General features: G+C 40.3%; 2 protein-coding genes across 3 annotated transcripts in view; both read right to left on the reverse strand.

The window, feature by feature from the left end:
* Positions 1-8,478: 8,478 nt before the first annotated feature.
* On the reverse strand, positions 8,479-55,481 carry baiap3 (BAI1 associated protein 3). The gene is made up of 34 exons (XM_060857140.1): positions 55,224-55,481; positions 43,395-43,548; positions 34,060-34,147; positions 32,347-32,424; positions 31,934-32,041; positions 29,772-29,831; positions 28,757-28,823; positions 27,018-27,231; positions 26,845-26,889; positions 26,634-26,711; positions 26,446-26,551; positions 26,125-26,232; positions 25,078-25,170; positions 24,891-24,994; positions 24,591-24,708; positions 24,238-24,362; positions 23,579-23,669; positions 23,433-23,489; positions 22,551-22,648; positions 22,200-22,251; positions 21,970-22,121; positions 21,584-21,707; positions 21,145-21,288; positions 20,951-21,046; positions 20,488-20,703; positions 18,946-19,014; positions 18,743-18,822; positions 18,421-18,529; positions 13,830-13,901; positions 13,666-13,749; positions 13,305-13,425; positions 13,047-13,170; positions 12,733-12,938; positions 8,479-11,193 (listed from the first exon to the last, which is right to left on the reverse strand). Exons 2-34 carry the CDS (start codon positions 43,532-43,534, stop codon positions 11,090-11,092), a joined length of 3,531 nt encoding a protein of 1,176 aa, XP_060713123.1. The 5' UTR covers positions 43,535-43,548; positions 55,224-55,481; the 3' UTR covers positions 8,479-11,089.
* A 9,722-nt stretch (positions 55,482-65,203) lies between these two features.
* ube2ia (ubiquitin-conjugating enzyme E2Ia) overlaps positions 65,204-67,717 on the reverse strand; it is a 13,349-nt gene continuing 10,835 nt past the window's right edge. The window contains exons 7-8 of one of the 2 annotated variants that reach the window (XR_009650152.1): positions 67,677-67,717; positions 65,204-67,566 (exon numbers count right to left, since the gene is read on the reverse strand). The exon at positions 67,677-67,717 is cut by the window's right edge and continues 129 nt beyond it. The gene's annotated coding sequence lies outside the window, so the exon portion shown is untranslated. The other variant, XM_060896822.1, reaches the window with a different exon arrangement.

Genomic DNA, 67,717 nt, shown 5'->3' on the forward strand with positions numbered 1-67,717 from the left:
TATGGACCTTGTGTGAGTCTGCTTGAGCGTTACAGATGTGTTACGGAAAAAACGTAGTCTCCTACTCCAAACCTCATGACCCTCGTGCACACATGCAGGCTGTTAGAAAATGTGTCGCAATAAAGTGCTGAATAATGCATTTATCGTTTATTATAACAAAAACAATAAATACCTGAGCTAGCATAAAACAGTACCATGCTTGCTTTATATTGTTTAATTTGTGCATATTAGATCATTTTATTAGAGCAGACTGACACCTGAATGATGTATTAATGATGTCTGTGGTATGCATGGTCATTAAATATACACCTCTGTATTCCTGTCATTTTTGCATGTTTGTCATCAAGGGCGTCGATTTGGGTAGGGACGATAGGGACATGTCCCTACCAATATCCAGGGAACACTCAATTGTCCCTAGCAATAATTCGACCATTTTTATACATAACCACTGATGTCCGTCTGGGTCTTGTGCTTTTTTACTTATTTCATTTAACATTTATCCAGGAATCATTAAATAAGGTGAAAAATATTTTACAACAGCGTTCTGTAAAAAATAGCGCAGCTTGTGGAACAGAAACGTTTAACAGATTTACCCCCTGCAATGAATCCTGCCTCTGTAACTCACCTCTCTAAAATGATTGGCCTTTGCCTTTTTTGAGTCCCGCCTCTCTAACCCACATCGCTGTTTGATTGGATTTGTCTTTCTCACTAATGTGTTGAGGTCAGAGGCTGCAGCTAGAGTCCGTTGTATGAAGCAATATGCGACGTGATTATGCAGCTACCGGTATGTGAGTAAGAAAGTATTCTTATATGTTGTCCCCACCAATGTCAAATAAATGATGTCCCCACCAATGTCAAATAAATTGTCCCCACCAATGACAAATAAATGATGTCCCCACCAATGACAAATAAATGATGTCCCCACCAATGACAAATAAAGTGTCCCCACCAATGACAAATAAATTGTCCCCACCAATGACAAATAAATGATGTCCCCACCAATGACAAATAAATGATGTCCCCACCAATGACAAATAAATGATGTCCCCACCAATGACAAATAAATGATGTCCCCACCAATGACAAATAAATTGTCCCCACCAATGACAAATAAATTATGTCCCCACCAATGACAAATAAATTATGTCCCCACCAATGACAAATAAATTATGTCCCCACCAATGACAAAATCAAACTTACGCCATTGTTTGTAACAGTTTCATAACAGTTTTACTCTCACTCACTCACTCATTCATCTTCTACCGCTTATCCGAACTATCTCAGGCGTCATCGGGCATCAAGGCAGGATACACCCTGGACAGAGTGCCAACCCATCACAGGGCACACACACTCTCATTCACTCACGCAATCACACACTACGGACAATTTTCCAGAGATGCCAATCAACCTACCATGCATGTCTTTGGACCGGGGGAGGAAACCGGAGTAACCGGAGGAAACCCCCGAGGCACGGGGAGAACATGCAAACTCCACACACACAAGGCGGAGGCGGGAATCGAACCCCCAACCCTGGAGGTGTGAGGCGAACGTGCTAACCACTAAGCCACCGTGCCCCCCCTTATAACACTTTCAACTCAACTTAAAACATTAAACACAAAATACAGTTATGAACTGATCATTTTATTTACTGAAGGAAGATGAGTTAACACCAACTGGCCCGATCAAACCTTACGTAATTAATGGGTTTTAATTAGACTAGACCCACCTAGGCTTGATGCCTTCCAGCTAAATGTCACTTTCCAGCAGGTTAGAAAGTTTCAACAAGCAGCAAGCGTTTCTGTGATGGAAATAAATTCCAAAAGAGAAAATTTAAACCGTTAAATCTCCATAGAAGAACAAAAATTCCTCCAAAAGCACATTCTCAAGGAATTTGGTGTCACAAAAGATCCCAGATCAAAGATCTTTATACAGTATTCATGAATCCACTGTACAAAAAGAAAGCTACTACTGATAGGAACAAACTAAAAGCTAACATTTGCCAAACAAAAAAAAAATATCAAAGTGCTTTGGAATAATGTTCTGTGAACTGGTGAGTGGAACTTTTGGAAGACCCAAGAATTACATGAAGGTGCTCAGAGAACAATCTCCACTATCTGAGGGGAAAAAAACTCAAAATCCCTGTTTTTCCAATGTTTTAGTCTTCACTTACTGCACCGGGTCGAGGAACACAAACAGCAATGCTAGTTCACATCAGTATGATGGTTTTACATTTACATGATTGTCATTTATAAATATTTGGGTGTTTGGATCAGCGATTTTATTTTGATCTAACAAATAACTGAAGGACACTAAAGTAATATTTCAGTAGTGAAATGAGGTTTATTGGATTAACAGAAAATGTGCAATATGCATCAAAACAAAATGTGCAGCAGGTGCATAAATTTGGGGACCCTTGCCATTTTGTTGATTTGTATACCTGTGACTTCTTAGCACTGATTAATTGGAACACACAATTGGTTTGGTGGCTCATTAAGCCTTGAACTTCATAGACAGAGGCATCCAATCATGAGAAAAGCTATTTAAGGTGGCCGATTGTAAGGTGTTGTTCTCTTTGTCTCTCCTCTGAAGATTGGCAACATGGAGGCCTTAAAACAACTCTCACATGACCTGAAAACAAAGATTGTTCAACATTATGGTTTAGGGGAAGGCTACAAAAAGTTATCACAGAGATATAAGCTGTCAGTGTCCACTGTGAGGAACATAGTGAGGAAATGGAAGACCACAGGCACAGTTCTTGTTAAGGCCAGAAGTGGCAGGCCACTTGGTGAGAACGGTCAAAAACAGCCCACAGACCACCTACAACATCAACTTGCTGCAGATGGTGTCACTGAGCATCGTTCAACAATTCAGCACACTTTGCACAAGGTGAAGCTGTACAGGAGAGTGATGCTAAAGAAGGCTTTTCTGCACACACACCACAAACGGAGTCGCTTGAGGTATGAAAATGCACAATCGGACAAACCAGCTTCATTTTGGAATAAAGTGCTGTGGTGTGATGAAACAAAGATTGAGTTATTTGGTCATAACAAGGGGCGTTATGCATGACGGCAAAAGAACACAGCATTCCATGAAAAACACAGTAAGATTTGGTGGAGGTTCCATCATGCTGTGGGGCTGTGTGGCCAGTGACTGATTCCTCAACATTATTCTCAAGAATAATGTTGAGGAATCAGTCACAAAGCCGGGGCTGGATATTTCAACAAGACAATGACCCAAAACACTGCTCAAAATCTACTTGGGCATTTATGCAGAGGAACAAGTACAATTTTTACATTTACAGCATTTGGCAGACGCCATTATCCAGAGCGACTTACATTATCTCATTTTTATACAGCTGAGCAATGGAGGGTTAAGGGCCTTGCTCAGGGGCCCAACAGTGGCAGCTACAATGTTCTGGAACGGCCATCCCAGTCCCCAGACCTGAATATCACTGAACGTCTGTGGGGTGATTTAAAGCGGGCTGTCCGTGCAAACTGAACTGGAGATGTTCTGTAAGGAGGAATGGTCCAAAATACATACATCCAGAATCCAGACACTCATTACAGGCTATAGGAAGTGTCTAGAGGCTGTTATTTCTGCTAAAGGAGGCTCTACTAAATATTGATGTGATTTTTCTGTTGGCAGCTGTCTAATTTGGTTTTGATGCATATTGCACATTTTCTGTTAATCTAATAAACCTCATTTCACTACTGAAATATTACTTTAGTGTCCTTCAGTTATTTGTTAGATCCAAATGAAACTGCTGATCCAAACACCCAAATATTGATAAATGAAAATCATGGAAATTGTCAGGGGTTCCTAAACTTTTGCATACAACTGTATACATTACAGCACAGAGGAATTATTTATTTCACACATCCAACTGAGGAAATTGGGACCAGAGCGCAGGGTCAGTCATGATACAGGCCCAATAAGGGCCCAGTAGTGGCAACTTGGCAGTGCTGGGGCTTGAAACCTGACCTTCTGATCAACAACCCCGAACACTTGAGCTTTTACTGCCCCAGCATAAGTAAGCCATGTAGGAGACCTTGGAGGGAAAATCTCTTTTCTCAGGCAGCCTTACAGTACATGATAGGTTGAATTGTTTTCACAATATTTTAAATGTTTAATGTTTTAAAACATCATTAATAATTACATTTTACATAAAAACGTGCCACTAACTTTATTATATTCGATTCAGTACTTGACTACATATAAAAGTAACAACTTTTGACTTTCACTTGAGTACATTTTTGGCTGGAAGCGTCTATTTTTCACCGAGTAAAATTTTGACAGATTATTTATACTTTCTTTTCATTTCAAGTATCATGTCTCAGTGCTGAGATTTACCCCTTTGAAAGATTTTATATACAAAGGGAGTTAGGAGAAGGTGGAGTTTCCTGGACTTTCTACTAAGCTGCAGCTATTTCACAACTTACATTTACATTGTTGGCGTTTAGCAGACGCCTTACACGAGTGATTTGAAGTTTCTATGACTGAATGAATACGTGGATGATGGATGATGGAAGTGAATCTAAAAACTGTTTGGAGGAAATCTACTGTAGCTAGAAACACACACAGAATTTTTTTTTTCTAATCACCACCTGCACCAGTAGCATAATTAGGTTCGTAATTCTTTTTTCTAATAAAAGGCTAACAAACCCTCTCTGACTGTCGCTTTTGAAGACACTGACTTTGAACTGCTCTCTGTGAAGAAGTCGGGGGTTTCCGGTAAGAAAACCCCTAAAAACTTCCATCGAGCAAGTTGCAACATGGCCTAAGCAAAGCAGCCTTGCAGTTAATGACAGCTCAGTGAGCATAAATCTCCAGAGTAAACACGTCTGCTGCGATATCATGAGCGTAATCCTGCACTCGATGGTTGATCCAGGTAAGAAGAGAGCAGCCCTCATTCACTGCAGGAATAATCCCACACAGGAAAGAAAAGCAGGACCGGGCTGCATCACAAACAGACTCTTTCAGCGTTAGATGTGTGCAGGAGGATTAGATCTGCTTCACAGCAGAAGAAGTGCTGGAGGATCAGAGTCTTGTTAAAAGCAGGAGCCACCCCTGAACAGGGCAGTCTGCCAACGTTCCTCCTTCTCCCTCATCTTACCTCAAACACAGCGATGTTTCCACTCTTAACGTGATGCCTTTCCAAAAGAATGGGAGAAAAAAAAACTCCAAATACAGGACCGAGTTTTAATGTGAAGGTTCCAGAAAGTTCCAGAGAAAGATGAATGAATTTTAGAGAAAAGATAAACATGTGTATGATTACACCTGATTACACACTCCACCCAGTCTATAGAGACTCTGAATCTTAGTACTGATATAACAGAAAGCCGACTGTTTGGTTTGAGATATACAGTGAGGTCCAAAGGTCAGAGAGAACGAGTGAAACATTCAAATCTTAAAAATATTTACACGGATTTCAGAGTTTTTAGTATTTGGTGTGTCTCTTTTCTGACACCACAAGTTTGTTTAACACCTGACCATTTATGTTAGATCAGACCGTTTGGTGTGCCGTCTGATTTCAACCCAGTCTCACGGCAGTTCGTGACATACAGTAGTCACAAAAGGAGTAAACATGCACAATATCACATATTTCCCAGATTTTCAGTGGGGTCTCAAAAACAGGAAACATTCCACTATATAAAAACATTTTGTCATTCATATTTATTATTCTCTCTACGATAAGTCTGTTCATTCTACATGCTGGTCTTCAGTCATGTTTTTTCTGCACTTTGTCTTGTTCTTTGCACTTTATCTGAGCTCTAACTACTGGAGTATATTTACAGTACCTCTACAGTCAGAGGAGGTATTATGCCTCTTTTTCCTCTGTTTCACTCGTAGGCTTTATTACATAACAGGCCCTGGCCTGCTCCTACATAAGTCTTGATGTGTACCATATGTGAGAGAGAGAATGTGATTCTTCACTACTGTGATCCAGGATGAAAATGCAATCACAGATCGTCACAGCTCTCTCTCAGCCAAACACAATAGATGGCATCCTAAAGCAATATATTACCACCTGATATCTGATATTAATCCATAGCTGTACAGCAGGAAAGAAGCCGTACCGTGTCCTGGAAGGCCCACACGACACGTAATATCTAACAGGGCCTGACCACCAGCAGGAGCTACTTAGAACTTAATAGCCCATAGCTCACTTTATGAGCTGCTGCCAGTACAGCAAGAAAATGTAAAAAGAATCTCAAGGAAAAAAAATAAACGTATTCCTCGCACATGCCTGCTTCAGGGTGTAGCACAGTGGACCAGCCCTGAGTCTCTGAGGGTCTCCACTTTATAGGTGATGAGAGATGGCATGGAAGATTAAACAAATTCAAGGCATGTCAGCAGTGGGTCCATGTAATTCAACAAATGACGCATTTCCCTTGCTGTTTACTACGTGATACTGGTTTCAGCTCATTTAAAAGGGTGTGACGAGAGAGAGAGTCAAGAGTACATTAACATAAACCAACGTTCCTCCAGGACCTTGGTGCTACGTAAAGACACAGAGCTATAATAAAACAACACAGATGTGAGGGTTAAAGAGTAAAAATGAACATTAAAGTGCATGTTATTAGAGACTAAAAAATGTTCAACTTAACCTGAAGATATTAAGTTAGTATTTACTATGTGATGAAATAATGTGTCTGACTCTGTCACTGTGCGCACTGATACCTGGTTGTTGTGGTGCATTGTGGGATTTTTTTATCTGAGCAAACTTACCAAGTGCTTTGGAAGAATTTTGCGATGGAGAGAGAACTTAAAACGGTCGATCAGATCATCGCCCTGACTACTGAACTTATTCAGAAGCGCTCACAATCTCTAAACTGGTATTTCGATCCTCCTGCCTTTTTTTATTACAATAAGCCACTGCTTGACTTTGCTTTTGTCTAATCAGCATAAAAAACATAAAACTTCCCAAATATTACACTAATTAGCGACCTAACATATAAACCCAGAAATCATTAACATTGATGTGTAATTAACTGGTTAACTTTAGTTAGCTATCTGTTGTTTTTTTTAGCTGACTGGAGAATAAATAAAATGTCTTATATGTTCAGCAACAGACTTAAATCTTTGAACCTTCTCCTACAACCATCTTGCTTACTTGGATCATAGCTAACACTAAAATGCAGAGGTGGGCTTGTGCAAGTCACAAGTAAGTCTCAAGTCATGAATGTCAAGTCAAAGTCAAGTCGAGTGTTTTTTAATATTTGTCAAGCAAGTCTCAAGTCTAAAATTTGCGACTTAAGTCTGACTCGAGTCAAGTCGAGTCCCCCGTCTCTGAGTCATTTAACTCAAGTCCGAGTCAAGTCTCAAGTCATGAATGTCAAGTCAAAGTCAAGTCGAGTCTTTTTTTTAATGTTTGTCAAGCAAGTCTCAAGTCTCAAATTTGCGACTCAAGTCTGACTTGAGTCAAGTCATATGACTCAAGTCCCCCATCTCTGCTAAAATGCAAACAACAAAACGTCCGTGGTTAAAAGATACATCTGCGGATCTGTCACTCAGTTTTGGTGTGTAAGAGTATTCATAATGAAATTTATTATATAATGAAATATTTCATATAATGAAAATTATATGAATGAATTAGGAAGCTTTGTTTTCACCATGTTATTCTAATCAACAATATAAGCTGAAAAGAATTCTTGAAAAGAGAAATAAGAATTTCCATTGTGCTCTTCATTGCTCATTGTGTGTTTTATTCATGTCAATCTTTTTTTTTTTTTTCCAGTTTTTCTGGCAATAAGAAATACCTAACAAACTTCTGTTTGGTTTTGTTTTGTGGATTAAAGAAGACAACTAAAAAAAAAACATATCTCATTATGTGTTGATATGTAGAGTCACCAAATTGGTGGCTAAATTGAGGATAATAACTGGGTGTCTGTTCTGTGTCTTAATGTGTTTTCATAATTGCAATGCCGCTCTGCACGTCTCACACTGAAACGTGGCTTTACTTTACACTTGTGTTGCTGGAAACAAAAGAGCAACACGTCTGACTAGAAGAGTTTAAATGTTGTATTGTATAAACCAGTACTCATGAACAGTTACTGTTATTTCCAGCCAAATAAATCAGTGCTAGTTATTTCTGGCTCTGTAGGGACACCTGGTGGTGACTACAGGTATACATGAAATTGTGAGAAAAATTTGAGAAAAAGTACATTAACAGCACCGAAAACAATTGAGCATGAGTATTAGCTTGATGCTTTTGGGTGAATTAAGGCCTATAGCTTTTCTATTAAACATATTGTTGTCAATATTGACAAAGCCAAAGGTGTATATAGTATAAATGAATAAAATTTAAATAAATAAGAAATTACATGCTAGGTTTTTTTTTTTGTGACCATGTTTGATGTTAATGTTCACACAGGTTGTGAAGATTTTAGATCGAAAGAGCAACTGCTTCAATGAAAAGGCTGATGATTCCTCAGCTGGTCCAGTGGAGCCACTGTCAGCTCTCTCGTACACCACATTTCTCAGGTTCTGACCTGGAGGGAGACCGTACACCACAGAAGACAGAGCTGACCAAAAAAAGCAGCTTACCAGCTCCACCTGAGCCCTCATAACGTTCCCCATTTTTATTCACCACACATTTCGCTTCAAGCCTTGTCGGCTGTAGCATGTAATTTTTTTTTTTACTTTTTATTGAATACACGCACACATTGCGCACACATACATCATTACAGCATTAGTCAAATCACAAAGGACACAGTGCAGTGCCGACAGTTTCAAGTACAACAGAACGTGTTAAGCAGTGGTGCTGACAGCAGTGGTGGACTTCCAGGCTTGTTTGTGTCTTTGTGTGCTTAGGTACAGTAAGATTAAAAAACAAAACAAGAGGTTTGGTATTTTGAGTGAAAAGTACAGGGTAGTGGTGCAATTTGTTTTAAAGAATCCCTAAAATAGTTTCATTGGCAATATTGTGCTACTGCTATCAAGATAAAATAACAAACTATATGATTAGAATTTTACATTCATGGTTATACGATCAGGGCTGGAATGTTTAGAGAGGAATTCCCATCTACTCCTTTCTTCGATGAGTACAAACAGCAAAGCCATCTCTCCAGGACCCCACTAGGGTAGTTTATGAAGGTCCCTGCTACATCATTACCTCTGCACATTCCCTGTGAATCAGAAGGCCAGCCATAAAACCACAGCTATTATTCGTAACTTAGAATTTTAACAAATGCTCAAAATGCTGATTCTGTCCTCCATTGAGGAGGAGAAAATGTATGCTTAGAGTGTTAATACTGGTAACTAGTGAGCATACAAATGCATATAGTAGAGATTCATATCTCTGCCTCACAAATATATTGAGGTAAGTGTCCACTTATCCACTTATTTTTTTTTAGAGTTTATACTCATTTACAGCATTTGTCACACACCCTTATCCAGAGAAACTTACATTATCTCATTTTTTTATACAACTGAGCAATTGAGGGTTAAGGGCCTTGCTCAGTGGCCCAAGGGTGGCAGCTTGGTCGACCTGGGATTGAACTCACAACCTTCCGATCGGTAGCCCAACACCTTAGAGTTCAGTGCACATTATAATGCTCCATGACTGTTGGGCAGCATGATCGAGCTGAAAAATCACTGAACTAAATTGGTATAATGAACTATAGAGTCAATAAACAGAATTTACCAAGATGTCCAAGGGTAGCCTGGAGCCTCGGAACGTTCAGCTTGTATTTTAGACAGCGTGATCTGATGCCTGCTGGGTTTTTTAGGTGCCAGTGGGAGGTGACACAGTTTGTCTTATCATCTGCATGGACAGACGATCCCAATAAACTACTATAATTCACATGCTTGCACATGTTTGCACTTGGTTGCTTGGTTAGATTTGCCTTGATGATTCTGAACCTATTTCACCTGCATTTCTGGCAATTTAATTAGAAATCAAAAACAACTGGATTCACCCACATTCACCATTAGCATGGTGTATTTCACAAACAGTCCTTCCGGCTCCTTCAGTTTCACTCTAATAACCTTTATATCAAATCTGCACCCGCAGTGCCGGAGCTCCAATACAATGACACAAACAACAGGGATAAAGGGGCAAAGTGGACACGACTTTGTTCTTTGTACTCAGAACAGAAAGGGGCAAATGGGAATACTACTATGGAGCCACAGAAAAATGCTGTGGTCTGGAAAATCGGAAGTACAACTCAAATTTTCAAGGTGTAGCTCGAAATATGCTCCATGAATTAAAAGTCCCACTTTCTCAATCAATAAATCAGTCAAGCAAATGGACTGTTGTTCAAATAGTAAATATATTCCAGCTAAACCTAGTCACCCCTAACTATAGGTCTGCCTTTCTAAAAATTCCAAAAAGCGAACGGAAACCTCTTCGAACTCTGTAAAATTTGAAGCCCTTCGAATTTTTTTGTAAACTCAGCTGACACCATTGTCTCTGCTCAATGTGCAACGATGACAAAAAACCATCTGAACATTAACACCAGTACACTGAAGAACCACTTAGCATAAATAAACATTCTTTAGGAAAGACAAGATCTCACAAAAATGCTACAGTAAAATTGTCAACATAGTCCAGTGTGAGTCCAGAACAAATGTTCACAGTTCACAGTTTTTTTAAACAGATTTGTGAAAGCATTTTTCTCACAAAGAGTTTTTTTTACCCTTCATAACACAGACCCTCTCGCTGACCTTAAAAGTACCAGAAAGACGTTAACGGTGAATAATCTTTTTATGTCGGTTGAGCGTTAGTCGTAAACATCTCGGAATATCTCAAAACTTCAAGTCACAGAAAACTATATTTTTAATAACTTTTAAAATCTAATTTGACAGCCTACCATCTAAACATACTTAAAAATATACTATTGTTAAATGAATGTAATTCTCACGAGCTCCTTTGGTGAGCCAAATACATTAAAACACAGCACACAAAGTGCTGAACAAGCGACAAAATACCGATCTTTAAACATTTTCATATAGCTCACTTATATAGATTTTTTTTTGAACAACAGTTAAAAATACACATTTAAAAGAGTTTCTTTTTAAATAGCAAACATAGTACAACAGGTATAAAAGCACATAGTTGGCAATATTGTAAACCACCGATGAAAAATTACTCCTCCTCCATTGACTTCTCGATCTCCTTCAGCTTTCGCACAAACTCTTGAGCTTCTCTGTCCCCTGTCCTTGCCTCTAGCATCTTCATAATTGGTTTCTCTGGATAAGTAAAACACATCGAGTGAGATACGAATCTAGTCGAACATCATCAGCCAGTTAATATTCATAGAAATCAAAAGAAGATTTATTTAGATTTCACCATGAATGAATACATAAAATGAAATTTATTTGAGCTCAAACTAAACCACTTATGTATAAAGCTCTATAGTTTATCAGGAGGATGCAGGCAATCAATTTTACACGTCTCCTTAGTGATAAAAGTGCAGACTAGTGTTCATTTCATCACCTATTTTTAATTTAGTCTTACTCTTAGTCTTGTGCCAAATGTCCCTGTTAGTTTTAGTCATATTCAGTCATTCACATATCTTTTTTTGTTAGTCAAGTTTTAGTCGACTAAAAGTCTTTTAATTTTAGTCTAGTTTTAGTCAAAAAGTTGTAGTCTTTTTTTTTAAAATAACATTATTACTGAGATTATTACTGATAAACATTTCAGTAAAAAAGTGTTTCACATATGTTTCACTCGAACTTGACTGCACATCACATTTTTTACTTTAATGATGCTGCTTTTAATCGTAATGTAAAGACCGGTCATCGGGACATAAGCTGTCATGTACAATAAAAGAGCCTGTGCAGCGACAGGAAATATAATTTAACACAAAAAGCCGCCTAGACCAGGGTGGACTTGCGCTCGGACGAATTGTTTCTACGCACACACTAAACAGCGCGAAGCCGCGAACTCGTTGTGAATATTTTAAAGGCGTAACAGCTGATGAAAAAGCAGAGACAATTGTAGACGAAAATGAAGAGATATTTTATCTTAGTTTTTATTTTATACAAAACATTTTCGTCTCGTCTTTTTTCGTCAACAATAATGCATGTTAATTTAGTCTTAGTCAGCGTTTTTGGACAGTGGTCTTGTCATCGTCTCGTCTTAGTCATGAAAAAATAAGGTTGTTGACGAACATATTTCGTCTCGTCTCGTCTGACGAAATTAACACTAGTGCAGACTCGCATTTGGATGACTGCAGAAAGAGCTGGTTTCTAGAGGCTTTTGTACTTTCTACAGAGCTGCATGTTTGCTTCATGCGTTCATATGAACATGCTCTAATTCATGACACGGCGTCCAAGCAGACCAACAGGCTCTGGAATTGAGACACTGGCTCTTATTTCAAATTGGGGAAAACCACCAAGTTATAGCAGTTCAACCATTCGATATGTGTGCAAGAAGAGTCCATTTTTTGCTTCACGACTCTTCGAGGCTTTTAGTATCTGAAGGAGAGGAACTGATAGACGCACTACAAGACTGTATGAGATTATGTCAAGTAAAATCAATCAAATCTCTTGTTTTTCTAACGCGAGGTGGATGAACATCTGCATGACCATGAAAACTGCCTGTAAAGTTCTAAAAGGTGGACAGAGAAAAACATCAGCATGGCAAATCTGGATTCAAATAATTTCACAAAAGCGCTTCTTTGAAATAGGAAAGTACGCCATGTATATTTATAACCATGCAGATAGGACTTTAGTGGTTGCTTTTATCTTGTCATGCGTGTTTAAAGAGTGGGTGAGATGGTTTACCGCTCGGTTTCTGGCGAGACAGATGCAGGATAACAGGCTGCAGAGTTTTTCCTGCAGCAGTGGCGCTGGGTCGGCCTGGCCAGCAGAAGTCACTCAGGGGGGCCACTGCTTCCCCAGCAAAATCATTGGTTGATAGCCAGTCATAATCCATCACAGTGAAGGTGAGGCAAGCACACCTGTGTCTATACTGCTCAGGGCTTACATGACTGTAGACACATCATCAAAACACATCATCGAGAATATCCCTGTGAGGGAGGATAGTTTTCTATAGTTTACCAAATGTATGTACCTTGTAGTCTATCAATCCTACTTACAAGTAAAAGAGCTCATCAAAAACCGGGTGCAGAGTTTTGAGCTTCACTTGTGTGCGTTGACTCCTGGAGTTAGGGAAGAGGTGATGAGGGCAGAGCTCCACTATGACAAATGGATCACTTAGACCTGAAAGAGCACAAACCATAAAATTCTGTAATCCCTAGCACTAGAACTTGTGCCATATATATTACAGTTTTTAAGTAAATGTCTGAGATGGGATTTAGCCGTACAGGTCAGAGCGTGTTACTGTGAAGGCTCACCATTAGCATCCAGGGCAATGAGATCGGCCGCATGCAGTATCTCCACGGTGAGTCTTTGTTCGGGAGCATCGTAGTAACATTTAACACTAATGCGCCCAAAACGACTGTGCTTTAAGATTCGCTGAAATGTAGACACAGATATGTAGATTCCATTTACATATTATGAAAGCTATATTAACTGTTATTAATTAAATACACAACTGAGAAGATCTTCAAGGGGTGAAGCCTGGAGAAAAAGACAGTTTGCTGAAAAGGAAATAATCATGAGAGGAAAGAAACACATTTTGATGACTCAGTTTCTAATCAACACCTTTTTCCCTTTGCAGAACGGGTGTCAAAGCCCAGCAGGGTTAGAGCCTACCTGCTGTGATATCTTCTCTAGGAAGTATTGCTCGATCAGCTCGAAGGAGGTGCACTTGTTCAGTCGCAGCTCTTCCTCTAAGACCTGCAACAACAAAGCGGTTTAATCACTAGCAAGTTAGCATGGCTTGACCCAAAATTTCAAACAGTGACATTAACCTTTACCTTGTAGTCACCAGATTTGAGGTCCTCCAAAAGCAGCCCATCACCATTAGCATGGAAGAACCGCACCAACGTCTAAAGAAAAACCCCAAAGACTATGAATAATGGGTTTGCTCACTTATAGAGCCAGAGATTTTAGTTAAGGTTCTCTGCGATCTTGTCTTAGCTGCTACTAAATGTTGCACCACGTCTCATTAGAAATAGATTTTTCTAGTGCTTTCTATCAGACCTGCACACACATTTGAAACAGCATGGGATTCCTGCTTTGCTAATAGACCAACTATATGGAGCACAGCATGTTCACCCACGCAACCTAGCAACTCGTGACAATTCATACAAATCTGTCCTGCATTCCTGCCAATTCCCATCTCTTGGAATAGTACAGTACTACTAGCACATTGTTATTCTTTTCGGGTCTCCCTTAAATAACTGGACAAGTGGCTGCCAGAATAACTGATGATTAACTGAGCATTAATGATTAACACAGAGCATTAAATGAATAGTTCAGCCAAATATCATTCATTCATTCGCTCATTTTCTACCGCTTATCCGAACTACCTCGGTTCACGGGGAGCCTGTGCCTATCTCAGGCGTCATCGGGCATCAAGGCAGGATACACCCTGGACGGAGTGCCAACCCATCTCAGGGCACACACACACTCTCATTCACTCACGCAATCACACACTACGGACAATTTTCCAGAGATGCCAATCAACCTACCATGCATGTCTTTGGACCGGGGGAGGAAACTGGAGTACCCGGAGGAAACCCCCGAGGCACGGGGAGAACATGCAAACTCAACACACACAAGGCAGAGGTGGGAATCGAACCCCGACCCTGGAGGTGTGAGGGGAACGTGCTAACCACTAAGACACCATGCCCCAGTTCAGCCAAATATCAAATATCAACAGTTTTGCTGTGCATCTCCAGTCATTGATGCTTGCTCTCTTCCTAAGTCCAACGTTGCTTTCCCTGCATTGCCCTGTCTGCTTGATCTCCGTGATCTCTACTACAATTCTGCCTGATGGTTCAGAGTTGGAAAATGCTTGCAACTGCACCCAACCACTTCCACATTCATAACAAGGGCAATTGTACCTGTACAATTTAATACTCTCTTAATATGAAAGTGTTGTGCTGCAGTATATGTTAATAACCGCATTTTGCTGGACAAATGATTGTTTATTCTCATCCTACAGGTTTCTGTAGCTGTGTCTCTTGCTCCACTTCAACCCATAACTCAATGGAGGAGGATTTGATATTCTAATAAATGGACTAAAACCTTTGATTGTCCCCAAGCATGTAGTCAGATGCACAGCTGTGTACACAAAGACACATCTGTGTAGCGATTATTAACATGGACCACACATGTTTATGTTTTTTTCAGGTAGAACCTGAAGACCTTCATTATGGTTTTTGGCTCAAAAGTGGATTATATAAAATGTTATTTCCTTTCCTGATATTATCTTCTTTCCTGACAAACATTTCTGTAGCATTTAATATTTATCTTTTGGAAAAGTAATGCTTTTTTTTTTTTTTTTTTTTTTTTACTGACTCAATAATGCAAAACTCATAAAATAAGCATCAAATTTTCATTTAAAAATTCATGTGCCTAAGACTGTAGCACAGTTCTGTGTAAGAATAAAGTGTTGAGATAAATTTTAAACCATTATGGCATTTCTATACACTAGGTAACGTCTATACCATACGGTAATGCATCACCATTTTAGGTACTTCAAATTTTTGTGTCTGTATTTGTATTTGGATTAATCTAGAAGTGGGTAAAGCAAAAAAAAGTGTAGGCCAATCTCTTCTTAAACAAAGGAGTGCTCTGTGTTACTGCACAGAGGAATAGGTCTGACACAGAATGGACAGAATGGACTACCTACCTCCTACCTTTCCTGCCTATCTGATGCCCAATGAGGTCCATTTTAGATTAATATCCTGTATGGGTTCACAGAGGGGGAAAATAAAGGGACTTGGGTGAGTGTGGAGGATGGAGGCACCTAGCATTCTTCAGAAGTGCTGCTAAGAGTTTGTTGCTCTCAATGAGATACCATCTACTAAGTCGTGATGAGCCAAAATGCCTGACACGTACACTTTCAGATTAGGTGAAGACATGCCATTATCCAACAGTCCCTAAAAATCCTAAAATCACTTTAGACACTGGGCGGCACATTAAGTTGCCGTTTGGACCTGCTACCTTTAATAATGATTCACCCATTGTGCTGTACTGCTAGATAAGGTGTTCTCAGAAAGGCTAACCGTCGGTGAGCCCACATGAGAGTTGAAGCACAGAGCATTTTTTTTTCTTTTACCTTTTTTTCCATGAACCAATCCATTGTCTGAAAGGATCAGACCATTACAGACCATTTCTCAGGAGAGATAGAAAGGACTTGAGGGTCAACCAGGGTACCCTCAGGTATATCCTCAGATATATCTTGCAGTTTGATATATTCTGAATTCGATTTGACAGACTGAATGCCCCTTTGACACCACACTCTGCCTAATCCAAAGAGTGATATGTCCATCGGTACTGCCTTTTTTTCCCAAGGGGATCCCACACATCTTATTGTACCAGAGCAGAACATTTTTAGGGTCGGGAATTGGTTAGGCCTTGAACCCTGAGAGAGCTGGGAAGGGCAGATTGTATGCCGGTAACATAGTAATCAGGATCTATTGGCCTGATTCTGATGTATTTGACCTTTACTAACAGGCTCCATTGGATTCTTTAGAGGGGGTTGAGGGTGTAACCACTAACACTCACTTGCCAGAAGCACCCAAACATTTGTTAGGCCCTTGCATTGTTGTTGCATGGTTTCACATACTTGTAGCTCTAAGACCTGTGGGCTTTCAGAGGACCTTGGAGCATTAATTTGGCATTTAGTAACATACTGGAGGCCTGAGGTTAGTCTACTTTGCTGTTTGTTTTGTCCAAACCCTATTTTCTAGAGATGCAGGTCAGACTTTACAGACTTTGCTTTGACACCAATCATACTCAGGACTATGTGCAAAACCAGAGATCTTTCTCAGGATAACAGACAATCTACCCTGCTGCCCAACACAAAGCTCTGATCAACTCTGTAATTTTGCCACTGGCCTCAACCAATTGGGGCAGTGGACCCAGTGATAGCTGGATGGTCACAGAAGAACTACCCATGCATATCAGATGTCTGGCAACAAAAGCTGTTAAGTCATCAGTATGCCTGCTGTTCAAATCAGTCCTGACATCATCTGGCATACTAACCAAGTGTCGCACCATGGGGCCTAAGCGTGTTACTGATGTTCTTTGAAATTTTTTTATTAGTTGTTTATTTATTTCTTGTATTGGTGTATATAAAAATTATCCAACAAATCTGGAGCTCCCTAAGTGCTATGGAGTCTGGAGATCAACTCGGTTGCCTGTTAATGTGCAGTATGCTAAAGTCTTCTGGATGTGGTAACAAACATCTATTCTTGGTGCTTGAGGTAAATCAGGAATATGCCACTGAAAGATATAAGCGTATAGTGTACGGCTTCAGCCCTAAAATGAATTATTTCAAAGTTATTGATGACACCTATGCACTCAGAGAGAACCTTGAAATGTTTGTAAGTTTTATTAGTGGTATTAACTACAGTATATGAGGCTACATTTGGACATGCATCCTCTTATCCCATCATCTAAAGCCAAGTTCTACAGTTGAGAGACTGGCTCAGCAAACAGAACAACTTGGCAAGGATGCAGTCGGCAGCACAAGGCGATGGAGAGACAGACACACTCCTGAATGGGCACACACGCAGCTCCTCGTGAAGCAGTGTGAGCTACAACAGAACTCTATCCTACACACTGTAAAGTATAAGCTAACATGCGCTAAGTCCTTATTCCAAACAACTTCAATTTATCTTATTTATGCAATTGAGGGTTGCCTTGCTCAGCAATAGCAATTTGATGGTCCTGGGATACAAACTCACAACCTTTCAATCAGTAGTCACCTTAACCACTGAGTTACCACTTCCCCTTAAGCTAGATCACTCTATCTTGCAATTAACAGACAAAAAAATGTATGGATACACTGACTGAATTAGGAGAAAAAGACTGAAACTCAGTCAATCAATCAATTAATCAATTAAACAATCTATCTATCTATCTATCTATCTATCTGTCTGTCTGTCTGTCACTCTCATTGAATTACAAGCTGCATAGGATAGCACTAAACTCTACATGTGGTCCAGCAATGGTCTTTGTTGAGTAGAGAAAAGGAGTAGAAGTGACAGGCTATAAGGTATTTATAGCAAATACTGTGTCACTGTCAGTACTGCTTTCAGAAGGTCTCAGCATGGTGTACACAAGCACAAGAACATATTCAGGCATGAAACAGAAACACACCAGCACCAGTCATTGCAATGTGCCAATTTGCTTTGCCTTTCAAATCAATAGAATGGAAAAATAAAAATGGAAATTCTCCCTAAAAATGAGAACCAAACCAGTACAAACGGAGCAGGTCTTGCACACGGATCCCTCGGCACTGTGTGTACCTTTTCATCACTAATTTCCACACTATGTACAGTAGGACTGAATAATCTCTCTATGTAAAGCCTGATTTATATGATCGCTCACCTCTATAGTGTACTGGAACCGTGTGTAGAACTCGACCTGGACACCTCTGTTTTCTGCCACTGAGTCCAGGATCATCCTCAGCAGTAGTTCCCAGAGGCTCCAGAGAACCCTGCGAGGGCAGCAGAAAACCCACATCCATCACAGTATACATGCATGCAAGCAGAACTCCAACACCTACACTGAATTCACTTATAACACTCACTAATAGATTAAACACAACTCCTCATTATTGCTGTTATTTACAATTGCTACATGCCAAATGTATTATTACAAGATTTTTCCTTCAAGGGCTGCAATTATATGGAATGAAAGATGTAATTACCTTGTCAGGTTCTCCTTCACCAATGAATCACTGAGAATGACTAAGGTGGAATCTAGGAATTTCATCAGTGGAGATACGGCCTGGAAGATTTTACAGCACAAGAGGTCAGCGATGTGTATGTTCCTGGAACTCACGGTATATTTACATACAAATCAATCGAAGGCAGACAAAAAAAAAAACAAAAAAAAAAACATCCTACTCACATCATCGTTGTTAATGGTGTCTGGAGAGAGGCTGATATGCTGAATGTATCTTCTAAGCTCAGGAAGCATCTACCACAGTAACCCAAAATGGAGAATGACATCAAGAGCTGGCCAATAACAAACTGCTACACTATGTATGATGCCAAGGGTGGACATAGTGGGCTAAAACTTAACCCTTCTTTTTTTTGCTTCATTATAGTATTTAATGCATGCGATTACAGATCTGCTTCTTACTGGAACACTTCAGACAATTATTGTGTGTTCACACCGGCAGTGATTATTATATTTTTTTTTGCCTCATGTCACTCCAGTCGCATTAGGGTGGGTTTTCCTGTCTTGAGGTACTGCCTGTTGCCATGACATTGTGTTTACGGCCTGGCAAGTGCAAAGTGAGGACATAAACTACTTACATAAACTACTGTTACTTACTGAACATTTTTAAATCCACTCATTTTTACTAGGAATCAGCAAACTTCCTGCTAAATAATGCTGGATGGAAATGCTTGTGTATAAATTGCATCAGTGCACTAGCACTTTATCGTCTATTAGTGTCAGATTTAACTGGAAAGGTTTGCTCTTTGTGGAGCTGGGTGTCTGTTTGCAGCAAAAGCAGCATTCTGTTGTATTTTAGGAACATCCAACACTCACACCACCGTCCACAAAAACCACTGGTAGTCGATTTGCTTATTTATTCGTACTCTTACACGACATCTAGTCATTGGACCATTCACATTGCATAAAAGCATTATTTTTAATAGACGCATAAACTCTTTTTAATAACGCATAACACATTAACAGAAGGCGCAGAGAAAACGAAGCATCGTGAGATAGATGACAATAGAGACAGATGAGATACAAGATGCAGAATGTGAGTGACAGACCTGTCTTACAGTCAGAAACACATTACACAAGCCAAGCGTAAGGATGAGATCCGTGGACATGCATAAGTGGTGTTCATCATTTTTAGTCAGCCTTTGTTTTCTTAAACTAGTCCAGTGAGTCTGCAAGGCATCATGAGTCGTCCTTTTTTTTTTTTTTGATGCTTTCCAAAAATAGAGCAGTTTACATCAATATCACAGAAATGATTAAGTAATTAAGTAGTCTGAATTATTTAGCAAATGAAACAGTATTTCCATCAAATAATAGTACGAGGTCACAGCTCCGTTTTCCATTTACATATAAATTGAAGGTGGAGAAGCTTCACTCTCCCGTGAGCTTTTTTCTAATTTAACCCATTTATTTATTAATACAATAATCAAACATGAAGGATGTTGGGTCTATAACATTTTGGCACTGCATTATTGCATTATTAAGTATAAGTTGTTTTGGCATGTGCGATTCTCAGGCTAATAGTTCCCTGCCCTGGATAGTGACTTAACCCTAGCACTGATCCTTCTCTTGGACAGAAAGACTCTTTATTTATGTCTATGCCCTATAATTGCTCCAGTGGTCATCTCAAGCATTAGAAACTAAACTAGAAAAGATAATAAAATATTCAGATGAACAGTCAGATGTCACTGTCTGAGGGTGCAGATGAAGTACCTTATCAGTGAGGTGTATGATTAGCCTTTTAGCCTCTCTCTGCAGATCCAGGTCAGCATTGTACAGCTGGCCATTTAAAGCCTTGTTCACCTGTTCCTTGCCTTCAGCTCCACATGACTCCTCCATAGCCTGCTCCACAACCCTCCAGTCCAGCTCGCGTGGCAAGCTGGACAGATACGTGCGCACATGTTCTGTGTTGTTAAGTGCCACAGAGAGCTGTCCGAAAGCAGATAGCGAGGGAAAGAGGAGGAAGAAAATGTGGAAGTAAGAAGGCTGAATTTTTTTAAAAGATCATAAGCATTGTTAGAAAGAACCGAGGAAGGGATCAGAGACAAAAGAAAGAAGAAAAAATATAAATCAGATAGCATCATAGCACAAGAACTCCATGGAAGAAAGCAATGTTGCCAAGGAGAAAGAATCTGAAGTGAAATGAAAACCCTCTTCACTACTCAAGAGGCAATACCTGCATGATGAAGGTCCGGTGGTCCTGACCCAGCTGGTTCCTCTCAATTTTGCGCTTCAGGAGCTCTGCATAGCACACCGCCTCGCTGCACAAATTCTGCCACGAACAACATCCGGAGATTATTTCTGCACTCTTAATATGATTCACTTTCATGTCTTTTTACCTGAAAAAATTTTCCAAAGACGTGAGCTTACATCAGTCAAGCGAGTGATGAAGATGAATGCCCCTGCTGAGTCGGGCCATGCCAGCTGGGTCCAAAACTCTTGCACCTGGGTGAAGCATGTGGTGACATCCACTGCTGACACACTGTGTTTGGCGTGCTGCTGGACAGGCTCGAACTGTGTGTGCCATTCACACAGACATATATAGAATTATAACGGAGCTCTCACACATATACTGAAACTACACATACACTCACATACGACTGGAGATAAACACTTAAAGTTCATTCCGCCTGAATTTAAGATATTTCTGTCCTAACGAAAAACAAACTGTTCACTTTTCACAGCAGTGGAAGTGGAAATCAGAGTGATTACAGCTTTCCGGTGTCGTCGTGTCGATACGGACTATATTTACACGTCTCTTAAGCTTGTGCAATCAGTCCAAGGGGTTTGAATATTTTCTCCAACTTGCCTGGTCCATCTCCACAGCCTTGCGAATCCTGTCAATAGATTTCTCGTGCACAATCTGCAGCCATTTATGAATGGAGGATTTGAACCAATTGTGAAAACCCGTTAGTGCCAGCATCTTAGTGTCTCTATAAAGCACACAGACACGCACACACACACACACACACACACACAAAAGAGATGCCGGTGTTTGAATCACCACTTATAAATAGCGCTTAAGAATCGTGACAGAACATTCAGCATCAATTCAGAAGATTAGCTGTAAGAACTTTCCATCTATGAGCCGCATATGGTCACGATGACTCATGTTCTTTCTTTCATGGAGTCTAGTTTACAGTGTAATAATCATCTGATCCTTAGACATGGAGCAGAAGGGCTACAGTGACTTACCTGAAAGGCAGAAACTCTCTGAATCGTTTGAGGGTCTTCAAAGATATGAAGACTTCGAACAAGGTTTCCCCCATTGTCTGGGAGAGCCGATAATTCTCCTGTTCCAGAGTGCCGCAAACGCGCTCCATCGCGACGCTCACGTCATCAGCCACCTGGATAGAGAGAATAATCTCTCTGTTCATCAAAGTCAATCTGATGTTCACAAATCATAAAGAGATTTGTGCACACACCAGCTTCTCTAACTGCCGATAGGAGATGCTGAAGAAGTCCACCTTCACCGAGCTGAAAGAAACAATACATCGGGTTTCTCTCTGACACGAGGCTTAAGAGGATGCTGTTTAAGTTTTTAACCTTAGCTCTTAAGCAGTACACTCCTGTTTCTCAAGCTCTAGCCATGGAATGCTTTAATTCAGACTCATCAAACATGCATGACATGCATCTGGTGAGACGGGACCTTTAGGAGTGGATTAATAGTCAAATAAGAGTGCTAAATTAAGGTTGTAATTAAACTCTGGATCGCTCTCCAGAAAACACAGCAGTGTACTGAAGGTCTCCAGAACATTAGAACGATGAGGTGTTACTCATGAAAGAGCTTGTTGTAGACGATCTGTCCTCGTTGAACATCGACACACACGGCGTCCACCACCAGCACCAGTCTCTTCAGCTGCTCCTCCACAGTCTGCGTCAAAACATCGAAACAACATAATCACACAGTAATCGGTCGACAGACGGCTTCGTTCCTATCGCAGGAATGATGTAAAGTATTCTGGGATGTTTTAGTCATTTCTAGCACCGATTTTATGAGTGACAGTGAAATATATTTACAGTTCTGAGTTTACTGCCTTGACTTTATTGCCCTGAAAGGATCTGCCCCGTTCTAACACCAGGTGAATTACAAAGAATCTATGAAGCTGTGATATTAAAGATAACATACTGTATCTGATGAACTAACTATGAAGAGTTCATGGAAATGTGATTCCGAATCTTTTCTGTTGTTCATTAGGTTCAGGAGACACGATCCATTTGTACCTAGTTAGACTGAGGATACTAGCGAGAGCATTTCTGTAGCTAGGTAGTTGCCAGGTCTAGCTTTTTCACTCAAGGATTTGGTGAACACTGGGTTTTTTTTGTCATCGTAGTGGAATTTTCTTGAATTTAGTCACATACATCAAGCATTTCTTCTTACTATATCTAAAGTTTATCAATCTGTTTCTAGGTACAGTATCTTGTACTAATTTCAAGCTTTCGGCTTTCTTATTCTCTTGGCAGATCATTTTGTTTGTTTGTGACTAGTTAGAAATAGGTTTAATAATCTAATATCTGGATTGTACTAAATTGTATTTGACGATATGCAAAGCGGCTTTTGCACCAAAAATGTACCAACATATTTTTTGGCAATTCCAGGTAAAAAAAAAAAAATTGGGCAAATTTATTAAATCTTTTTTTTAGAATTTGACACATACCCCTTCATCTGGTTTGAAGTGTGAAATCGTGGCCTCGTACCATTCCACTGTGCCTTTCTGTAACGAGAAGGACAAATATTTCTGAAATATCCCAAATGCTTGAATGAATGAATTCTTGTTGTTAGTGAAGGATCTGATCATTCTACCTTTATGACAGTCGCTATTTCCAGGTGTAGCTCATTGCGGTCAGGACAAACCGCTTTAAATGCCTGCATCAGCTGCACCTGTCCCACAGTCCTGAATAACACGTGGGCATGATAGTTACACAGCAGCATAAAGCAGAGATGTTTTTATATGCAGAAAAATCGAACCATATTTTCCTAACACACACTTGAGCATGCAGAACTGACTGATCAAACAGAGCAGAGGGATCCAGCTGTCATCTCTATCAGTCTATTTAATCAGAATGCTGGAATCTGTGTGTGTGTGTGTGTGTGTGTGTGTGTGTGTGTGTGTGTGTGTGTGCTCTCGTAGTATTGACTTGTTAACTGAGACTAGTGCACTATACTACATTTAAGAGCAACCCTGGAAAAAGCTCCACAGGATATCAATTCTTTCTAACCCCTCTAGCCGATACGGACCCCCTAGAGAATATAGTGACAGAAAGGGCAAAGCAACACAAACTTCCACACCAACAGCTATTTTATTGACAGCTGGAAAAAAAAAAATTTGAATTTGAATAGACTCCCCAGTTCAGACCTTTCAAAATTCTCTCTCTCTCTCTCTCTCTCTCTCTCTCTCTCTCTGTCTCTCTCTCTCTCTCTCTGTGTTTGTGTGTGTGTGTGTGTGTGTGTGGGTGTGTTACCTCAGCATTATCTCACATCGTGTGATAGCAGCAGGGTTGGAGCATGGGAACACATGCCTCATGCTCTTTATAAGACCCAGGCAGTAATCACAGTAGAGTTTAAAGCTCTCAGCGAGGAGGTTCTCCTGCATGCACAATAAGACCCTCTATTAATGCTCACAGCAAATGATCAAAATGCTGCATGTAGGCCATATATAGTTCCAAGTGTTAAAGGTTCGATACTTTCTCTCAGTATCTAAGCACAAGAAGCACAAGGCCTTCGAGAGTAAGAGCACCAGAGTCTTTCTGGCTTCTGTGAAAGAACATTCCCTACCGTTCCGGATCAATGAGGTTTTGTGAAAAGAGGAACCTACCAGCTCCTTATTCACATCTCTAGCCTCCCACTCGGCCTCCACGGCCCTCAGCAGCCTGAGCAGCAGCGCGTAACACATCCTCTGAGAGCGGTGATGGCTACTGTAGCAGTACCAGCGACTGTAAAAACACAGCGGAAAAAAAAAAAAACACAGAGAGAGCAGTTCGGAAAAGGCATTCTGGCCAATTTTACTACTTCTCCAATGTACAAACTGATCTGCTGTCGATAAACATGAATATATGGGTTACGGTGAGGTGGAATGGCTGTGGTTATCAATAAAGGATTAATGTTTAATACACACATGACGGCCTGTTGCAGTGGAGTCAGATCAGCCTGCACGGCATGATGGGAGAGTACAGTCCATGCAGCTGGGCTCACCTGTCCATTCCAGTTATAGGGTTCTTTCTGAAAAGGTTTCAGGAAAATAGCATGCAGTGACATCTGTTTCTGTGTGAATGCTGAACAACGTATAAAGCCAGAATCCAAACCTGAACTTGCTTGTGCTCATACTCCAGAATCTGACTTAACAACTTCTGGTGAATGATCACGTTTGAAGCCACTTTGCTCAAAGCCGAGTCTCTCTGTAGGACGAAGAAAGCACATGCTTAAATTAACTGAGAAATGAACTGTTTTAGAGTGACGATTTTACAGCAAAACAAAAAAGATTAGAGTCTGTTTTAATCCGCCTTGGATTTGTAGAAATATTCTGCTTTTGTTTAGAGGTCAGAAGGCTAAAGTCATGAGCTCAGAGAACGTACAGTAAAAAGTAACACTTCTTACACTGTTACACTGTTTATACACAGACCTGCTTTAGATCAGTCTACATACAGTACACGTGTAGTCACTAAAAACACCTATAAACATACAGAAGTAGGTAAAAATACATAAATATATTCATCACAGCTTCTGGCTAGGATTTATTTATTAAGAGAGAGAGAGAGAGAGAGAGAGAGAGAGAGAGAGAGAGAGAGAGAGAGAGTGAGAGAGAGAGAGAGAGAGAGAAAGAGAGTGAGAGGGAGAGGGAGAGAGAGAGAGAACGTGAGAGAGACAGAGAGAAAGAGAGTGTGAGAGAGAGTGAGAGAGAGACAAAGAAAGAGAGAGAGAGAGAGAGAGAGAGAGAGAGAGAGTGAGAGAGAGAGAGAGACAGAGAGAAAGAGAGAGAAAGTGAGAGAGACAGAGAGAAAGAGAGTGAGAGAGAGTGAGAGAGAGAGTGAGAGAGAGTGAGAGAGAGACAAAGAGAGAGAGAGTGAGAGAGTGAGAGAGAGACAAAGAAAGAAAGAGAGAGAGAGAGAGAGAGAGAGAGAGAGAGAGAGAGAGAGAGAGAAAGTGAGTGAGAGAGACAGACAGACAGAGAGACAGAGAAACAGAGAGAAAGAGAGTGAGAGAGAGAGTGAGAGTGTGTGAGAGAGAGAGAGAGAGAGACAGAGAGACAGAGAGAAAGAGAGAGAGAGAGAGACAGAGAGAGAGAGAGAGAGAGAGAGAGAGAGAGAGAGAGAGAGAGAGAGAGAGAGAGAGAGAGAGAGAGAGAGCGCTACCTGGTTGGTGAAGAGTCTTAAAACGAGGTGACATTCTCCCTGCACTTTAGATGCACTGGACCGTGGCTCAAGCTTGAACCATTTATCATAGCCAATAACTGGGACCTCCTGTAAAGAGATATACAGAAATCTGTGTTTTTTTAATGCACTATTTACTGTGTTTGTTGTTTTTTTTTTACTCAAGTGGGTTCTGTGCAGGTTCCTGCAGCATGCAGAGCTTTTCCTAAATTAAATGAAGGTCAAACATGGTACTTTCAGAAAAGTCTTAAAAACATAGATGTGAAATGGGCTCTAAATTAGTCTGTTATTGTTTCAATTTACACTTAGCGGGATGTTCAGGCATCCGAGGAAGTCGTCTGCATTCTCTTCGCTCCCTGACGCTGACGTTCCGTTGGCTCTTACAGATTTGGCAATTTGCTTGAAGTATCTAATAAAATAATGTCATAATATCACTGAATTGAGGTTAGTTATAGTGTTTGTAACTGAGCATGATCACTGACGTGCTGTACCTGCCCATTCCTCTGAATCCACTGATCTCATTCAGCTTACGGCACGCTTCAGCCACGGACACGTCATCGTCATGATCCCTGTGGGAAATGGCTTTTGTGGTTTATCTCTGGCATGCTGACGTGAGGCTGATTATTTACTTGCACTTTAACCTTCATGAGCGATGGTGTGAGAAGGCTGGTGTAAACAATTTTCACAAATGACAAATCTTACCATATATCCAGGTGCAGAAGATCATTCTGAACATCATCAATGTCACTGCGTAAAGATAAACATTGTAATTGATGCTCCCATCATCATGAACAGGCAGTGATTAAGCAATTATACTCAGCAACATGTTCATCAGTGTACGTTTCATGCTCTATTCCCTTCTAAATTCTACTTACAAAACAAAATGCTCGTTCCACACAGGGTTGAGTGTCTCGGGTTTGACTTCGGTCACTTGGATGTCTCTGGCAGCCAGCACTTCCTTGACGCTGGAACGCTTCTCTAACTTCTCCTTCCTCTTACGGAAGCTGAACTTCCTCTCTTTTCTCTCCTCTGTCTCTCGTGGGCTTTGTCCCACAAGAATACCCAGCATGCAATAGGGGTCACTGTAACCTACCAAGCCCCCGAAATAAATCTTATAAATGATATACAGAAATATTTGTGTGTACCTGAGTATTGCACAATTATCTATGAGAAACTATACTGAAATAAACATATAATCAATCTATCAATCTTCAATCTATCAATATCTTCAAGCTGGAAGTATCCAGTACACTTTTTAGTATTTTTTTCCTATATGGTGAATCAATGTTGTGAATCAGTGTATGGTGAATAAGTATATGGTGAATCAATTTTGTGAATCAGTGTATGGTGAATCGGTATGTAGTGAATCAGTATATAGTGAACCAGTATATGTATATAGAGTATATAGAATCAGCAAATTGTGAATCAATTTTATGACTTAGTATATAAAATCAGTATATGGTGAATCAGTATATGTGAATCAGTACATAGTGAATTAGTATATGTGAATCAGTACATAGTGAATCAGTATATGAAATCTGTATGTGGTGAATCAGTATATGTGAATCAGTACATAGTGAATTAGTATATGTGAATCAGTACATAGTGAATCAGTATATGAAATCTGTATATGGTGAATCAGTATATGTGAATCAGTACATAGTGAATCAGTATATGAAATCTGTATATGGTGAATCAGTATATGTGAATCAGTACATAGTGAATCAGTATATGAAATCTGTATGTGGTGAATCAGTATATGTGAATCAGTACATAGTGAATCAGTATATGAAATCTGTATATGGTGAATCAGTATATATGAATCAGTACATAGTGAATTAGTATATGAAATCTGTATATGGTAAATCAATTTTATGAATCAGTATACAGTGAATCAGTATGTGGTGAATCAGCATATGTGAATCAGTGTATGTTGAATTTGTAAATGTGAAAGTATTTAGCCACTGAATCAATGCTAGTCTGTAATTAGCAAAGAAAACAGGCTAACATTGTTAAATATATCCAATTCATTTTAGAAAATTTGCTCAGTTTACCTCTGATTTACCAAGTAGAGGACTCATTTTATACATGTCTTTGCTTACTCCAGCATCCTAAAACATTTTAGTCAGGGACGCTAATTCTCAAGCTTCACACTGCAGTCTGGAGGATAATCCGTCTTTAATTACACACTAATAGATTTAGCGCTAACTACCTGGTGCATCAGAGAAGGTCATGGCTTGTGAGGAATTATTGCAAACCTTGATAGTTTTTTTCTAATTAGATGCTGATTACCGAACTAAGTCCATTCTGCTGGTGTATAGCTTGTGCTCGTTAGCTATATAAAAGCAGAAGAGACATTTTCACTCATTTGTACCAAGTATTTTAAAGGTAACTAAGCAAGAATACACATATTCAGATTCATAAAGGCTCAAGCAAAGAATAAATATGTCAACTAACAGTAAAAGTATAATAACGAAACACGACTACTGAAGTATTGTCCTCTACTTCACCTGGGTTTAAACTCTGGAGAATTTTGATGGCATGTTCTAGTACAGTACACTTCTAAAAGTGCTCCAACAATTAGAGACTGCAAAATACAGTAAAAGTCTCTCACCGTTGGCATCTTTCGCCATGAGATTCTTGCCTTTCATGACAGAAACCCTTAGAGAGAAGCCTGGTCTCTGTAGAAGAAAGGGTCAGACATGTGAGTTATAAAAGAGTTGGACAAGAAACTAAAGCTCTCATTAGTGGTTTTTGTGCTTGGTATGAAATTTCACGGGGAAACATCACAGCCAAGAGCAAACAGATCAAAAAATAAATAAATAAAAATGTTTGACATGCACTGTGCACATCAAGTGAAACACCACTGTGAGCATTTCGGTGTACGGCTGTCTCTGACATAGTGTGCATATGACACACAAAATGACTTTACATATTAACTCTATTTTTTAGAAGCCAAACAATATCTTCACGCTTCATATTTCTTTGTAGCGGTCCTACACGATTGTCCACCCTCGTAGCATTCTTTCATTTGTTTCATTTGATTTTTATAGCCTTCTGTGGGTTATGCCGTCATACTGTTTTTCTGTACTGTGGAGGCTCCAGTGTGGATCCAAGCTTCAATCAAATTTCAATTCATTTGAACGAAAAAAAATAAATGTTTTTTTAAATGTTTATCTACATGTCTCATTTTCTCTGCACTGTGTATTGGCCAAGTTCTAGACACAGATCTCCAAAAAAAAATAAAAAAAATCTAATGGTCAAAAAAAAAAAAAAAGGCAATTCTGCAACACCACCACGACCTTTCAGGAGATAAGGGATCGATAGACGCGCTCTCAGTCAGACTCAGAGATGCCGATTGGTTCTTGTTGAGATTCAGAGCGAAGGATCTCAGTTCTGCTCGCTCAGTTTGTCTGCCCATGAAAGCTGTTTCGTAGCAACATTTAAACTCCGTGTTGCGTGTAAACGTATATACGGAAAGAATTCTGATGTAAAATGAAAGGCAAAAATTATTGTAAGGTACATGATGTTAAAATGCAAGAAGAAAATAAATCCAGATGTGGAAAGTAAAAAGATCAGTCTTTGGTGGAGACGACATCTGCGGAAGAATATTTCACTAAAAGTCTCACCTTAGACTCCTTCACTCTCTGGAGAATGATTTCATGCTCCTCTTGGCTCATATCAAACACCTGGAGAAAGTCAACAGGAAACATGCTGTTAGCTACAGAAGAGATGGAAATCACCGACCTACAGAGAGTCGGCTTCACACCAAAGCGCAATAAAGAAGAAGCCGTGATTCGGCAAAAACAAAAATGTTTTATTACTTTGTTTATTTCGGCTGCTACACTAATGTATTTCTGAATAATTTAGCTTTTTTTTCTGTCTGTTCTGACATTAAATGATCAGATTACCAGTCTTAACAAATAACATAACATAAATAACTTAACATAAATCATTAGGTTAGAGTTTGATCAAGTGCAAAACACAAAAGCAAAATTTAAACACAACAAAAAAATTCAAAAATACATCAGCAAAATGTGAACACAAATAAAAATAAAAAATACAACAGCAACTTTTAAACACAACAAAAAATAAAACAGCAAAATTTAAACAAAACAGCACAATTAAAAATGCAAGAACACCTCTGGTTCGATGATAGGGATAGATGCTAGAGATAAAAAAATAAAACTAACTTAATTTTAAACTTTAATTATTTTTTTGTGTTTCTATACTTCTGTAAAGCTGCTTTGAGATGATATGAGTTGTTAAAACACTATACAAATGAATTGAATTGAATTGAAAGAACACAATCAAAACACAACAAAAAAATAAAAACATCTTTCTTTGCGTTGGTTGTGTGCAGTTGTGTTGGGTCAGTTTAGTCTTTCGATGAAGAGGATGAAGACTTGGTGCTCAGTGTCGCAGCTCCTGAGTGGATAATAACAGCTTGAACATCACTGACCAGCAGGAGGAGGCTTTAATATTTAATCATGTCTCAGAGCATCTGATCCAAATCATAAACCCCAAGCCCATGTGTGTGTGTGTGTGTGTGTGTGTGTGTGTGTGTGACACATGTAATTACACACCACTGAATAAAAGTTTTGTGTATATTAAAAAGCCTTGAACTGTGGTGTGATTATTGAATAAAGTAACTCAACAGAATGACTGCGGTTCACGGTTTCTGTCACATATGCAGCGATATAACACTGTTAAGATAAAAACACCGTCCAGGCTGCTGTGGATTTTCCATAGAAACACAAAAGTAAGTAAAACAATCTGCAGAAACACCCGCGACAAACTCTAAATACAGTAGAAAACCACACAACAATGTACCTAAGAAGACTAGTGCAATTCTAAATGCAGGGTTGACTACGGTTTCTCATCCCTCCAGGATTTCACTACTGGTTTTGTCATTGTGGATTAAAGATTTTTTTTTTTTTGCAGAAATCGTCTTAAATCGGTGAAACCACAAGCACAGGATTTTTGGTTTAAACTCCTAGCAGTGAAGACACACACATCATGACTTTCTATAAGACCTGTACTCACGTTCACACACAAGAACAAAAGAGGGATTCGGCTGAACGAGTGTGACATGGCACGACACGTCACGACCCAAATCAGCGGAAATTTTGCTGTAATTTTGAAAAAGCTCTTCAGAATATCGCAGTTTACTTGGTTTTGAGTTACATTCTGCAATCACAAAATCACTGAATCCTGGAGAAACTCTTTATTTACTCTTTATTTTAGTTTATATTAGTTTAATATTTAGACGCTCTCCATTATTTTTAAATTTGATCTTATTTACAAATCATTATTTTAGTTTATTTATACTTGACAGATACTGACACTGAATATTTCTATACTTTGTTTTTTTCTCATTTGATATTTACTTATATTTTATTTTATTATTTTTTTTTTATCTCTTACCCAGCCAGTGACCTCACGCTATACCTTCAGTCATTCAATCGATTTCGTGTAGAAAAAAACGATCAAGAATTTAGTAGCTGTGACCTTCTCATGCTAAACATTGTTAGCACTTTAGCTCTTTATGTGCATGTGTTTATACGGTATACAGATAATCATCCGACTTGTTTTACCTCAGTAAAATGTTTCAGTAATTGGATGAACTATTAAATCCACTTTGAATGATCATGTTGTTTGCGGTTTGCTAATGACTAGTAATGATTCTAGTAGCTTTACTTATTAGTTTACTTTTTGTGTAAAGTACACTAATGATGTCTGTGACAGAATGCATGTGATGAGTTATAGGAGAGACGAAAGACGTCTCTACCTTCTGCAGGTAGCTGAACAAATCCTCTTCGTTAGTCACGTACTCGGGTGACGGCACTCCGACCCGATTGACCATGGTGTACACCGTCTCCTCGTACAATAAATCAAGCTGGGAAAAAAAAACAACATTTCTATTTCAAATCATATCCATAGGCTTTAAAGTTAACGCTATAATTCAAGAAGTGGAAGTCGGTTATTAAAGGTGCATTTATACCAATTAATCTCCTGCTGATATCAAAGGTTATTTCTATTTTGGTTTAACATCACGTGTGTTTGTTCAGGTATGTGTTCAGGTTGTTCTTGTGCATCTATTAATCCAAGGGTTGAACAAAAGCAGGCAAGAGCAAGGCTTGACACTGAACACTGTGCTTTGTGTAAGAGAGTCATTTTCAGAAGAAGGTAAAAATGACTCACTTCATTCCTTGTACTTTTTTCAGGAACAAGCAGCTGCTCTGTACATTCTGGTGGCGGCGGACCTGCAATAATCTCCTCCTTGTAAAGTGTGACAAAAGAAAGAAAGAAAGAAAGAAAGAAAGAAAGAAAAGAACTGATGCTGTGATTTCTGAAAGCTTTGCATGTGTAAAACCCTTAGAACTCCACAGCGTGTGCGCTGATTCAATTCACGGAGGATTTGCTCTGACACGTGAGCTTCCAGTTTCCCAAGTTCACCTCCTGAACCTCTCTGAACTCACCTTTTAGCATAAAGGAACTGAGAGAAATTCAACATGGGTCATGTACAAAGTTTAAAATGTACGTTAAAGTTAGGGTCTCCGATATTTGAAAGCCAACGTTGACATATAAAATCACCAAAACAAACACGCCCCTAACCCAAATGGGTCCCACCCCTGTATTGATAGCTCCACCCACACATACATACGTAACCCAGGCAACTAATGGAAAGAAACGTGTCTTTATCATAGCTGAAGGGAAGAACAATACGGTTGCAGATAAACAAACAAGCAAAAATGACACACAAGCATAATCATACAAAGCTAAACACTAGCGCCTTCTTTTATTCTGAATAAAACAGATTCGAGATTTTTTTCTTTTGCCGTCAGCTGCAACTTGAATAAAAGCAAAATCAAACCTAAAATAGAATTTCGTATGAAATACTGTTTATGAAAATGTTTCAAATGTTCCATTAAAAATCTAGAAAATATATCAGATATATAAAATAATACTTTTCATTGTTTAGATGTAATCAATTGTACGGGTACATTTGCTATAATCAACATACTGAGGATGCATCATACAGCCAAAAGTTTGTGCACCCCTGACCATCACACCCATATGTCCTTGTTGAGTATCTTAGTCCAGATTTATTCCTCTTTTCTGTTATAATCAGCTCCACTCCTCTCTTCTTTTCTCTTCTGTTCTCTGAAGTCTTTCCACTAGATGTTGTAGTGTCTGTGTGGATTTGTGTTCATTCAGCTACAAGAGCATTAGTGAGATCAGACACTGATGGTGTAAGAGTGAGGAGGTCTGGGGTTCAGTCGGTGTTCAGTGGGGTTGAGTCAGAGTCAGGGCACTCAAGATCTTCTACTCCAACCTTCACACACCATGTCTTCATGGAGCTCTGTGCTTTGTGTACAGGGACATTGTCATGCTGGAACAGGGGTCGAGTCTCTGAGTTCCTGTTAAGGGAAACTGTAAAGCTACAGCGTACAGAGATTTTCTAGATCTTCTGAGAAGCACATATGGGTTTGATGTACAGATGTCCATACTTTAGGTTGTTTGGTGTCCCCAATTAATCACCTTCATCCAAAGAATTAATCCACAATATCTATATTTATTAATATAGTGTTAACATTGTCCTTTTGTGTCCTCTGTGTCAGTTCAGCTGGATCAGTCAGAGACAGAGTAGTAATGCGTCTTGAACCTCTCAATCAAACAGATTAAACCAGACGCTTACTTCGTGTGTAGGTGGCACAAAGGCCTTTAAGAGCAGCCTATTATAGCTAAACCTGCCTCTATAACCAGCCTTCTGACTCCCTCCACACACAGTGCTATTTACAGATCTATGAGGCATCTCTTCACTGATTTGCCCTGCTCTGGTTAGACTCAGAGTGATGGAAGAGAAAGGGTCTAGCTGGAGTGTGTGTGGTGTCCTGTGAATCCTATACTCACCTCAGCTTGAGTGGAAGCCAAGAGACTGTCTTGCTTCTGGACAATTTTATTCATTCGCTCAAAGAACTCTCCATTCCCCTTGGCAACCCTGCAAACATGTAAATGGGGCTGTTCAGTAAAAAAGCATCTCACACTCATTTGAAAGATCTCTTCAGAATGCACAAAGAGGGCAGGAAGGCACTTAGATGTACCACCAGGCAATTGTTAGCAGAATGCTGCATGCAGCTGATTTGGAGCTGACAAGCTGTCAATCATGTACAGTAATAAGGCAAGACAGAACCGGGGGATTTACGTAAAGCATGTTTTTTTTCTGTAGCTGGAATCCCTGTGGTATTTCAGCATTGACCACAGGGATCCGTACAAATCCTCCCTACCACCAGATCATTCTCAGTCATACAGCTTCATTTAAATGATCTAGTCTTCTCCCTTTCCTGTATCCTGAGCCGAAAAGGTTCCTCGTCTCTGTTCTGAGCCTGACGGAGGCTAATCTTGCAGAACCCACTTTGGTAAGACAAGACAAGTCTGACGTATTGTAATTCCTGTCACTGCCTCTCTAAAAAGGAGCACAGGTAGGTTTTTGCCTCACGACTGCGCTATCCAACCTGGCTCATTTTATTAGACACCGGTCCACAAGAGAGGGGGCTGATGTATTTCTCCTGCGAAGCGGGATGAACTCCTGGACCCCTGCCACTTGCTAATTTCCCAGCCTCCGTCGTCATGGTGATGATAGCACGTTCGTGGCAGGATCGGTTGGCATGGTGGAAAACCTTGGGAATACCCCCACCCCACAGACCGTCTCCCCGAGCTCATACACCTCACCCACCCCCCTCCACTAACCATTCAAGCACCCATAAACCCCCACCATCTCCACCACCCCACCCCCACACCCCACCTCCCAGTGTCCAATCTACTTTGCCCTTCTGACAAATGTGTCTGTATGTGCAGGAATGAACATTTCTCTCATTTTTACTGTATCCCTCCACCTCCTTATTTACATAGACTGTCCACAAAGCTCTGCGACGCTTTATTAATGTCATCTCAGTAGTTGTTTTATTTCATCCTCCAGGTCGCTCCTTGTCTGTTTTTCGGGAGGGGGTAAGGTAGATTAAGAAGCATTAAGAGGAGTCAGGTTATGAGCCCTTTTTTTTTTTATGAAAAATCTACTTATCTACTTTTATGAATCTACTTATTCATATTACCGCTCGAAAGAAAAACAATAAAAAAGCATGTGCTTTATAAATAATTGCTTAGACAAGGATGGCCTGATTGTCCTTATGTCTATTCACAGCAGTCTGAACTGTTGAATCGATCAGCCATCAGCAGACTTGCTTTCAAATCTGGCCTTCACATTTATAATACATGCCATTTATACTTTCTCCACTGTCCCTTCAGGCAACAAACCCTCACTGAACCTGTACTATAGGAAATGAATAAATAAATAAATAAATAATGACCTTAAAAAGATCTTAACAATGCCGATTTGTTCTTCCGCTGATCCTCAGATGATGAATCCCATGAGGTCACATTGCATGTGAAGGTTCTGCCAATCATTTTAGCTTCATCATTTAATAATACACAAGGTTAACCAACAGGATATAAAAATAAATAAATAAATAAATAAATAACAGCCAACAAGGATTTCTCTGTGAGTTTCAGAACTCTCCAGGAGTAACTGAGAAGCAGCGCCCTGCTGTTAAGGATTAATGATTTTAGATTACATGCACATCCATTTAGAAGCAAGTATAAAATAATCATCTTACCTTTGAAAGAAAAAGAACCCGAGCAAATCTGCACAGGAGCTCAGAACTAGATCTGAATCAATTCTATATACGGCTTATGTATACTACGAGGTATAAATACCTCACTGCAGAGATTTTTTTTTACTTGAGAAGTTTCCAGCATATGATGAACCCTCTATTATGTTCTTTTCAGAGTCAGAATAATGTATAATTAAAGTGTTTTTATCCTTTCAGTGGAACTACAGACGCCACCCATTAAATCCTTACATTACCGTAATAAGCCCTTTTAATGTAAAGGACATTTTGTGCTGAGTGTAAGAGCAGAAGTACATCGTTCTCATCTGAAATCCATCGAGTCTTCATCCTACACGGGCAAGAAACCTGTTTAGGATATTTGTTAAATTTGTTAAATTTTATTTGTATAGTGTTTTTAGCAGTAGACTTTGTCTCAAAGCAGTTATATATAAATAAATATAATAGATATATAATATATAATATATATTATAAAGAAACATAAAAATATAGAGTTAAAATGCGAAAGTTTAAAAAGAAATTAATATTTATTTCTAATGAGCAAGACTAAGGCATGGAATGGAAAACCTTGAGAGAAACCTCGAGAGGAACCAGACTCATCCTCATCCGAGTGACACTGAATAATAAGCCATAGTTAGAATTGAACCAAGAAACATTCATTCATTCATTCATCTTCTACCGCTTATCCGAACTACCTCGGGTCACGGGGAGCCTGTGCCTATCTCAGGCGTCATCGGGCATCAAGGCAGGATACACCCTGGATGGAGTGCCAACCCATCACACACACACTCTCATTCACTCACGCAATCACACACTACAGACAATTTTCCAGAGATGCCAATCAACCTACCATGCATGTCTTTGGACCAGGGGAGGAAACTGGAGTACCCGGAGGAAACCCCCGAGGCACGGGGAGAACATGCAAACTCCACACACACAAGGCGGAGGCGGGAATCGAACCCCCAACCCTGGAGGTGTGAGGCGAACGTGCTAACCACTAAGCCACCGTGCCCCCCAATCGAGAAACATCTAGAATTAAATTTGTTTGGAACAAGCCAAGTCTAATCCTATCACAAAATGAATTCATGTTGTACTAAACAAGTTAATACCAGCACTTTGGGGTCTGTTTTTTTTTTTAATCTACAAGCTTAACAGTTTTATCTTCCATGTGCACGCACCTTTAATAAAGCGCTCGTTCACACTGGTGTTAGGGTCTCAGTGTGAGCAGGTAATAAGATTCACAAAGATTTATTTTCCTTATATAACTCTTTTTCTGCATCCTTTCGATACTAGTGTTTAAACTGAATTAAACAGAACAAACTCCAGGTTTGTCTTTTGTCGTTTTGTGTCTTATGTCACTTATAGTGAGTGAGACTAAAGAAATATTCTGACACGTGTGTTGTTGTAATAACTTCTAGTACATACATAGATCCGCCTTCACATGTATACGCCATGTGTAATGGCTTCAAACTTTGTACTAGAAATATGAGCAAAAGGAAAGAACACATTCATACGTTTTTTAAATCAAAAAATGTGAATAAAGTAATTAAACACCACAAATTGCCAGGATTAGTAATCTTTAGGAAATCTGTTGCTGGCAGTTACAGCTCTGAAATGTCATAAGTGAGAAAGAATTAGCTTTTTGCAGCATTAATGGTTTATTTTTGACATCATTCCACATGGCAGAAGGTTTCCAGGGTCCTTCTGATGAACTTGCAATTTCAACGTCCTCCATACATTTCTGATGGGATTCAGTGGAGATATTGTTTCTGTTTGCAGTTCTCCTCTAGCGTGTCCTACTAAATGTTTCCTTCTAGCTGTTTGTGTAAAACAGCTCCATACCACGATGCTCCCACCACCATGTTTCACCGTGACCATGATGTTCTCACGATCTCTTCTTCCTTTAAGCATGAACATTGCCAAGTTGTTTTATTTTGTACTTTGTACTGACAGTAACATTTAAGGTCTTTTTATGTTTTCATCACCTGCTTCTTCTAGTATGCAATCTTCCTAATCAATGGCAGCATCTTATAATAAGACCAGCATTTAAACCTTGTCTGAATCCATACATGAACAGTTTTTTGTTCATATTTCTAAGCACAAAGCAAGAAAAATATTATTTGTGTAAATCCTACATGGATATATGCACTGGAGTTACATCAAATAATAATAATAATAATAATAATAATAAGCATCTGAACATTTATTTCTCCTCATCATACCATCGTATTTGGACCATATGGACTGTTGGTGCTTTTCTGTAAGCACCAAGTCGCACAAGTGACCAACACATGCGCAGACATACAGACTTTCGAGAGCAGCCCCATTCATGTTGCTAGGTAACAGACTCTCCCCATAAAGCCAATTCATTCTTATTATGTGTTTTGATTTATTTATTTTGATTATTCAGTAGACATATGAGAGAGTGAATGTGTAGAGTATAAATGTGTAAGGTAGGTGATCATTAATATAAGCCAGCATGTAGATGCGTGACCTCTCTCTCTCTCTCTCTCTCTCTCTCTCTTTCTCTCTCTCTCTCTCTCTCTTTCTCACTTTCTCTCTCTCTCTCTCTCTCTCTCTCTCTCTCTCTCTCTCTCTCTCTCTCTCTCTCTCTCTCTCTTTCTCACTTTCTCTCTCTCTCTCTCTCTCTCTCTCTCTCTCTCTCTCTCTCTCTCTCTCTTTCTCTCTCTCTCCCTCTCTCTCTCTCTCTCTCTCTCTCTCTCTCTTTCTCTCTCTCTCTCCCTCTCTCTCCCTCTCTCTCTCTCTCTCTCTCTCTCTCTCTCACACACACACACTCTCTCTCTCTCTCTCTCTCTCTCTCTCTCTCTCTCTCTCTCTCTCTCTCTCTCAGTGAAACTGTGGGCTGGGCTGGGCTTCAGATGGAGTGCACAAATTTGAGATTTTCACTTATGAGTGTACCTTCTCATTATTAAATGTTAAGTGTGCAATAACCAGCGTTTGGAGAAAATGATTTCTGTGGGTTATTACAGAAAATTAAAAGTAATGCTTGCCCACGCAACAGGAAATAAAATTTAGATGGAATTCATTTCCTCTGGATCCTGTATGTCTTTACTGCATGCTGTATGTGATTTAAATGATGTCTAAGACTGGGTTCGATCCGGGCTTCTTCCATCCGCAGAGCCAGGGAGACTAAAAATCCTAAAAATGCTGACCTTTCCCTTCACTGGGATTCCATCACGGACCTAAGAGCTCACTTTCCTGAGGCTATTCCTGTTATCTGACTTCTAAAGAATGACAAAAAGAAGAAGAAGAACAAGAAGAAGAACAAGAAGAAGAAGAAGAACAAGAAGAAGAAGAACAAGAAGAAGAAGAAGAAGAAGAAGAAGAAGAAGAAGAACAACAACAACAACAACAACAACAAGAACAACAACAACAACAAAAACAACAACAACAACAATAAGAAGAAGAAGAAGAAGAAGAAGAAGAAGAAGAAGAAGAAGAAGAAGAACAACAACAAGAAGAAGAAGAAGAAGAAGAAGAAGAACAACAACAACAAGAAGAAGAAGAAGAAGAAGAAGAAGAAGAAGAAGAAGAAGAAGAAGAAGAAGAACAACAACAACAACAACAACAACAACAACAACAAGAACAACAACAACAACAAAAACAACAACAACAACAATAAGAAGAAGAAGAAGAAGGTTGGTATGTACAGTATCAGAAACCCCATGGCTCAGTCCTTACATAACGCATAAAGTTGTGTGTTTATTCTATTGAAGAATGAACACCGTGTTGAAATTAGTTTTGTTCTGGAGAGTTAAAATGACTGTCCCAATTCATCCAGCAAGCAGTACATCAGAAAGATGGCTTGCTATTTTAGTGACCAAATGTTGTTAGGGCTATTTATGTTGTCAGGGGGACCAACCAGTCCTGGGGCTTTCATTTGGTTTTCACTCTAATGTAAGCTGATTAATTATGAACCCTACAGGAGTGAAATAAGGGGGATAAAGTGGGGAACAGAGATCCCTAGGACTGCGGGACAAATCATGGAAGTATCAGCAGCATCATCATCATCATGGACCAAGATGAGGAAGATGGTGAAGGGCTTCAGCCATCTGAACTATAGACTCTTCTCTCTGGTTCTGCTGCTTCAGGGTCGACCCCAAAAAAGGAGGAGGAGCTTCTTATTCTGGAATTCTCTGAAAACACCTCTATCTTATCTATACTTTTTTGCACACACTTTACACACAAAGACACTTTATTCCTGAACACAAAACTATATTCAGAATAACTTTAAATACTGTCTGCATATTCATATCATCTGTTGTTGTTTTTGTCTGTATTTGTTTCTATTATTGAGGGGATTAGACATTAGACATTTTCACTACACACACACCCCAAACACACACACCCCAAACACACACCCCAAACACACTCACTACATACACACACACCCCAAACACACTCACTACATACACACACACACCCCAAACACACTCACTACATACACACACACACACACCCCAAACACACTCACTACATACACACACACACCCCAAACACACTCACTACATACACACACACACCCCAAACACACTCACTACATACACACACACCCCAACACACTCACTACATACACCCAAAACACATTCACTACACACACACCCCAAACACACTCACTACATACACACACATCCCAAACACACTCACTACATACACACACACACACTCCAAACACACTCACTACATACACCCCAAACACACTCACTACATACACACACATCCCAAACACACTCACTACATACACACACACTCCAAACACACTCACTACATACACCCCAAACACACTCACTACATACACACACACCCCAAACACACTCACTACATACACACATCCCAAACACACTCACTACATACACACACACACTCCAAACACACTCACTACATACACCCCAAACACACTCACTACATACACACACACCCCAAACACATTCACTACACACACACCCCAAAAACACTCACTACATATACCCCAAACACACTCACTACATACACACACACCCCAAACACACTCACTACATACACACACACCCCAAACACATTCACTACATACACCCCAAACACATTCACTACACACACACCCCAAAAACACTCACTACATACACCCCAAACACATTCACTACACACACACACACCCCAAACACACTCACTACATACACCCCAAACACATTCACTACACACACACACACCCCAAACACACTCACTACATACACCCCAAACACATTCACTACACACACACACCCCAAACACACTCACTACATACACCCCATACACACTCATTACAGACACACAAACACACCCCAAACACACTCAGTACACACACACCTCCCAGACACACTCACTAAAGACACACACACCCCAAACACACCCCAAACACACTCAGTACACACACCTCCCAAACACACTCACTACAGACACACACAGCCCAAACACACTCACTACACATACCCCAAACACACTCACTACACACACACACCCCCCACCACACACACACTCACTACACACACACCCCAACAAACTCACTACACACACCTACAAACACTCACTACAAACACACCTCCCAAACAAACACACACACCCCAAAAACACTCATTATACACACACCACCACCACACACTCACTACACACACACCCCACACACACTTACTATACACACACATGCCACACACTCACTACATATACACCCCCACACACAAAATCACTGCACATACACCCCACACACTCAATACACACACCCCACCACATACACTTACTAAACATACACCCCCCCACACACACTTACTACACATACACCCCCACCACAAATACACACTCTCTCTCTCACACACATACACACTCACTAGACACACTCACACACACACACACACACTCACCACACACACTCACGCTCACACAATTGCCCAGTCAGGTTCTGTAGGTGAGCAATTTAGCATCTCAAGATAAATAAAACCAGCTTTTATGATCAAAGCAAAACTTAGGAGAAAACCCTGAAAAAAGAGCTAATGAATCTCCCATAGTGTTTATCTTACAGCCGCTCTTCTTTCTGCCAGTGAGAAACATCTCTATATAATCATTCCAACATGCCAAGCTGCCTGGGCTGTGGACCTTCTCTCAGCTCAGCTCGGGGTCTTCCACAATTTACATTAATTGCTCACAATGTTGATATGCAAGCATCTGGGTCAGGACGTGTGTTTTCTCTGGCACTAATGAAGGATACAAGAGGCTTCCTGAAAGTGTAATGAAGGCAGCTACGTCACCTGCATCTTAATGTCCTAGACTCTGGTATAGCTTATCACTTCGAACGAATCAAAGTAAGAATAACGGAGTCCAGAACTAACGATCACTCAAATAAAAACGTCCTTGCAGAAGAAAAAATCTAGTTCAGCTAATCGCTGAATATGTGTGTTATTGAAGAGGACCAGTGAAAAAGCATGTACACAAATATAATATAACAGCTGTCATGCCAACCAGACAGGAGCAAACATTTACTGCACATTATCTGCCAAGGTGAATGTAAATATACATTATAAATACAAATTATTTGTAGGAGGCTTAATTCCTCCTTAAGACAGATAGCAGGCATTAAAAAAAAAACAAATCTCTTATTTTTAGGAGCACCTGCAATAAACAGAATAAAAACACATTCTTGGTTGCTATAGAAACCTCAAGGTTAATTTCCCTTTACTTTCAGCACTGACATCAGAATGAAATAAATCAAGGAGGACTGAGACTGAGTGGCTGGTAGAGGGAAAAAAAAAAAAGATCTTGCTTCACTCCACCTGTGTTTGCTCAACAAATTGTTCTCATTTGCTGAAATGACTCTTGGACAAACATAAGCAGTCCTCATTTAATCTCCCCCAGATCCCGATTTAGTCTAATCAAGATGTCTGTATGAGCGAAAGAAAAAAAGCATGACAAGCTTGTAATGGTGTACAGGACGTGGTCCTGATGTGTTCACTCTTACAGAACAATCAGGTTGTTTTGAAAAGCAACCTGTCTCTGTTAAAGAGAGAGAAAATGCCTTAGAAGCTGCGATGTCTTAAAACGGTTCAGCCCCCATACCCCCCCCCCCCACCCCACCCGTGACCCCCGACATGTCACAACGTTCTCTCTCCGAAGCACATTTTCTTTTCCTCCATCTGTGCTGTCTAGAAATGATCAGAAGATGAAAGATTAAATGTTGCTCGTCTCTCTTAACTTCTCCTTTAATGAGCTGCAAAAGTGATTGTTACTTAATCCTCACAAAAAGCCCGTCACTGTGCGGTATTCAAAACACCAGTTAATTTGAAATGTGCAATAACGAGGTGTCGAAATTGAGTCACTTCCAGAACATGAATAGAGTAGAGGCCCGGTGGGCGTCTGTGAGGTCTGTGATTCACTGGCCGGCTCGCTGACAGTCATCCTGCCATCTGTTTTGATAGGTGGGAGAAAGTAAATACATCAACACAAACCCTGGCTATGGACAACACTATGCTTTTGGGGGAACTGTTGGATTGTCTCCTTTGTACACGTGTGTGTGTGTGAGTGTGTGTGTTGTAGACTCACCCGAAGGCGACGCGCTCTGCTTTGTGTGGGAGGGTCTGCGGGCTGGCGCTGGCAGGTGGAGGATCTCTTCTGCTCCTGAGGGACTGGCTCCTCTGCACCTGCCTCAGCACACTGCTCTTCAGCTCCAGCAGCGTAGACATGGTTCGTCCAACACCTGTGACAGAGACACGAGTGAAGCAGTATGAGCAGAATCTCTTTCATTTCTTTTTCCAAATTGGATGGAAACAAAAGCAATTAACCCAGCGTCCACCTCACTGACCAACCTTTGGCTGCGCGTGCGGAGAGTATAATGAATAATTACTGTAATCACAGCCTGCATCCAGTACTGCATGCGCTCTGCATGCAGCTCCGAGAGATCCTGTGTGGTGTTAATTGACGTGTGTGTGCCAGGCACATTTGTCTGTGCCACAGCGAGTGATCGGCAGTGTAAGATCAAAAGGCAGCAACTACACACCACCTCCATTATGCGTGCAGATTTCTGACTAACCGTTTCGAAATGTGAAGAGACGGAGTGCGAGTTCACTTCGGTATGCTTATGTCATTCCTGTGTATCTGTGAACTGGCATTTTTAGAAAAAAAAATTTAACTGTACCCTTCTTCTCTAGTCTACCCTGATAGACTGCATTAAGTGGACGTGTAGTATGAGAACGTACACGCTGATGTTGTACCTTTGATGGTACCACCCCAGTGACGAGGAAAGATACACATAGTTTAGTTACACATAGAAGCAAGGAAACAAGGAAGAATCCAAAAAAGAGCAATAGAACAAATGCTTCAAAGAAACTGAGAAAAGAGGAAGATGACTATTCGAATGCGAAGGGTTTTGATAAACCGTGAAGTCTCTAATAGACACACAAACAGCCCTTTCACAAAGCTGACAGTCAGCGTTCTCTTCTGTTAAACCTCTAAAGGTTACGGGGAGGAGCTCTGAAGCCTACTCACGCTTTATCATCTACATGAAGACTGAGAAAGAGCATAAAAGTGAAGTGATAGCACAAAAGACCACAATCACTCGGAGAGCATTTAGACTCTTTCACAGTGAAAAAGAAAAGGAATTGATATGAGGTTTTTAGGCTATTTTCATGTGGATGCAGGTGAAGAGCTTCAGCTACTGTTCTCATCAAACACCCTTTATTTATTCCTTTATTTTCTTTAGTTTTTTTGTGATTACGTGATGAAACACAGTATACAGTACTTGAGTTAATTATTAATTTAAGACATTACTGTTTTATTTATGTTACATGCAGTGTTGCGAGATTGGGTGGGTTCCCTCCCAATTGGGCTCCTTTTGGTCACGTCTGACCGGAAAAAAATGCATTGGACGGGTCTTTAAAATTTGGGCTGGTTTTTGATGCAACAGGCGGGTTTTTATTTTTGACTATAAACAGTATTCTTTATTATTTTTTAATGAAAACTAACTATAAAATAAATTATATAATGTAGGATGACGTTTAAATTAGGTATGGTTCAGGTTAGCCAATAAGGTTCAGGGGAATCCTGACCAATCAGACTTCAAGCTTGATTGGCGGGTTGTTTTAGGCTAATTCGTTATATCGTCAAAACTGCATTATCATCATCAGTGATCATCATTCATCATCATCATCATGCCAAAGTGGGGTAAATAAAAAGTCCTACAGAAAGGAATGGGAGAGTGACCCGTCTTTAAAAACATGGATTACACCTGTGGTAGGCGATGATACAAAGGCCTTTTGTAAATACTGTCAATCAGAAATCAGAGTACAGAGTACAGATGTACAATTCTGATGTTATCATTTCTGAAACGTAATAGCTGTTATAGTGTCTAGTGACGATTCAGTGTATCATTCAGTCATTATTTTATTTTAAATTAAAAGAAGGAAAAAACTAGAATTCATGTTGATTCGCCCAGTGGTCTGTAAGTTAAATAATAATAATAATTTTAATAATAATAATATAAAAAAAATAATTAGTTGGTAATTAAGCACAAATTTGTAAGTAGCCTACTAATACAAAAAGAAAAGTATAATGAAATGATTTGAGAATTGGCCTATTAGAAAAGAACTGTAGTTCTGACAATAATAGCACAAGAACAATAAAAAATGTTGTCCGCTTCTGAGGTTTCCGATGTAGACCTTATCATTTATATTTAAAAAAATAAAAGATGCACTGGATATACTTGGGGCGAGCCTGGTGCTCTCCAATGTGTGATTTGTTAGTCTGGTTGTTTAATAAGAAAAAAAAAATTGTGTGTTTTATTCTATAACAGTTTTAATAACAGTATGTATTTTGGGCTGGTATTTTTTGAAATGGGCGGGTTTTAAGCTGTAGTTGGGCTGGAAATCTTTAGTCCAATCTGGCAACACTGGTTACATGGATAGAAGATAGAGTAGAATTATCTATACTGGGGCTGTAGATGAATAATCACCTGGCCAACAGTTATAGACTGTAGAATGAGCAAAGAAAGTTTAAGCTTACATTTTAGAGTCATTTATACAAAGGGCCTTTTTCTTAATTTCTTACTGTAGCTCTTACTTTTCTTACTGCCCTTAACCCCATATTATTGTAGCTCTAAACCCTGCCCTTAACCCCATATTATTGTAGCTCTAAACCCTGCCCTTAACCCCATATAATTGTAGCTCTAAACCCCGCCCTTAACCCCATATTATTGTAGCTCTAAACCCCGCCCTTAACCCCAGTTTATTGTGGCTCTAAACCCCGCCCATAACCCCAGGTTATTGTAGCTCTAAACCCCACCCTTAACCCACCCTTATCCCCAGATTATTGTGGCTCTAAACCCCGCCCTTAACCCTAGATTATTGTAGCTCTAAACCCTGCCCTTAACCCCATATTATTGTAGCTCTAAACCCCGCCCTTAACCCCATATTATTGTAGCTCTAAACCCCGCCCTTAACCCCAGTTTATTCTGGCTCTAAACCCCGCCCTTAACCCCAGGTTATTGTGGCTCTAAACCCCGCCCTTAACCCCAGTTTATTGTGGCTCTAAACCCCGCCCTTAACCTCAGATTATTGTGGCTCTAAACCCCGCCCTTAACCCCAGGTTATTGTGGCTCTAAACCCCACCCTTAACCCACCCTTAACCCCAGATTATTGTGGCTCTAAACCCCGCCCTTAACCCCAGATTATTGTGGCTCTAAACCCCGCCCTTAACCCCAGATTATTGTGGCTCTAAACCCCGCCCTTAACCCCAGATTATTGTGGCCTTAAACCCCGCCCTTAACCCCGGGTTATTGTGGGCTTAAACCCCGCCCTTAACCATGGCTTCAGGAAGGTTTCCCACATGTAATATAGCAGCGGGGTTTGCACTGCTGTTTCCCCGGGGTTATGAATCCCTGCTCTGAAGCTTTTACAGTGTTAAGTCCACATTGCAGTGCTAAACGTGTTCAGTGTAAAACGACGTGCTGTTCCAATGTTACGACTCGACACTTAACAACAGAAATCCAATGAGAAACTGAACAGCGTCTCTGTGCCACATATCAGGTGAAAACCAGGACGTAGAGACACTGAACAAAAACGGCTCTGTAGATAGAGTCAGGAGACAAAACGCTGAACATCACGGAAGTGCACGCCGTACTGAGGGGGAAATACGTCATGCTGAGAAATTAGAGGAAGTTACTGAGATGTCTCTGAACGTCTGGTCGACTAGACGACAAACTTTAAAAGAACAAAAAAGAAGAGAAAGCTGTGAAAGATAACAAAACCTGCTCTGGTGCAGAGCCACAGACCTGAACTTTTTTCCTCACTGACGTGAAAGCGTGAGACGTGGCGTTATTTAAAGCGGCCGCGCGCTGGATTTATCCAATCAGGGTTGTTGAGGCTACGAATATGCAAATGAGAAGAAGGTTGCAGGGCACTGAGTTGAGCCCCAGTTTATCATCACACAGGGAAAGATTTAACGTGTGCTTCCTCGTGACATCTTTTGATATTGCTTGTGATGTTTTTGCAATTGTTCATGTTTTTCTCTTATTCAGCCTTGAGCATTATCTATAAGGTCTTGTGTGTGCCCTTTGCACGTAGACCTCAGAATACAGTCGACTGTTTTCATCTTATATCTAGATGATGCGGTGCTGAGGCTTTTTTGTATAACTCTTTTAGACCCTGGTTCTTTGTCTCCTGATTCTTCAAGCATCTTACTTCTGATGGAGCTGCAGTGTTTTCAACATCCAGAAAGATTTACAGCAGATCTCTGTGACTTTGGACAAGGCATGATTGCTGGAGGTAGAACAGCAGATACACAGCATGAATCTACAAACACACAGCAATAAGTTTAAATAATATTTAGCACACAGCAGAATCTATTCCTGATAAAGTTCACGGTTGGGGTTTTTTGGGTTGTATATCATCCCCAAATATCTCTAGCTCTACTCAAGGAGGTTTTTCTTAATCAATTCATCTTTAAGCTGTTGTCCAGGCATGACATTTTCCACATGATCCTCATGACCAACAGGAAGTGAGGTCAACTTTTTTATTTGCTCATTCTGGTCAAATCTCAAAAATGGCGTTATTTATCCAGGGGTTCATTCTGACCTTCAGTTTCTGCACCATTTGCCTGCTGTTTTGATATGTATACGTACATTTTAACAGGTCATTTATATTTTATAAAGCCCTAAAATCCTAACCCAAGTGTTTGTTCCAGATCAGTATCAGCAGTTAAATGTTTAAGCAAATGTGAAGCTCCAGCCTCGACGCCATTAACCCAGCGAGAAAAAGTCCAAAGGCGACAGCCCTCCACTCCGCACTAATAGAACCGGACGTGCATTAAGAAAGGTCAGGTTCCCAGGAGTGAGCTGCACAGTTTCCTCTCACCTAATAGCTCTTTGCTCTTTTTTCTCTCTCCAAAAAAAAAAGAACGATAGAGAAAGAGGGATAAAAACAAGGCAGGCGGTGTATGGGAAACCTATTTGGAGCATGTAGTTTTGAGATCATGGCTGTTACCGGTGGTAATTAGTGAAGGAACTGTAAGCAGCTGCCTCCGAGGTAAACCGGTTTCAATTAGACCTCGCCCAGTCCAGACCGGGTGTCATTCTGTCTCAGCCGTCAGCCCCCATGAAAGCTGCCGTGCCACCCAACACATGGCACCAACTGCCAGGGAAGCATTGGCACAAATCGAAAGCACAAACACTGCCGTCGACAGCCTTTGCATGTGTGCACGCATACACTCCTGGCCCATGCGGATGACAATGTTGCTTAACAGAGTATCTTCTATGAGAGACAGCCAGGCAGCCCCAGCTTCATCTGCTAGGGATGGTGGGGTCTCTATGGTAACGGCTGAGCCAGACGCAGGTACACAGGAATCCACAAAGAACAGACTTGTGCTATTATATCAGTATTTTCAAGCTAGTTAAGCCAAAAAAAGGAGAAGCAGCTGATCCTGACTGGTATTCACAATTTGTCTTTTTAAAGCCTGAAAGAATTTATGAAAAGAATTTCCCTTATCAAACAAGCAAGCCAGCCTTTTTTTTCTATTTTTTATTTTTTTTTTGCATACAATTCATCTTTCACGATACTCAAAAGGATATGTGGCATGAATTGGCAAGATAGAAGCAGTCATTCAGATCTGAAAACCCACCACCCCCTGCCATGTTGATCATTCATACGGATTAACCTACTGGTCTCTGTCACATGAAATCAGCCAAGCCTCCTGCATAATCCCTTCATTGGGCTGACAAGCTGGAGTCAGTGGCGTAGATTTCTTCAGTCTTGCATGTTTACAGTCTGAAGTGAATTCTTCCTGACATGATGTGACATCTAAACTAGGAAACCTTTTACACAAAGAGACTTTTTGATTTGCCGTTTGTTTTAGAAGATGCAGATCGACGTGCTGACAAAAAAAACCCTGCGAGCTGTCTATAATCCTGGCACAATCATGGATATTGTGGTTAAAAAAAATCACACAAAGCTTTACATGCATATCACCCAATGCAATGGTGCAATCGTGGATATTTAAACCAGGAGACCTAAAGCGGGTTTTCTGGTCTTCTTTTCATTCTGCCCTGCTTTTAGGATTTTCCTGTCTTGCTGCTGTATTTGTGCAGTTCTCTACAACCTGATTCCACAGGCATATAATTTCCACCAATTATTTATAACAGCGAGGCCTGTGATTGTTATGAATGCCAATTCTCCTCTCAGCGTCTTAAGGCTGTCAGGATAAACAGCGAGGCTGAAGTCAAGCCAGTGCTTCCAGAATTTGGAAAACAGCCCAAATGTCACATTTTAATTCTGAGCCTCTAAACAGTGACACAAAAAGGTCAGCGGTGGGGCGGTGGGGCGGTGATTTAGCTCAAGCCTTAACCCAAACGGTACGTGCAAACATTTTAACCTTCAAGCCACTCACTCATCCGGTAACCTAATCAAATCTAGTATTGAAAACCCAAGACCGTAATCAGACCATAAGAAAGCTCTTACAAGTGCTCGACACTCTTTGCTCAGGGTGAGGGACCGGACTGTGTTTTTTCGCTCCCTGTGATGACACCATTGTGTGCAGGAATGAGTCAGTGCCACCATCTGTTTTGAAACCTAAGTGGCACTTAATAAACATAGCCAATAGCATGCATTTCTCAGATGACCAGGGAAAGCTTTGGGTAATGGATATTGTGTCTCTCACAATTAGATTTGGATTCTATGCTGCTGCTGATCTGGAATCTGGAAAAAAATGTTGCAAGTTTGGTATAAAACGCAGTCTATGAGACTGTCTGTGAGGCATGTAGTCGCGCAGGCGAGACAGAACACAGCACTTATCATTAAGATCAATAAGCAGATAAAGACTATAATCCCCAGGGCTGTGACAAGAGTTCCACAAGAGCATTTGGGATTTGGTGTTCTGTTAAATCCTCGCTGGCCATTTCCTAAGAGACTATCTCAGACCACCATCGAGCCTCACGTCATGAAACCATGATAGCGCTCACAGTTTGCAATGGAGATCGATCTACAGAGCTAGAACTGTCAGCCTAAGTGTTAGACGGCAGAAAGTAAGAATAGCAGTAGTAACTGTTAAGATTGAGCTTTACAGTTGTGAGGAAGAGAACGCTGAAGGCCACTCTGACACGCCATTGTGGTGTAACAAATTAGAATGGCATTTGACGCTCGTCTTTTCGAGAGCAGATTGTAATTGATTTGGATAGAAATTGACACAGTGGAAGTGGCTATTTCAGTGTTTCTTGCTCGCAGATGAGGAGAGATAGCAGCAGGAGATCTTCTGAAGGAGACGAGCCCACAGTGACTGGTCTTTAATGCAGCTTTCAAAGTGAAACTTAATATTCTGAAAACTTGTATGAAGTGTCAGAAAATTCAGACGTGGTCAGACATCATCCATTTTTACTGACACTTATACTACACAGGGTCGAAGGGAACCTGGAGTCTATCTCAGGGGACTAGAGGCATAAGGCACGGGTCACACTGGACGGGGTGCTAACTCATCACAAGGCACAATCGCACATTCACCTACACACTCCAGACAATTTAGTGATGCAGCCTATCAGTCAACAGAACATGTTTGGGCTGGAGCAGGAACCCCTTTAAGCATGGGTAGAACCTACAAACTCCCCACACAAGGAAGGAGGCAGGATTCGAACCCCCAACCCTGAAAGTGTGAGTCAAACATACTAGCCACTAATCTGCTGCATATCAGATCAGACCCCCTGTAGTGAGCATCGTTCTCTGATAAAAGTGCTATTTTATATAATGGCAGTAAAATACAAGTTCAGTTACTGAGGAAACTGCTTTGAAATTGCACTCCACTACTTTTGGTTCACATTTCTAGCTGATGTAAATAACTAGCATTAATTCAGCAGAAAACACTTCATCAGGTAATCAACAATGAATATAAAAACAGATTTTTAATTCCGGTTCTATTAAATCTGTCTATAAATGTTGATAAATGCGGTCATGGATGTTGGATGGTGTTGTTTTTACCACCAGTAGAATGCATCCTCTAGACATGTAGTGTTAATCCTGAGGACATTACAATGTTGTTATTCTGTAAGTCTGTCACTAATTACTGAACTCGGTTCTGATTGGATGCAATAGTTATTTGTATATTGTGCTTTCTTTGATTAGGTAATAAAACATTGAACTGGTTAGGTAAAAAAGGGGCTACCGAAGTAGAGCGACAAAACATGAAAATTAGCTTATTCCATTCCACAGTTTAGCTACTGTACATTAAAAGCTATAAGGAAGAGGTGTGGTAGCCTCATGGTTACAGTGTTGGAAGGTTGCGAAGTTCCACCAAGTTGCCACTGTTGGGCCTCTGAGCAAGTTCCTTAAGGATAAGGGTGTCTGCAAAATGCTATTGATATCAATACATTAATGAAGCTGAGCTACTGCCATGCTAATGAGTTACGTAGCTAAGCTTGTAGTATCACTTCTGCTCAGCTGTTCCATGGTCAGGTGTGTGTCATTGCCTCATTATTTCACTTACAATTAAGCAGTTAAAATGTCCAGAGTTGAATCTGTTTGTTAACTCTCAAAGATTCCAGTGACAGTCAGTGAAGCAAACCACCATTATGCTGAAAAAATCAGCAAACCCATAAGAGAGACCAATAGGTTTGGCCAAATCTACTTCTTGGTGCGTTCTTAAAAAGAAAGAATGCACTGATGAGCTCAGGAAACACAAAAAGACCATGAGGACAAACAGAAAACAAGTGTAGAGGATGACATGAATTCTCTCTCTGGAGAAGAAAAATTATTACACAACAGTTGACCGGATCATGAAGATCCTCCAGGAGGTCGACGCATCTGTGTCAAAGTCTACAATCAAGATAAGATTTCAGGAAATACAGAGGGTTTCTGGAGCATCATCGAAATGAGAATGGTACCAGGAGAACCAGTAGAAGCCATCAGTTGAAGACATTTTTGAAAGACGTATACCGGAGTATTGTATGTAACACAAATCAAATGTGATTCCTAAATGATAGAATCTTTTTCTCGTAGTTCTCGTAGTTTCAGTTAATGATGAAAACGGGTAAGAAAAAGCGTGTACTGTAAAGTATATTCTGTACTCCAGAACCCACAAAGAGAACGGTGAGCACTTTTATCTGTTCGAATCTGTTTAGTGTTTCTGCCGAATCTCTCAGTAAGCCAAGCGTACATTTAACGTGTCAGAGCAAGGTCTGAGGGATCTACCCAGCTTTCAATTTGCAGTAGAGTTTCAGACAGAATCAGAGTCTGAAGCATTTCAGACTGTCACCCACTCACTTTTATTCAGCCGTGCAGACACAGTTCACCTCTCTACTAAATATTCTCCCACATACTCCCCATGCGGATTGCTGTAACTCTCCACAGAAACCGGGTCCTGTGGGAATCTGGCTCCTGAACATACTTCCACACAGAATTAAAAAAAACAATCCTGACACTTTAGTCGACACATATCACGAATCTCACCGACGCCTGACAACATTTTATATGATTTATTCGTTAAACCTGTCAGTCTCACCATGAAATTGGCATCTTGGGACCTTTCCAAAGAGTTTGAGTTTCAGAGATTCGAGTTTTCCTGAAGCCTGAAGGAAATGTTGTAAAATGATAAATTTACTTGTAAGTATGTTTGTTGAGCTAGTTAACATGGAAGACTACAGATTCTGAGTCTTATGTAGGGTTGGCGCATGTGGAAAATGGTTGGCTTGGCAACAAACCCTTCTTTACGTTCTCTAACTCCCCTTCTCTAACCAGTGTTCATTTCCACTGTGTATTTTTCCCCAACAAATCATTTTGAGGCACAAGTTGTGTTCACACTATTTTTCTCACAACATTAATAGTCTATAATTATATATCTATAATTATCTATCTATATATCTATATCTATATATTCTCACAGTCTATAAAGTAGCTTTTATATTAGAGGTTGGTTTAAAAAAATCAGTCTTATAAGATGAAGTTCATTAGTGCATTTGCTATAAATTACCATAACAATTAACATCCAGGATTATCAGCAGACCATCATATAAATAAGCTAATGCTTCCTTCATGCTGTATCGTTTTCTTTTCGCATCATTTCTTTTCTGAAGTCAAGTTGTTTTTTTAACAGCTGCACCCCTACGATGAATATGTTGAATTTCTGTCATTTAGCAATAACACTGAAGTTCTGTATTAGAATAAAAGTACTGAATAATAGTTCTGTCTGAAAACTAAATAAAACTCAAGAATAAAAAAAATTTTTTAACATTAGTGCATTAATGTTAATTCATCACACTGCAAAACACTCATTATGTTCCCACAAACATGTGTGTGTCTAAATGTGTTGTCTTGAAAATATGGTTTGTTTATTTTTTTCTAGACATAACGTTCTGGCAAAGGCAACCAAGTCTAAGCAGAATTCAAGACCCTGTCAATGTTCCACTGGGGAAAAAAAAAAACATAAGGTAGTTTTTTTGGATGTAGAAATTTTTAACAGAAATGACGGCACTTTATGTATAATACTTTTAGAACCTTGAGACTTTTTTGTTATGGTTATGATTAAGATGAATAATATATTCATAATCACTGTGCTTGTACAGTATGTCGTTTATATACATTACCTTACTTTGTGCAGGTCAACAACTAATCCGTCTCGTTTTATACTGAAGCATTTTGTTTGTGTCATTTGTTATGATGGCTGGTAAAAGATTTTTTTTTTTCATGTACTTTATACAGCCTTATACTGCAACCTAGGGAAAAAGTTCAAGGTAAATATAGAGCAATGGCGTTTCTAGAAAAATGTAAACATAGATTTATTTAAATATAATATATATACTCTCAAGGTTGTCAATGATTTCCTAACAACTTCAGTTTCAGATATTTCTAGAAGCAAGCCTTTGACAGTTTTGACATTTTGGGTGGAAAATATAGAAATAAATAAAAGATATTTTATTTAAAACATTGTACATAAAATATTAGAAATAAATAAATAAATAAATAAATAAATAAATAAATAAATAAATAAATAAATAAGGGAAAAATCTGGAGATAACCATATTAATTTAACTTAAAAAAAAAGAAAAAAAAACGAAACGTGTTTTTTATCTTCATTTAAGTTTTTTTTTTAATGTTTTTCTTGTAGTTTTGTTACTTTCATTTTCTGATATGAAGCAGAAACCGAAATATTTTGTATCTATATATTTCAATGCTGAACTAAGAAAATGATTTTCTTTTTTTCCTCTTTTCTGTTTTTAATCACTCAGTTGACGCTTAAGTTCTGACATTCAGTGGGTTTTATTTCATTTGTTTTATTTGTGTACTTTTAATTGCGCAAAACACAGCAACAGGTTAACGACTAATATTTTCTTCTCTGCTGGTCATCATCTCTGCTGCGTAATTCGATTTTCTTCCCCCACAACATCAAAACCAAACGTTGAGACAAGCTTGCATAACATAAATACATGAATATTAATAATAACTGTAAATAAAAAAACACGTTCTTAGTGTAAACCTTTGTTAGCCTTCTGTTAGAAAGAAGTCGGCATCATTTGCGTAACAGAGATGAACTAAACCTCGCCCTTGGTCAGCTCTCCTCGGGCACTGAACATCTGCTGGAACTACAGGTGATGCAATGGAAATGAAAATCCAGTGCTAACCACAACAACAAAACACTACAGATCTATCTAAAGATGTGTAACAGACACGACGGAGAGTAAGGCAGAGAGAAACAAGACGCAATTCGGAGAAAGACGCAGCTGTAAACAGTGTAAAGGGAGAAAGATCTGAATTGTTTGTACAATCTGTCACTATATAGCTGAATGCATCAAGAGTAACAAAAACACACGACTCAAACTTCTCTTTCGAGCTGACCTGAGCCGGAATGAATGACTGAGAGCTGAGAAGTAGCTGCCGTTAGATGCGTAATGAGGGAAAAGGCGCTCACCTGTGCGCGGCTCATGCAGTGCTGTGTGGTGTTGGTGTGCGCGCCTCGCACTTTTCTACGCGCACGGAAAACGGGAAATGTGCGCCACTAGCTGGCGACGCTGCTTTAAGATGATAGGGAGAAAATGGGATGGGAGGTGGAAAGAGACTAGAGACCAGACTCTCAGCGAAGCAAACGCGTTAATTTGCCTTTATTCGATGAAAAACGCTTCATTCACCGAGGCAGATTTGTCTCTTCCTACTCGTACCAGGTCGCCGAGGATCCATATATGGTCAAAGGAAGTGCAGCCAGACTTGGCATGATTTGGTCTGTTGCTGTGGGGACGTCAGTTCTGCGCTCAGGCCAGATTAAACGTCTGCGTGCGTAATTATACGTTTTAGCACGCACATTTTCTCTTCACTATGCTTGATTGTATGAACAAAAGTATGTGGACGCCAGACCTTCACACCCACGTGTGCCAGTTACAAAATCCTGCAGATGTAACCCCCATTTTGAGGACACATCTGAGGACACTTGAGTTCTTCCACTTTCTCAACCTTAACCTCCAGAACCATGTCAACTCTACTACGGGAGCATCACAGATGCTTGGTGCACAAGGGCATTGTCATGCTTGAACAGGGCTTGAGTCACTGAGTTGTAGAGAAGGCAAATTGTAATGTTACAATGTACAAGGTCATTTGAAACAATTGTGTGTTTTCACACAATTGTAGTAATAGTCTAGAGCAGAAGAACATGCGAGTTTGAATGTCAGGGGTGCACATACTTTTGGCCATGTAGTGTAGTTTACCCAAAATATAAAACAATAAAGTCAACACACACACACACACACACACTAGTCAGGGTTAATGCCGTGACCCAGTCGCCTAGCATCACAATTTTTCCCTTGTTAAACTCAGTCTGATTCTAAATATACACTCACCGGCCACTTTATTGGGTACACCTTACTAGTACCGGTGTGGTCTTCTGCTGCTGTAGCCCATCTGCCTCAAGGTTCGACGTGTTGTGTGTTCAGAGATGCTCTTCTGCATACCTCGGTTGTAACGAGTGGTTATTTGAGTTACTGTTGCCTTTCTATCAGCTCGAACCAGTCTGGCCATTCTCCTCTGACCTCTGGCATCAACAAGGCATTTGTGCCCACAGAACTGCCCTCACTGGATATTTTCTCTTTTTCGGACCATTCTCTGTAAACCCTAGAGATGGTTGTGTGTGAAAATCCCAGTAGATCAGCAGTTTCTGAAATACTCAGACCAGCCCGTCTGACACCAACAACCGTGCCACGTTCAAAGTCACTTAAATCACCTTTCTTCCCCATTCTGACGCTCGGTTTGAACTGCAGCAGATCGTCTTGACCATGTCTACATGTCTAAATGCATTGAGTTGCTGCCATGTGATTGGCTGATTAGAAATTTGCGTTAACGAGCAGTTGGACAGGTGAACCTAATAAAGTGGCTGGTGAGTGTGTATGTATATACTGTATAGTGTATGCACACTCAACAAGTGGTTTGATTTTCTGGATGGTTTTTAAATTTAATATGAGGAATCAGTCTGATTCAAACTCTGCTGTATGAATATGACATCTTGTACTCTTGTACTGTTTTTTCTTTTACCTTTTTAAAAAACAGGATTAGAGGGTTTAATTTTAACGCACAAGCAGAACAATGTTTGACAGAGCTCATTTAGTGCCAGCCGGTTTAACACATGCATGACAAATTCCCTTTAATTCAAACAAACAAAACAAAACAAAACAAAACAAAACAAAACAAAATTTAAGGGGGGGCACGGTGGCTTAGTGGTTAGCACGTTCACCTCACACCTCCAGGGTTGGGGGTTCGATTCCCGCCTCCGCCTTGTGTGTGTGGAGTTTGCATGTTCTCCCCATGCCTCGGGGGTTTCCTCCGGGTACTCCGGTTTCCTCCCCCGGTCCAAAGACATGCATGGTAGGTTGATTGGCATCTCTGGAAAATTGTCTGTAGTGTGTGATTGTGTGAGTGAATGAGAGTGTGTGTGCCCTGCGATGGGTTAGCACTCCGTCCAGGGTGTATCCTGCCTTGATGCCCAATGACGCCTGAGATAGGCACAGGCTCCCCGTGACCCGAGGTAGTTCGGATAAGCGGTAGAAGATGAATGAAAACAAAATTTACAACAGGAATTTATGTTTTCATATAATAGGTATTATCTTAGAAAAGTGAGCTCTACAAGATGGATCTTAGTGTTAAGGATATAAACTAGAGTTCTGCTGTTCACCACCACCCTGTCTCGTACAGAAGTGCATGTTTTGTTTTGAAGTGCAAGTGATTTTTAAGGTCAACAAGTGACTTTGGCTACAGTGGCTATAGTGTGAACACAGATTTCTAACGTCTGGGAACTTTCTCAGCCTGGTTCTTCTGTGACCATGACAAAAGTAAAAGCAGAAGTAACACGAACAACTGAATGAAGAGCAAAGAAAATGCAAACTCTTTGCACACAGGGTGGAAGTGAGACCAAGAACCCCCAACCCTGGTGGTGCGAAACAGACCTGTTAACCACTAAACCACCATGCCATTCCATGCTTAGTTTAGCTTCTGTGCTGCTTTTGCACTGGATATTCATCATTTCTCTGAGGTTTAAAATACACACAATAGCCCATAACAACACAGCCTAAACTAGTTTTTAGAAATTGCAGCTTAAATTCTGCTTTGAGACTTCTTGGGATTGTCTCTAAATGCTTCTCCAAAAAGATCTACAAGAACAATTAGATTGGATTTGGAGCATGTGTGAACTGTCGTCTCTCATAAAAGATGCCCATTCTCAGGACAGTCTCGACTGTATAATTCAGGTTGTTATAAAAGTTGTGTTAAAAGTTTGTGTGAACTCTGAAGCAGGACTTCTTCATGGATTTGTCTTTGTTTGCCTTCATTTATTTTTCCCACAATTCTGAGCAGTCTCCATGTCCCTGTCATTGAAAAACTCCCACAACATGATACTGCCACCACCATGCTTCACCATTGGCACCATAACCAGATCATGAGCAGGTGTAGCATCTGGAGTTCAAATCAAGACTTATATAACCACAGTTAATATTTTTTTCCTGTTAAGTGCCTGCATCTAGCATCTCTTCAATAAAAGCCTGACTTATGGAGTATCTCTGAGATGTTTCCATACCAACAGGTTCTCCCATTTCTTTTGATATTCTTTCTATACTAGTAACTGAGTTTGTCCAGATGGCCAACCCTAGGCAGATTCCTGTTGGTGCCACACGTCTTCAACTTCTCAAGCTTCAAAAATGGACACTATAATTTATACTGTCTCCCAGACCCGTGTCTCCACACGGTTTGATTGCTGAGGTCTGTTTATAGAGAGTTCCTTGGACTTCATGGCTTGTTTTTTGTCTGATCTGCACTGTGAATTGTGAGACATTATACACACAGGTGTGAGACTTTCTAAATCATGGAAAATCACTTGAATTTTCCACAAGTGGACTCCAGTCAAGTTCTAGAGACATAATCAAAACAAACAGGAAGTACCAGAGCTCAATTTGGCGTGCCAGGGATCTGATTAATGGGACTCTTATTTTGTGTTGTGTTTGGGCAGTGATTACATTTCAGTGTAGCACGACTTTATCATAGAGTGCATTAAAGTATTACGTTCTCCATGTGTAAGATAAGGTCAAGTGAAAACACAAGACAGTCATCTCTGTACATATCTTTCATGAGTGAAAGAAAAATATATCATGAAGACACCATACAAAATATCACCACACATCTATCCAGATATAGAATCTAAGTGAAACCATACTGTGAGACATACAGTACATGAAGGAAACGAGCAGCTCACTCCAGAGTTGTCGAGTAGCTGAAATTGGAAATAAGTGGGTTTTTTTTTTCACATAATGTTTCAAGATATAGCCTAATTAGATCTATCATCCACCTCATTCCCAGGAAAATAAAACAAAATGGAATCACATCCCTAAGCATATCAATCCTCAGACCACTATGACCACCATGTGTAACCGCCCCCAAATCTGCAGCGCCACTCTCGCTATCTTGCTGCTATAAATAGACTCAGACACATTAATTACATGGCTGCTAGAGTGAGGTGCCTCACTTCTCTGAAATTAGCCAGTACACAGGCATTAAACCAAAGGCAGGCTGTTGCCAAACTGCCAGTGAAAACTCTTAAATGGTTTCAGCTTAGCGTTAATGAATGCTGGGGAATCCACATACACCAGAGTCCAAACTTTTACTGTGAATATTTCTAATGGCGCTAAACGTCTCACAGACGAATATCACATTTGCATGAGTTAATAAACATTACAGCGCAGTGCTGCTGAATTTCTGAATCCGATTGGTCCAAAGATCTGACTATCGCAACAGGCAACAAGTTAGCAAGCTAACTGTGATGAGTGCTTCTCTCTTTCTACCCATCCCGAGGCATCCAGAAACTGTACCAACTCCGATCATCTACCGTGTGATGAAGATTTTGGACCTCCACTGAGATGAGGCCGACTCAGCGAATCCTGAGGCATCTAGAGATCGATCAGCTACAGTTAGACTCTGCTATACTAAAAAGATGTGAACTCCATGTGATCTTTTGCATCAATACAACATCTGTTTGACTGTATATTTATAATCACACCCTCCAGTGTCACCCACATGAGGATGAGGTTCCCCTTTGAGTCTGGTTCCTCCCAAGGTTTCTTCCTTTACCGTCTAAGGGAGTTTTTCCTTGCCACTGCTGCCTGAGTCACCTCAGACTTGCTCATTGGGGATAAATACATACATATTGTGAACTAAATCTATCTAATATTAATCATTTTGTATTCTATTAATCTTTATATTATTCTTTATATTAACCTTTTGTTCTGTGTTTATGTTCTTTAAAGCTGCTTTGAGACAATGTCAATTGTTAAAAGTGCTATACAAATAAACTTGAATTGAATTGAATTGAATTGAATTGAATTGAATTGAATATTGGGGGGGCACGGTGGCTTAGTGGTTAGCACGTTGGCTTAGTGGTTAGCACGTTCGCCTCACACCTCCAGGGTTGGGGGTTCGATTCCCGCCTCCGCCTTGTGTGTGTGGAGTTTGCATGTTCTCCCCGTGCCTCGGGGGTTTCCTCCGGGTACTCCGGTTTCCTCCCCCGGTCCAAAGACATGCATGGTAGGTTGATTGGCATCTCTGGAAAATTGTCCGTAGTGTGTGATTGTGTGAGTGAATGAGAGTGTGTGTGTGTGTGCCCTGCGATGGGTTGGCACTCCGTCCAGGGTGTATCCTGCCTTGATGCCCGATGACGCCTGAGATAGGCACAGGCTCCCCGTGACCCGAGGTAGTTTGGATAAGCGGTAGAAGATGAATGAATGAATGAATTGAATATTTACCTCCTCAAAACAGTGAACTGTCGAGTCAGAGTTATAGATTTAACAAGAAAATATGTGTATATTGAATAATCTAAAGTAAATAGTTTTATATACAGTACTAATAGGTGCTACTGTGTTGAATGATCATGCTGTGAGCAGCCATGTTGATTTGATTTCGCTTGCTGAACTCAGAGTTAAGAAGACTGTCCAGTGTTCCCAAAGAGGAATTCCCAAACCTGGCCAGTTTTTTTTTCCTAGTAGAAGTCCAGAAATTATGAGATACAACCTCTAGACGAATGCAGCATTAGTGTAGAGGTTTGAGATGTTAGTGTTGTTATTGTTTTTGCAAAGGATGATTTCTAGAGTCGCCTTTATCAGTGCACTCTAACAATTGATTAAAGTCTTCTTGCATTTACTCACTCACTCATTTTCTACCGCTTATCCGAACTACCTCGGGTCACAGGGAGCCTGTGCCTATCTCAGGCGTCATCGGGCATCAAGGCAGGATACACCCTGGACGGAGTGCCAACCCATCGCAGGGCACACACACACACACTCTCTCATTCACTCACGCAATCACACACTACAGACAATTTTCCAGAGATACCAATCAACCTACCATGCATGTCTTTGGACCAGGGGAGGAAACCGGAGTACCCGGAGGAAACCCCCGAGGCACGGGGAGAACATGCAAACTCCACACACACAAGGCGGAGGCAGGAATCGAACCCCCAACCCTGGAGGTGTGAGGCGAACGTGCTAACCACTAAGCCACCGTGCCCCCCCTTATTGCATTTAAAAGGATTTAAATTTAAAAGAGGGTCCGGTCAGGGATCTTCTGTTTAACAAGAACGGTCCTTAACATTTCAAAACTTGGTTAAAAAATAAGATTGTCCAATTGTCCATAAAAGCCTGATTTATAAAGCATTTCTGAGATGGTTGTCATACCGACAGTCTCTTCCTATTTCTGCAGAGAACTTCTGAAGCATTGCTAGAGTGGCCATTTGGTTCCTGGTCACCTTGCTGGCCTTCTAGCCTAGTTACAGAGTTTGGCCAGATGGCCAGTCCTAGGAAGAGTCCTGGTTGTTCCACACTTCTCCCACTTCTACACAGAGCCCACTGTGCCTCTCAAAGCTTGAAATGGACAACAAATTTTATCTTAAAATTTAATTGGTGAGGTCTGAGATCCAAGGACTTCCTTGGACATCATGGCTTGGTTTTTGGTCTGATCTCCACTGTGAATTGTGGGACGTTATGCACACAGGTGTTCTAGATCATGGACAATCAATGGAATTTGCAAAACAAACAGGATAATAAACAGATGTGGTTTTTGGTCTTATTAAAGTCATGAGGGAGGAAAAAAGAGAGAATGGTCTTTGACCAACTTTTGATAGCCACTATAGTGGACGTGGTAGCTTAGTGGTCAAGGTGTTGAACTATTGATTGGAAGGTTGTGAGTTTGAATCTCAGCACCACCAAGCTGCCACTTCGGGGCCCTTAACCTTCAGCTGTATAAATTAATCAGTACAAGTTGCTCTGGGTGATGGTGATAACCAAGATTGCAAGTATCTAAATGGTAAAAACAATGATTTGTATTAGATTTAAAATGGTTATCTTTGCGAAGTTGCTGTGGTGTAAGAGGAATAAAACACCTGCATCGCAATGTTGATTATTTTCCCTGTAACAGCACACACCTTTAATTCCTTACTAGACATACAGATCTTCTGGAACAATGAGTTCAATACCAAAAGGATAACATTCCAAATAAAGGGAGGTTACTAGACCATAAGTAAAAATCATGGCAACTGCTCAAGCAGGCTTTCATCCATAGTTAGCTGTAGTAACGTATTCGTTTTCTCTGAGCTCTTTGTAAATAGACGGTGTTGTCTGGTGGCTCATAAGAGGCTCTCTAAACTTCACATCCCACAAGTGATCCTGTTTGCTGTTTTCATATTCAAATCTGCACAGCTTGGTTGAAAAGATCAAATGGCAATATCTGTTTTAAGATCCCTTTCCCGACAGCGCCCGAGGCATTCATATGTAAGGATGACATGAAAAAGATGAGAAACCATTAAGTGTACGCGTGACAAAAGTGTCTTTGATTATATTTGTATTAGTTATTTATTAGCCCGCTCTGATCGCAAGACAAATATTACTGAATTGCTTTTATTTTATGATCTGGGCTTCAGGTCTGCTTTCTTTTAGTTTATTATTCTGTGAGAAAGAGAGACAGAGAGAAAGAGACAGAGAGAAAGAGACAGAGAGAGAGAGACAGAGAGAGAGCGAGAGAGAGAGAGAGACAGAGAGAGAGAGAGAGACAGACAGAGACAGAGAGAGACAGACAGACAGAGAGATAGAGATAGACACAGAGAGAGACAGAGAGAGAGACAGAGAGAGAGAGAGAGAGAGAGAGAGAGAGAGAGACAGAGAGAGAGAGAGAGAGAGAGAGACAGACAGAGAGACAGAGAGAGAGAGACAGAGAGAGAGACAGACAGAGAGAGAGACAGAGAGAGACAGAGAGAGACAGACAGAGAGAGAGAGATAGAGACAGACAGACAGAGAGATAGAGATAGACACAGAGAGAGACAGAGAGAGAGAGAGAGAGAGAGAGAGAGAGAGAGAGAGAGAGAGAGAGAGAGAGAGAGAGAGAGAGAGAGAGAGAGAGAGCACATTTGGTCAGATGGATTCATGAGTCGTTATGAAACCTGTGAGCCTTTTGTTTGGGTTAAATGATGCTGTTGCATATGGAATACATGGCAGAAACGTCTCATTATTGGCACACATCATTTGGTCAACATTGGCCATGCAGTGGCAGTTTGGGGAGCGGCTACAGAAAGACGCTAGCTGTTATTTTGATCAGAAAAAAGGCTTATAATGGCCCTCTGCTCCGTTTCCATGGGCACATCATTTACCCACCCAGCTGGTGTGAAACGCACAAACTGGCTGCCTCATGGCCATCTTTAAAACAACTGTTCTTCTAGTTAGCAGCCAGATTGTAAGGCAACAGCAGAACACTTGGGTTTTCTTTAATTATTGTTTACAATTTTAATCGCTATAAAGATTCAAAGACGACACAAAACACCTCGCAAACACCTTCTCCCACAGCGATCCCAGGTCCTGTCAGTAATATCTATGATATTCGAGGACTCCATGATTGTTCTTTGATGAAACTTGGCTAATTGGCTTTATCATGAGCAGCATAATGATAGCGAAATGTAATTTCCATCCATGTACTAAACAGGAGGCGAAACCTAATAGAAAGCCCTGAGGAAAGACTCATGCAGAATTGGCTCTCATCACATCAACTTTCTTTTCTTTCTTTTTTTTTTTTGTGAATGCCCACAGGATTAAAAAAATCTGTACCACTCCAGCGTGCAGGGCAACTGTGGCAGCACTAATGATTTAATTTGCATTGCAGACCTATAATTTGCATTGTGCCTTAATTTTGTTTAACCTGCTGTTTAAAGACAGCAATCAGACGGACCCTTGAGCTTGAGGCTCTGGGAATTCTTCTAAAAGGGACATGCAGCAGTCATTTATGAGCACTTTGAAAAGATTTGCTCACACTGTAAACATAAATGTGTAAATTACAGAGTTTATGTCATGAGCAGCAGAAATCGAGCGACAAGAGAGACCGGCGATGGTCATGTAGTTTCTTCCATATAAGCTTCTATATGTGACGCTGTTGTGACGAGGCGAAGACTAACTAGCGGCTTGTGCTTCACGAAGCACGAAGACGACGTTTATATAAATACAACAGAGATTCTAGCTTTCATTTACCTTAGCACGTGAAATCTTCTTGCTCAAAATTAGCTAGCGTTTTCTTTTTGTTACAAGTTTACAACTAGGCAAGTGATTATTCACCTTATTCCTAGATACTTTTACTCATTTCAAGCTTTAAATTGGTCTATAAACATTCTAGCGTTAAATAATTTTGCTCCCATCTACGAATCAATGCTAAAAAATTAAAGGTAGCTTGTTGTTTTAGTTTAGTTTATTGTAATCTCACAAAAAGAAAATAATAGCAAACTGACTATATGCAAGGTATTTCCACTGGCTAAGATATCATTTTTTCAAGTGCAAATACACTGTACAGCTAAAACTTTGTGGACATCTAACCATCACAACATGCAGTTCAAAGGTACAAAAATGTACCTCAAAGTACAAAGTTCTCTATAACGTCTCTGTACGCTGTAGCTCTAGTTTCCCTTCACTGGAACTCAGAGACTCGATCCCTGTTCCATCATGACAATGTCCCTGTACACAAAGCACAGAGCTCCATGAAGACATGGTGTGTGAAGGTTGGAGTAGAAGATCTGGAGTGTCCTGCACTGAGCCCTGACTCTGACTCAACCCCACTGAACACCGACTGAACCCCAGACCTCCTCACTCTTACACCATCAGTGTCTGATCTCACTAATGCTCTTGTAGCTGAATGAACACAAATCCACACAGACTCGCTCCAACATCTAGTGGAAAGTCTTCACAGAACAGAAGAGAAAAGAAGAGTGGAGCTGATTATAACTGGAAAGAGAATAAATCTGGAACGAGACGCTCAAGAAGCACATATGGGTCTGATGGTCAGGGTGCACATACAGTACTTTATGCCGTGTAGAATAAACAGCAAAACGTATAGGAAATCATATTTCTTTTGTTTGTACAATATGTTTTATTTTGGAGCATGGTAAAGAAGTTCAAATCTTTATTACAGAGTGAAAATAGTGAAAATAAAAGTCTAGCTGAGGGTGTACAGTTCAAAAAGTCTCCTCTCTCCTTTTCTTTCCTTTTTATTCAGACATTTATGCAGTTTTGTTGTAGATCCTTCAAGAAAAATCTGTACGTATAGACAACACAGGTTTGGCAATGTATAAACATTTTATTTACTCTAAACACTTACAAGAACAAAAACACCAACACGGATCACTGTATATCTTTCAGTTTTTACTCAGTGGGCTTTCTTTTTTTTTTTTTTTTAGTTTTTTGTTTAGTTTTGTTTTGACAAGGCAGCAAAAATCTATCATACCGTATATTACACCATGCTGTCTACACACCGCTGCCCACAGCAGGAATGGAAAGTAACATATAGACACTAATTTTAAAAAAATCATGAAAGTATAAAAGCATCATTTTTACAGCGGTTGGAATACTGACGTTTAAGTAACAGCGTGTTGTACATCGTTCAAATCTGAATAGAATAAAGAAGACCTGTTTGAAAGAAGGAAAATAAAAACATTAGCACAACAAAATTTCCTTCTGATTTAATCATTATGTTGCATGAGGATTCATATCAGTGCACCTTTTTTTTTTTTTTTTTTTGCACATACGAAGCTCTGTAGCAAATATAAACGATGGATCCAACAGCGCTCACCGTCTCCTGACCAGGCCGATGTCTCACGAAGCAGATTTAATATGAACAGAGCTCCTAATCTACTAGACTGTGTAATACAGCGTGTGTTAGAAATGAGTTGAAATGAGAAATGTGATTCTCTTGAAGTTTACACAGACAGTGATTAGACTCTCTGACCGGTGCGACCAGTCAACTGTGTGACGCATGAAAAAGTCTGAGGCCGAATCCTGAATGACCATTTTGAGCAAACAGAGAGGACGCTGCTGTGAACAGGACGAGATGATCCAAAAATATATACGTCTCCTATTTTGTGAGCATGTACACTATACGGCCAAAAGTATTCAGACACTGGGCTACTGAACAGCCCACTCCAAATCCAAGGGCGTAATTATTATAGATTTATTTTTCTTTACTGATATTTTAGCCCCCAGGTGGTCCGGCGGCAGGACCTCGCGTAATCATTCAGCTACAAGAGCATGAGTGAGATCAGACACTGATGGTGTAAGAGTGAGGAGGTCTGGGGTTCAGTCGGTGTTCAGTGGGGTTGAGTCAGAGCTCAGTGCAGGACACTCCAGATCTTCTACTCCAACCTTCACACACCATGTCTTCATGGAGGTCTGTGCTTTGTGTACAGGGACATTGTCATAATGGAACAGGGGTCGAGTCTCTTAGATCAAGCAAAGGGAAACTGTAAAGACTGACACAGCATACAGAGACGTTCTGAACTACTGTGTCCGTCAGAACAGTTAAGGAAGAACCGCCCGTGTTGTCATGGTTAGGTGTCCATGTACTTTAGGCCATATAGTGTATCATCTCTAATCATAAGGGTACGTGTGAATACCTGACTCTACTGAACCAGGACCTCTGCATGTAGCTCAGAGGCACAAAAGCAGCACATGGAAAAGCAAGAGAACAGAAGAAGTGACTCAGCATACAGACTTTAGCATTCTTACTGAAGCCTAGTGGGTAAAATAAGTTCCATATAAGATCCCTACTATCTCTGTGGTGTATGCAACACCTGAACGTTTATTAGACTGTGAATTGTGACTGAAAAGTAATTGCATAACCGTGTTATTCAGTACTGACGGCTAGACCGTTAACGTAAATCATTTAACCCTGATCGGAGTGGGAAAAACCAAAAGGAAAAGTGACTCTCTGATTAAAAACCTGTGGAATTGTTCGAAAAAGTGTTGCGGCCACTTACCAAGCTGGATTTGGTAAATCAGATAATAAACCAATGGTGGAAGAGCTGTCCGTGATCCTCGACTCGTAGGCCTGGCCCGACGGGGGGGTGAGGTCGTGTGGTTACCATGACAACGTAGCCTTGTAAAACCTGCTCCATCGGCATGAGGCAGTAAACACAGGGTAAGATTGAACTAAGCTTAATGTTAGATAGTTAAACAATACATCTTGCTTCGTGAGACAGGTCGGTCTTGGGGAAGGAAGAAAGGAAAAAAAAAAAAAAAGAAAAAGCAACAATAATGAAGTTTTGTTTTCCCTGATCAAACACACTAGATTTCATCTCGTTAGCTAATTATCGAAATGGTTGCGATTCAAGTGCGCAAGAGGAGGGAAGACATGGGAAGCTGTGCGGCGTCGTGGCACCCCAGGATTCCTGGAACGGGCGCCAGTGCCGCCGCTTCAATTCAATAGGTGGCGATCATGACGCCCACGTATTTATTTATTTATTTATTTATTCATTTATTTATTTTCAAAAAGACAAAGAAAATTAAGAGCCCATAGAGCGCTCGGTTAAGTGGGCGTCACTGGACATGACAATGGCACATTCAGCTTTCATCACACTTGGAAAGT

Source organism: Tachysurus vachellii, chromosome 21 (genome assembly GCF_030014155.1).
Source record: "Tachysurus vachellii isolate PV-2020 chromosome 21, HZAU_Pvac_v1, whole genome shotgun sequence".
Classification (NCBI taxonomy): Eukaryota; Metazoa; Chordata; class Actinopteri; order Siluriformes; family Bagridae; genus Tachysurus; species Tachysurus vachellii.

Excerpts from the sequence above, each read along its gene's own strand:
- baiap3 (XM_060857140.1), bottom strand. The coding sequence starts at position 43,534 with ATGTCTACGCTGCTGGAGCTGAAGAGCAGTGTGCTGAGGCAGGTGCAG. Across the intron at positions 26,233-26,445 it reads GCCTGAACATCCCGCTAAGT|GAGGTCCCAGTTATTGGCTA; the intron begins GTAAATTGAAAC and ends ATCTCTTTACAG. Across the intron at positions 13,171-13,304 it reads CATTGCCCTGGATGCTAATG|GTCTAAGTGATCCATTTGTC; the intron begins GTGAGCCTTCAC and ends GTGCTCTTTCAG.